The sequence below is a fragment of the Amblyomma maculatum genome, chromosome 4, assembly GCF_055883805.1.
Source record: "Amblyomma maculatum isolate TAMU_Amacu chromosome 4, ASM5588380v1, whole genome shotgun sequence".
Taxonomy (NCBI): domain Eukaryota; kingdom Metazoa; phylum Arthropoda; class Arachnida; order Ixodida; family Ixodidae; genus Amblyomma; species Amblyomma maculatum.
Genome location: NC_139347.1, coordinates 174,852,722 through 174,924,810, shown reverse-complemented (window position 1 = coordinate 174,924,810; position 72,089 = coordinate 174,852,722). Strand labels below are relative to the sequence as shown.

General features: G+C 44.0%; 2 long non-coding RNA genes and 1 pseudogene across 5 annotated transcripts; 2 read left to right on the top strand and 1 right to left on the bottom strand.

The window, feature by feature from the left end:
• Window positions 1–24,565: 24,565 nt before the first annotated feature.
• On the bottom strand, window positions 24,566–25,281 carry LOC146193519 (uncharacterized). The gene is made up of 2 exons (XR_014706467.1): window positions 25,156–25,281; window positions 24,566–24,708 (listed from the first exon to the last, which is right to left on the bottom strand). It is a non-coding gene; the product is annotated as an uncharacterized LOC146193519 (long non-coding RNA).
• Window positions 25,282–30,843: 5,562 nt separating this feature from the next.
• LOC146193518 (uncharacterized) lies at window positions 30,844–45,011 on the top strand. 4 transcript variants are annotated; one of them, XR_014706856.1, is made up of 4 exons: window positions 30,844–31,096; window positions 32,627–32,683; window positions 42,986–43,188; window positions 44,832–45,011. It is a non-coding gene; the product is annotated as an uncharacterized LOC146193518 (long non-coding RNA). The 4 variants fall into 4 exon arrangements; XR_014706859.1 differs by having other exon boundaries at window positions 32,595–32,683; XR_014706858.1 differs by lacking the exons at window positions 42,986–43,188; window positions 44,832–45,011 and adding an exon at window positions 33,222–33,514 and having other exon boundaries at window positions 32,595–32,683.
• A 10,437-nt stretch (window positions 45,012–55,448) lies between these two features.
• On the top strand, window positions 55,449–57,059 carry LOC146193517 (uncharacterized; annotated as a pseudogene).
• Window positions 57,060–72,089: the final 15,030 nt, after the last annotated feature.

The following is a 72,089-nucleotide window of genomic DNA, read 5'->3' as shown; positions in this document are numbered from 1 at the left end:
TTTCATCCTTGACAGTTTTATAAAAGCCAGTGTAAGTACAAAAATCTCAGTAGTGATAAAAACTTGCGCGAAAACGCTATCAAACTTGAATATAAACTCTCCGACACTTGAGGCTGATCATTCTCCACTCACGTGGATGGATGGATGGATGGATGGATGGATGAATGGATGGATGGATGGATGGATGGATGGATGGATGGATGGATGGATGGATGGATAAAATATAGGAGCGTCCCCTTTGAAACGGGGTGGTACCAATAGCTATCATGCTCATTTTTCTCCATATATCTTAACTATTGATTTAGAATGGTTAACTAAACCATCATTCTATTTATTAAATTTTGCTCCTACATTACTAACATTATGTCACTTCTCTGCTTTTAAGCCACCAATCTTCCAGCCGTTTTTTGCTAGTTTCCACCGCCGGTTTATTCACCCGGCCACTGTTATCTCTAAACCCCAGAGCTTCAGGAACAGTGATTGCGCCTGCATCAACTTCCGGATGGATACTATTGCATTCGAGTATAACATGGTCAATTGTTTCACTGGAGTTTCCACATACAGCACATGCGTCATCTCCATTGTTAAACTTCTTTTTGTAGTTGCGTGTTCTAAGGCATCCTGATCTAGCTTCAAAAAGTAGGGCACTGCCTCTTGAGTTATCAAAGAAATCTTCCTTCCTGATCTGCATTTTCCACTTTCGGTATAATTCCACACTCTGTTTCTTTTCCATCGAATTTATCCAGTTTTTACCTTCTGTGTTTTTCACCTGTTGCTTAATGCTCTTTATTTCTCCGTCCTTGTTACTAGCATACTTACTAGTTAGTTTCCTAGTTCTTTTCCTCCATTGTGAGTCAACGCTTTTTAGGTACAGGTATTTAAATACCTTAGCTGCCCATCTGTTACTGTCCAATTTCCTCAGGCGTTCCTCATATAATATTTTACTCTGAGCTTCCCGTACTTCGAAAGATGCCCAGCCCATATATCCCTGTACCGCCTCATTTGTAGTTTTGCCGTGGGCACCTAGTGCTAATCGTCCAACGGATCTCTGATTTGTTTCTAATGTCGACTGTACCTCTGATTTTAGGCACAAAACCGCATTTCCGAAAGTAAGTCCGGGCACCATAATTCCTTTCCAAATACCCCTCAATACCTCATACCTATTGTATCCCCACAATGCCTTATGCTTCATTATCCCGGCATTCCTTCGCCCTTTGGCCTCAAGTGATTGCTCATGCTTTCAAATGTATGCCAATCCTTCGTTTACCCATACCCCCAAATATTTATATTCTGCTACTCTAGGTATTTCAAGGCCTTGAATATTAAGACCCCGATCAGTTGAGCCGTTGAAAATCATCAGACCCGACTTAACTCCGCTGAAACTGGAGCCTAGAGCGTCCCCTTCGTCTCCGCAGTACTTAACTAGAGTTTGCAATTCTTCCAGACTTTCAGCTAGCAGCACAATATCGTCTGCATAAATCAAACCGGGGAGGCGCTGCTGTACCGCCTTTCCACCTAATCTGTATGACAGGTTAAAACCTAGGTTACTGTCTTGTATCCTCCGTTCCAGGTTTATCATATAAAGCATGAACAGCACCGGTAATAGGGGACAGCCTTGTCCTAATCCTTTGCATACTTTGACATCCTCCGTACTTCTTATCCCTTCCCACGTAATTTCTACTTTGTTATCCCGGTATATTTCCTGTAGGAACTCTATTATCTCATAACCGATACCTTTTTCTTTTAATATGTTCCACAGGAGTTCCCTGCTTACGTTGTCGTAGGCCCCGTTTATGTCCAGGAAGGCTAAATACAAAGGTCTATTTTCCACTCTAGATATATCGATGCATTGGGTAAGCACGAACAGGCAATCATCTAAGCGCCTACCATTTCTAAAGCCGTTCTGAAGTTCTCCGAATATCTTGTTACTTTCAACCCATGCTTGCACCTTTAATTTCATCGCCTGCCTGGCTAACCTGTACATTACAGATGTTATGGTAATCGGCCTGTAGGATTTTATGTGCATCCTTTCTCCTTTCCCTTTATAAATCAAATTCATTTTACTCTGCCGCCAGCTGTCCGGAATTTGCTTATTCGCTATAACTGTTTCCAAAGCTTTTAACAACGTTTCCTTACTTTTTGGACCGAGTTAATTAATCAGCTTGATCGGAATTCCAACTATTCCTGTAGACGTGTTTTTAGGAATATCTTTTTCTGCCTTTTTCCAGTCTTGATTGGTCAGTTCTAAGGTGCTTTGTATTCTGCTACCTTGTGTTGCTTCCTGATTTGCGGATATTACCCTATCGTCGTTCTTAAATGACTCGGCTATAACTGATGTAATGTAGTTCACTGCGTTGTCTCCCTTTAAAAATTTCCCTCGTTATCTTGAATCCGATCTTGCTTTCTTTGATTCTTCTTCCCTAGCCAGCTTATATGGTTCCAGAATTTTCTTGCTCCGCCTCTAGAGGCATCGTGTATATCAGCCATCCAGCGATCGGTGGACTGTCTTATTTTACTTTGGACGAGGGCCTGCACTTGAAGTTTCTTTTGTCGATATGATTCCCATTTTTGGTCGATTTCCTCCTGGGAAGCCTGTGCTTTCATTGCCATTCGGTGTTCCCTTGAACCAGCCCGTCGTTGTTCAATAGCTTCCCTGATTTCCTTATTCCACCAGCTCCGTGGCTTCCTCTTTCCATTTCAGTGGTTTGCTACTTTAACCTCCTGAATTTTACTCCTTATGAGTAGTTCTACCTGTTCATAATCCCAGTCTTCCATGGGGCTTTTCTCTATTGCTTCCTCTATGTCTGCTGCTATCTGCGCTATTTGACCGTCGTTTAATGTTGCGTTTACGTTTTGTCTAAGTTCCATTTCTCTTTTCATCAAGGGCCCCATCTGCAGACTAATACGTTTATGATCACTTCCCAGACTACACTTCCCTTCTTCGTCTATTTTCATTTTTGTGACCTTGCTATAAATTTCCTGCGACGTTAGACAATAGTCAATGGTCGTCTGCCTGTTGCGGAATTCGCACCTGATTTGGCCTTCACATTTTGTTTCTCTATTTACTATAACTAGATCGTGTCGCTCGCAGAAATCTAGCATTAGCTTCCCGTTACAATCCGTGTACCCATCCAGATCGTCGATGTGGCCGTTCATGTCCCCCAGCAGAATAATATTGGCCCCGTTTCCAAACTGGCTTATATCGTCACTGAGACATTCAACAAGATCCCTGTTTTCTTGCCTGCATTGATGTCCTGTTCCTAAATAAACTACCCCTAGCCATGTCCTTATGCCGGCAATGGTTCCTGAAACCCAGATATGTTCTTTACAAGATGATTTAATTCTTTGCCAATTAGTTCCCTGGTGTATCAACATACCTACCCCTCCACCCTTTATTTCCGTTCTCGTTCTGTTGCACCCTTTCCAGACGTAGCCTTCTATAAACGGCGGATCTTCTAGATCCCTGAGATGAGTCTCGCAAAGAGCGTACACACCTATTTTGTCATCCTTCAACTGCTGTTCTATCTCTAGCCATTTCGCTCTTTTTCTACCTCCTTGCATGTTTATGTAGCTGATGCTAGTGTTAAATTTCTTTTTTGTACTTTTCTTTCTCGACCTACTCTTTGCCATTTTTGGGGGCTCAGCCTCCATTATTACACTTTCTTCTGCTTCACTTCTAACTACCTCTGTGCACGAAGTCCTCGCGGACCCCCTAAAGAAGCTACAGCCCTGCCTGCCAAGCGCCAGCCGATCTCTGCTCCGACCCTTCTGTTAAAATGAATGCCATCTCGCTGAAAAGCCCTACCAAAACCTGCTTTATGTACCTCCCTGTTTACCTCAACCACTTCGTAACGCTTCTCCAGGCTTAACTTTCTTATGTCCTGATTAACTGTCACCACGTCCTTTCCCATCTTTCCGTTCAATCCTAGCACCTCTGGTACTGTGCATACAACTATCTGTGTCTGCTGTGCTATCTCCCTGGTCTCGTCAACTCCCTTAGCTAAACTTTCCACCACTCCTGCAGCGTCACCATTTAGGACATCCTTTAAACCCGCGGCTACTATTACCATACTGCGCTCTGCGGAATCCTTCAACAGCCTATTTTTACTCTCTTTTAGTACAGCCCTGATTGTTCTCCCTGGGAAGGCTCCAACCAACACTCTCTTATCACCCCTTACACGTTCCAAGATATCTGGCTTGCACCTGTTCATGTTAGAATCTCCGGCGATAAGCACCTGGGCCTTCTCTCTCACTCTCCCAACTGTTGGCTCTTGTTTTCGGTTATCTGTATCCTTATCTCTGGGATTTTCATTCTTCCTTACTTCTTCCTTTTTTTCCGGCGTTTTAGCTGCTTCTAAATAACTCTGACGGTTCGGATCCGCCTGACCTACTCACGTTTCCAGCAATCCATGCGACACCTGGCGGCAAAACCATGGAACGCGCCAAAAAGGTCCAGTAGCAGACGCACCTAATCCCGCAAGCAAAGCGCTCGTAGCACCGCGAAAAAGGAAAAAAAAACAAAAATAAACGACAAACCAATTCTGCAGCCGTTCCGCCGCGCGCGTCAGCACAGTGGCACATCGTTTCATGTATTTCCTTTGTGCTCCAGCGATCGGCGCCAGAAAATCGATGCATTTCCAATATCCGGGGATGCATTGAAAGTGCGGGCGACAGTTTAAATATAGTGTCGTCAGTTTTTATAGTTCTATTTCTTTCCTGGTATCAACTGCCTTCTACTCAGCTTGCTAAGGCACGGAACACCTACGGATAAGTACCAGTGAACAACAATACGTACTAGGCAGCGCGACTTCTCGCGTCATGTACAGAATTCCATCGGCGCACGTATAAGCAACTCTTAGTTTGTGGCAGCTTGCTCATAGCGCTTTTTAAGCTCGTTCTGCTAAGACCTTCATCAACAAATGCACATAAGGGAGCAGACTACGGCGATCGGCTGAATTCATCGCCGCGTCAAGCAGGCGTCTCGAGATCTGCAGGCTGCACAGCGCGTGAGACTACCCTCGATCTTCTACCGCGCATTCTACGAGAATTGGGCACACTGTGTGATCGCGCTCGCCTATGCGGCCGCTCATGTTTCGCGTTGCAGCTTATCCCCCTTGAATAAGATCCCAGAAGAGGTATAAAAACTGTCTTATATCATTTAAATTCAATCCATTCTTTAATGGCACCGCGACGGCTTCATTTTGCGGCTGAGACAAAAATCATGTGGCTTCAGGACTTCTGACCACGATCACGACTCTACATAACATTCCAGATGCCTCATTACTATATTAATCAAATAACTAAGGGGTCATTCATTAGCCTCAAAATGTACTGAAATCAACAGCTTATTCATGCCGACGCTCAAAATGAGACATAGATGAGCTTGTCTTTTGAACTCACGTTCTTTATGGCCGTACACACATGCCTTTCATCCGTCTTGCCCAATAAAGTTCAGTTCTAGGATATTCCATACATGTGCAATATGCTGAAGTAAACAGGGAGTAAACATTGCACAGTAAGGAAAGGATACCAGTAAAAGAATTGAATCATTTTACAGATATATCCTAACATCACCTTATCAACTGCAGCATAAATGACCCCCGTGAATAAGTGAAAGTGAATAAAGACTGGCCGTACAGAACTGATGCACTCACTCTTCCTTGCATATAAGTGGAGTGTGCTTTCTTGGACACCTGGCGATTAATTACGAGAAATGATTTGCGCCTGCTCTAAAGGCCGACACTCATACGACAGCTGTCAAGTGGAGCTTGATAGGATGAGGCCCATCAGCTGTATGAGAAATCCAAAGCACTAATCAGCTTTTTGTGTTGGATGACACACTAATAATGGGGATGGCTTTTTGCACAGAAGCTAATATTTAATTAATTCCACAGCTTCTTCAGAATGTTTTTTGACATGTGCAGTGCACGAAAGTATTGCAAATGTGCATAAGCACTCACTACATAACTGGGTTAAAGTAAGGGGAATAATAAGGGAAGAGAAAGAATAAGAGGAAGATGTACACACAGAATAAAAAAAACCAAGTAAGGGCCGCAATGCGATTCAATCCAATCTTCGTTCAGCATTTTTACAGAACAATGCAGAGAGCGGGGACAGAAATATGCTTTGCGGAGAGCTTGACTCAGTTTACAGTCGACTCGGCCTCAGTTCGCAAAGCAAACATTACAAAAAGAGGATCTCTCTTCACCTGGGCCGAAGAGAAATCTAGTTGAAATGTTTGCTTCCGAACTAGGCTCCCCCTCGACCCTGTTTGTTTTTCTTTGATACTAGAGCATTGCTGAATACGAGGTTAAAGGGACATCATCTGGCACAAGAATTAAATGCCGTGTGCCTCCTGCAACGGATATCAGATTTCTTGTTCTTTTTGCAGCAGAGCATTTCTAAAGTTTACACTCAGCCGCACATGCTCTTGCATTCTCTTAAGCGCTGAATAAGCCACTCAGTCTCGACAACAAGTTAACTCGGGAAGATGTCACAAACTTCTTTCAGTAAACTGGACGCTTGTGCTAACAAAGCACTATTGCATCAATGGCTAAATAGTAGCAACATACTGTACCTGAATACGTGCCTGCGCCGACATAGATTTCTCTAGAAAAGTATTGCTTTCTGCACCTTGCTCACTTTTCCAGTTTGCACCTTCTGAAGCCAAGTAGGCAAGAGCAGCAAGTGTGGCATTGTTCGAGTTGTGTGAACTAGAAATGGGTTTCAGGTAAAGAAAGAACATAAGATATGGCCGCCATGCACCATAAAGCATAAGTAGGAATTATTAGCTGCTCTGAAGTGCAGCTTACATGAAAGGCAAAGGTACTTGCCACATACAGACAAGGTAATCAGCACAGCCTTTGGTTACAACATAGGGTTTCCGCATTCACTGAAGCCACACCTTATGGTCTCACTTGTGGTTGACACATGATTATTATCTATTATTGTTTACTTTTTAGAGACGTGTTTTCCTGCTACAACTCTGGCGTTGCTGGGATCGGCATGAAGTGAGCAGGAACTGTGTTGTTTTTTTATGAGATCGCACACTCAGACATTATACATGAATTATTTTTTTTTTACAAACCAGGGAATGATAAATAGTTTTCTCCCTGGCAGCCTGCACTGTTCTTCTGTGTCCTAATTTTTGAACAGCTATATTGAACACACAAAATGGCCCTGTTCTCATTTATAGAGGAATGGAGGAAAAGGAAGAAATAGAGGAAGAAGTCAACAGAGGAAGTTCCTTAGGCAGGTGCTGAAGGCATGCATCTGTATGTGAGTGGCAGAGCTGTAGAATCCCGACTGCTCAACAGTAACATACATATTAACTGCCGAAACTTTACTGCACTCACCAAAGTATTGTATTACAAATAACACCAATCTCCTTCAACAGTAGCCATGCAGCACTCGTGAAAATTAAAGCACAAAGAAATGTCACGAAAATGAAATATTATAATAATAATAATTGGTTCAGACGAAGGAAAAGGCGCAGTATCTGGCACACTTACTCTGTGGACACCTGAACCGCACCGTAAGGGAAAGGATGAAGGTGGAAGTGGAAGTGGAAAGAGAGAAAGGGGAGCCGTAGTGTAGGGCTGCGGAGTAATTTCGACCACCTGGAGATTTTTAACGTGCGCTGACATCACACAGCACACGGACGCCACTTCGTTTCGCCTCCATCGAAAGTGTAAGAACTTCGATCAAGCAAATATTTGCTGGGCTTAACAAAACCAGCTGCAAAAAAATGGAGGAATTGAGTTAATTATCTGAACGATATATGAAATGTGGGAGGTTGGCAATAAACGGATGGTTTGTATAAAAGCATATGAAGCCTGCTCGTCACAATAAATCATTTGTAAGTTAAGAAACCAAGCATAGGACCATCAGCTACAATGTGTGGGGTACGTGAGGTACTAGAAAATGTTTAACTGAAAAGTTGTCACTGTGTGTCGTACAGATTTGAACCTTATGTGGAATGGGGCTTTATTGTACAAAATTCTGAAGTATTTAATATCATAAATAAGCACATTACTGAGCTCCAGGGAGACTAGCTTGGCAGTCTAACAGTTTGTGACCTATTGTACTGAAGATTCGGTGCCCGAATAAATATTTTTATCTCTTCCCAGTGCCGACTAAGAGTGCCCGACAGTTTTAGTGAAGGAACTGTGATGATTTGTACTTAGTACACATTTACAAACAAGTCATCGATGTCTAAGATGCAGCGCCGTCATAGCATATGTTCACACAACATAAAATAACCAACACTGCAAAATACAAAGCCGACTCTTTTAGATGGCGTTCAGACGAGTTGTGTCACCTACCTACCATTACAGTGCTCCATAATTGAGTTTAATTTACCAGTACATGGGTACAGCAACCAGAGATTGGAAACTGGAGTAACGTGATGCTTTTCTTGTGTATCTCCACGCGGTGTTTTGATTTGGTTTTGTATAAAGATAACATAAAATTTTCTTTTCGCATTCAAGAAATCGTGGCTCGATTACAGATATGTTTACTTATGAGATTCGAGTAAGCAGTGGATAAATGTCTGATCAAAATTTTATATGAAATGTGCTTGCACAGACTGCAGATATATAGTTTGTAACAACTGAGGCAACACAGTTTATTTCTTAGTCGTGCAATACAGCACCCATGCTACCTACAAGCTCTAAAAGTCTACAAGGTAAACAGCACCATTTTTCTCGAATTATAAGAAGTTCTAGTTTTTAGGGGTGTTATTTTGATACACTAGGTGGCTAAGAAGCAAAGCCTTGTTGTTTGGCAAAGATGGTATGTGCAATAATTGCAGGTAAGCAATCTTTTTGATATATGAGCAACTTAAGGGAATCTTCAGAGTCATAGACTCGACTGTTTTCCTGTCGCCATCTGCGTCGCAAGTTCCGCACAAAGACATCCACTGGTCCTCTCACAGCTTTCTGCAGAAGCTCAATATCCTTGGAAGCTTCAGCGAAGTAGGTTGATGTGGACGGCAGGCCTTTTCAGCTGAATCGTTAAAAAATAATTAGAACAATGAAAAATACTAGCAGTAAACGAAACAGCATTATGGTTCATAGAAATTGTATAAAGATAAAATTATGGGGAAGAAAGCCTCTGCAAACAGGGTACAAATAGAATAACTCCACATGGAAGTTAGCAACTGAAATTAAAGAAAAGAATTGACTCAATTCTTTTACCAAAGATATGTAACATCGTAGGAAACTTGTTTTAAAAACGCAATAAAAATAACAATCATATGCTGGCCCACAGTCTTGTAAAAAAGGTCTACGACCATAAAGAAAGTGCAAATGGCTCTTCTTGTACCACGCTCAAATTATTAGCCTCGAAAGTGTGCAGAAGCAAATTTTTCCTTAAACAATTATTTCTCTCCAGAAATATATTCCTGGTGGCAGTTTAAAGAGAACAGCTTAATTATTATGTAATCACATGAGTTATAAACTCAAAAGCCGGTCCACAAAAAATAAAATAAAGAACTCCCTCCCTTGCCACCCATACTGCACCAGTAGTATCATGCTCCCTTAACTTGAAACCAGGCCAGTTCAAACGTAATGGGTGATATAACATGTAAGACATGCTATGGCCCAAAGGATTTCGGCGCACTGATTTAGGCATCCAAATAAGAAAGGTACACATATCCAGGGCATGTGCATCCACAACTGGTAACTATACTGCGTAGAGCGCACAGTAGGGGAGGCAAAGGTGCCTTAATTACTCCACTTTCACTTTAGTTGTTAAATCACTTTGCTGGTTCAGGCATCAAAAGAGCAAGACGAAATGGAAGCTGACGAACCATGCAGGACAACGGAAAGCACAGTCTGGTGATTTACTTTACTGTCTCCCTTTTTAGCTATTTTCTTAGCGCCTCTTTTTTTTTTAGCCCTGTAATTGCGTTAGAAGCACTTCGTGGAAAGGTGGACAAAAGCTAGAGGGGCGAGCAGCGTGGGAATAAGACACAATGCGTTATTTATATCCCGACCACAGACTGCCTGCCGGAGCGAAACTTCCCGAGGACCTCGCTAGAGAACGAGTTTATGGTATCCGCTAGCGTAGACGTAGACACATACGTTAAAGAGCCGTAGGCTTTTCGAGGGCATAATGTACCAGAAATTCAAAAATTCAACTTTTAGCTTTAACACACCGGTAAAGATATCTCCAAGGAACGAAAAAATTGAGAAAAGTCAGACATTCAAAAGTCCGAAAATCCAAGGCTTAAGCCAGCCGACAGCATCGTACCAATATTACCACTGGACCTATTCACTCTGTGAGCTTACGCACATTCTCCGTCATCATGGCGTAAGAGGACCATGTATTGCTCAATTTGTAGAGCGCTTTCCCTCCCACAACATGCATATATTGGTTTCTGTGTGAGTAGGTTATTGTTTTACATGAGCAGCGTCGCCCTTATACGCAATATTACAAGCGTCGCCCTTGCAATATTGCGTGTAATCAGCAATGAACCTTAGTTGCGAGTTAGCGCTTGTCAGCGTCGCCCTTTCAGTCCGTGTGTTCTTCGCTCTATTCTTACATCATGAGCAATTATTTTAAAAGATTTTATTCTCTTCTATCGGGCAAACCAAATTTAAAATTAGGCAGTCAATCGTACTTAAACCACTGCCGTCCTTGCTATTTTCTTTTTATGAACATTGGACCGTGGTGTTTGATGACAGTCTTCACTTTTACAAATATTAAAGACATTCACCATCGAGAACCATCATGGAGGTATCGGCTACTGGACATTAACGAACGCGAAGCCAGAAAGACCAGTCACGTTGAGATTTATTGAACTGGACGCTTATTCTTAAGACGGCAAGAGGCTTCGTTCAGTGCTGAACTAAACGTTGAAGAATCATAAAATAAAGATAATATTCTATGACACTCTCTGTGACTTTCTCCTGTCTTGAAGCAAGTTACAATTTTGCTAGCAGTTCTCATAAGTAACAAAATAACAGTTGATATCCATCTTAGTACCCTGTGCAAAGAGGCAACACGCCCAAAACTTTTGATATGCGTACCAGAAATTCAAAAATTCAACTTTTAGCTTTAACACACCGGTAAAGATATCTCCAAATTAGGAACGAAAATATTGAGAAAAGTCAGGCATTCAAAACTCTGAAAATCAATTAAGCCAGCCGACAGCATCGTACCAATATTACCACTGGACCTATTCACACTGCGAGCGTACGCACGTTCTCCGTCATCACGGGGTAAGAGGACCATGTATTGCTCAATTTGTAGAGCGCTTTCCCTCCCACAGCATGCATATATTGGTTTCTGTGTGAGTAGGTTATTGTTTTATTTCTTGAAATATAAGGGTCGGTTCGAGGTTTTACCAGGCAATTAGATACAGAGGAATACTTGTGAGAGAAAGTTAGGGTGTGAAGTAGGAAATTCTTACGTCGGTTCAAATTTTTAGAGGTTGCACGTAGAAACCAGGAAGGTATGTGTTACATTAGCAGGAGCTCAACTTGATCGAAACCGACAATCAGCGTAACGGCTAGGCCTATGCCCGCAATAGCGTAACCCACCTCTGACATACTCTGCCTAAGCTAGTGGTGAGACAAGTTATCCATGACAATCGAATGACGTTTCTGTACAAGCATTAGATGCAAAATGTAATAGTAGCCTAATCCTGCGAGCTCGGACTGCAGTGTCGCCTTATCGCTGAACTTCCTTCACCGCCGAGAAGAAAAGGGCCAGATGATATATGAAAAGAAAAATGGAAAAAAGACCTCGCTTTTTGGATTAAAAAGCTAACTTCACCGGAACTTCCCAGTGTAGAGCCTTATCACAGAGGCTCTACCGTGATCTATTCGCTCAAGGACGCACACAGAGGACCAGTACCCGTACAGGTTACCACGTAATTGATTTGTGAAAGCTCTCTCAAAGAATTGAGAAAAAGTAACCTTTCTCCTTTTTATGTAAGACAATGGTGAGTTTGTTTCAGCAAATAAAAATTCCACTGAATTAAACGAGTTTACAACATTGTCTCGCGGACATTGGCGTGTGCGTTCCTCTGGCTCTTTTTTGGCGAAAGGTTTTCTTTGAGGCCAAGCAGCTGGGGCGAGGTGTAGCTCAGATTTCAAAATAATGCGCTCCTTTATTGTTCTCTTCAATTTTGACACTGGATTGGATAGGGGCTACAAAAATTATGCGGCATTACCAGTAACGTGAAATGAATGATTAAAAAGCAGTTGGCAACTGGAAAATAAAAATGGTACCGTGAAGTTTTATTGCGTGAAGACAGAGGACACAGAAATAAATCCATTTGTACGAGCCCAATCCATAATCTCATAGAACTATAGGCGACTACAGCGAGCGACAATACTTCTCCATTCTGAAGGAATACAGTTAGGGAGTTTTCATTTAAGGGCGAAAGTACAAACGAAGAGTAAGTAGAGACGTTAACCTACGCGAAAGTATCAGCTTTACGGTCTGATAAGGCGGAATCGGAACATCAGTAGCAAACAAATCAGAGGAAAGTATCCATGGCTGTGGCACAAAAGAAGAACGAAACAGTGATCTCAAAGCTATGAAAGAAATCGAAATAATGGTATGTTGAACGTATAGTGGTGAAGCATGCGAAAGGCAAGAAATCGGGAGAGAAATAGCATTAATAAATGTTGTAAACACATATCAAGTGTTTCGAGTTATTTAATGTAGTATTTTCTTTTAAACGCTGCCAGTAATAGGACAGTGTAGCCCCATTCTACCAAACAAGTCGGCAAACGAGGCGTTTTAAACCTTTTATATTTGATGATTAGGCGAATATGTTTCTGGAATTAACTATGCTTCCTTATGGAAATATTATATAGCGAAATTGAAGGTCGTTGGAATAAAAAAGAAAATCCTTCTATCAAAAATTTTTGAGAAAAATGCGACTAGAATTCCTGAACGTCAAATATACGCATTTTAAATCTCGTTTTGTTGATTTGCAGCATTTTAAATGTGCAAACGCATTGCTTGACGTAGCATTTCTGCCAAATCATCTCGACGTGCTCTTCGTCATCTACTACAGGATTGATGTATCTGTCTGATGCAAACAAAATGTTAGATGGCTAATAAACGATCGTGAAATGCGTGGAAGTCAACTCACGAAGATTTCTGATATGTGTTTGTGAATTCTTATATTTCAATCCACATTGCAGATTAGTAAATTTAAAAGGATGACACAGCGTTGTGCTTAGAGCCTTCCACTTAATTTTTCATTTTAAACGTTCTTCAGACTTGATTTAATCAAAATATCTTTTTGGGCCAGTTGGTTCATATTTTGAGCATAAAAATGCCAGCGCAAAAAACGGGGATAAAGAAAGTCCGGCTGTTTTGTATTTCTTTGTCCCCGGTTTTTGCGTTACCTAGCTTTAAAACTGAGAATAAAAACGTTGTCAAGTCAAACTTAGCTTATTGGCTAATGCTTCGGCAGTGGTATGCACACAATGTCCGCCTTGCTGTACAACTCAACTGCACAGACTGCACTGATGCATCTATCAAGGTGTCAAAAAGCTAAATACGTATAAAATAATTTGAAACTCGGCATATCCGAAATACCGCATACTGCCGCTTAACTGGAGGCATATTCCTGGATGCGGCTTGCTAATAAACTCGACTGTTGTGACAAAAACTCTAACTTTTACAGTCTCATTCGACGCTTAGACGTATTAGGCAGCGCGTTTCCAGTGCCAGTTCCTATTCAAAGGCAATGACAACAGAAAATTCAAGGTGACATTGGTTTGCAGCTCCCTTAAAATCTACACTGATCAGCATTCAGAGGCGGCCCTATCCTGGTAGCTGTCATTTTGCAAAGAGCACAATAATAATGCCCGCAACGTACGTTATGGATGAAATCAGGAACTGGCAGCCCTTATATGGCAACCTTTCTTGTCGGTCATCGTTTCGTAGTACGCCGCTACATTCATCAAAGCACTGAACTGTTTGTAATGTGCTGCTTCTGGCTGCTACATTGCAGGAAACGTTTGCTGTCTCTCATGTCAAAAGCCGGATTGTGCTAATGCATGTCTAGTTCATATTATTTTTGACGATTCGGTAAAAATATAGGAGTTTTCAAACTGAAACGCAAGCAATAACAAAGGGACATCAGCGCGTATAGAGAATCTGTTAGTACTCTTGCTTCAACACTTCATCTAGCGTCTTTATATTTGTAAAATCACTTGAGTGCGAGTTTTTGTTGTAGTTTCAACTTTGTAAACGGCAGGAATTTCGAATAATATTCAGTGGTAGAGTGGACGCACATCCTGTCTTCTGCTGTTTGTTTCGGCTCACGGGCGTAGCGCTGCTGGCGACAATACGCGCAAGATTCCATTTTACAGAGTCGTTTAAATCGGGAAGCGTTCCAAACCTCCCTTTGAATAGTGCGCATGGGACAGATGTTTGAGGACAACTTGTGATAGTTGGAAGGCTTGCAATTATTGCAGTTCAGGACTCTGGCAACTGTGCTCTGACGATGCCAAACCTGGGTTCATTCTTGAGTGATTGAGCCATGCTAGTCGCATACCGGTAAGGGATTGTATGTTTGCTGCACGGTAAAGAACTGCTGTGTAATGAGCTGTAACGCAAAGTTGTCAGGATTGCTGAAATTAGTAACTGATAATTGCGAAATCTGAAGTTCTTTTTCATTACATCTGCGGAGCAACCAATTCTGACATTGAATACAATTGGAAACAATTTGCTTATCTTCTACTGTCGAATGGAGCCCGTCCCATACACATGCTTCGCCAAGAATCTTGTTTTGGAGCTTCCATTCCAGCGGTTCATTACTGGATAGTAGTCGACATTCTTTTTTTAATTGTACTTGAAAGAAGTGTTACTGAGAGAATATGTGCGGTGTTCTGAAACCGGAGCTTACATATTCTTTGATTACCATTCACTTTTCTTTGTAATATTTGCACTGCATCTCCCGGAGGCAGCTGATAAAGGTTCGCCTTGACTGTTTATTCGCTACAGATTCATGACAAGCATACCGAAAATTTCATCTCAATGATATTAAGCTAAAGCAAGGGCAGCGGATATATTTCAACTTGACATAACATTTTCGTTTTATGCTTCCCACCTTTATTCTAGCTTTCAGCTAGTGCCTCCCTCATAGAGGATTGCATGCGTCTTAGTTGTTTGTTGTTTTCTGCCGGAGAAAGCTTGGAATAGGGCGCGTTAACAGAGAAGAAATATAAAAAAAGGAAACCGAGATTACATTTGTACTAGCAGCTTGCTGTATAAAGGAAAAATCACTGGAAGTGATTTGATTATTTTCATGAACTCATCGGAGGGATTTTCGTGTGCATGAGCCGCATATATATTGCCAGGGGGCGCTCAGAGTGAAAGACGACGTTGAAGTGAATCGGCTCCGGACTCGCAGGACGTATCTAAACCTTGAACCGTGTGATTCTACCTGTGCCGGCTCTGTTAATCTAGCCCCAGTCGCCAACACCGTGACAAATCTGGTGGAGGTCAGGTCTGATGTCCCGTACCCCTACGCTAAGCAGGAGTGCTGGTCATATATTTGAGGAAACGCCCGTTCACCGCACTAGCCGCAGGCAACGAGGCCTGCCACCTGAGTTTTCCCCCTCGGGCATGACTACCAGTAGCCACGACGTCGTCGCAATGCCTGGCGCGACCCCCACCTACGTGACGTTGCAAAACCCCCGCGTCCCAAAGACCTTTCACGGGGACACCTATGAAGACGTCGACGACTGGTTGCACCACTACGAAAGGGTAGCTACATTCAACCTCTGGGATGACGCCGCACGGCTTCGAAATGTATATTTCAGCCTCGAGGATGGCGCTCGGACGTGGTTCGAGAACCATGAAGAGCAGCTGTCGTCTTGGAGTGAGTTCAAACGTCATCTTGCGGCAACTTACGGAAGCTCAGATCACCGCGAACGGGCCGAACGCGCTCTTCACACTCGGATCCAAATGCCTAACGAAACTGTAGCGGCGTATATCGAAGACATGACGCGCCTGTTTAAGTAGGCAATGTCTCGATTCTTCTGCCAGTATGTCCCTGGTATGAGGCACGCGATACAGAATGCTATTATTGCGGCGCCTTCAGCGTCTTGTAACGTGAAATGTCATATGATGGAAGACACCAAAAGCTAAGCGTTACAAGAGATAATTATGTGCGTATACAAACTTCTCTCTTTCTCACACACATACACACACGTCTTTTAATGCTTAGCTTCTGATGTCATCCAGCATCTTTCGTCTAACTATGAACCCTGATCAAGAAGTCACTGTAGCAACGTAAAACGGAAGTAAACGTTTTGCTCAAGGTACTATTATAAACTGGTACGAGCGAGAGAATGAATTTAATAAGGAGCATCAGACTCTGAAAACTTCTTAGCTATCCGGCACCACAATGCGCTGTTCCTAACGTCCACATCTCCACAGGAAGATTCGACTGGAAGATTTACAATCTTGATGAAATAGTGCAGCGCCAATTATTGCAATTTGTGCAATTTGTTTCAGTCGATTGGTGCAGCTCCAGTTGTCTCCCAGTCACCTCTGGGGTGCTCCAGGGAAGCGCCTTGAGACCTTTGGTTTTTCAGATTTATATAAATGATATTGTCAATGTGGTTACTCCAGGAACGCATATTCGCTTGTTTGCAGATGATTGTGTTGTATTCCGTCAAATTACGTGTACTAACGATCAAAATGAACTTGACCGGTGTCTAGAAACTGTCTTAATTGGTGCAGTGAGTTCTCTATGGTTATTAACACTGAAAAAAAAAACAGTTTCGATGCAAACGTATAACGCTTACATCAGGCCAAAGCTTGAGTATGCTTCGGTTGTATGGGACCCATTTACTAAGCTTAATATCTATAAATTAGAAATGGTTCAAAGAAAAGCTGTTAGCTTTATCTATTCTAAATTTAAAATCACCGACTCCCCCACTGATATCATGGCGACTAACAATATTGAATCACTTGAAACGCAAAGAGGAAAATATTGCCTTGAGTTTCTTTATTCGTTACCTTACCATAAGTTAGCTTTGGATCCTTCACAGTACATATCCCCTTTATCCACATGGCATACCCGACATCATCACATTCACTCATTGACGCCGTATTTTGCGAAGACTGATTGTTTTAAATATTCATTTTTTCCGCGGACAATATCCGATTGGAACCATGTTATGGCACTGTCATAGTTTCGCAAAATTTGCCTGCTCATTTTTATGCATGTTTCTTTTGATTGTGTTCTGTATCTTCTCAGTTTTGTTAACAATATATGCCTGTCCTGCTTGGACCCTGAAAAGGGTCTGCAGTGTGTACTAAGTAAATAAAATAAAATAAACTCAAGTGATCTGATGTTTGAGCTGTCAGTTTGTAGCCAATGGGTTAGTTGTGAAGCGAGCTAATTTTATAGGTATTCTGCCTGCAAGAAGGAGCCGACACGCCGCTTGTGAGTCGGTGATTACGTGAAGATTACGTGTCCAAGGAACACCGGCTGCAACGGCTTCGCAATCAAGGCAACAACCGAGGTAGCACAAGCGACCGGCTCGATATTGGAAATTGATTGGCGAAGTCTGGTCCATCAGTGGCCCGGCATTACCAATATCCCTATCGAAATATGCAGTGTCGCTGGGATACTGGACAGTGTTTTCCAGTGTAAAGCAGTATATTTTTTACACTGGCAATACTGCGCCACACTGGCGTCGCACTTAGATTCGCTGGGCCACACTTGGATGGTACTGACGCTCGCAGTTTGGCACTGGGTCGCACTGGCACCTACTGGACATTCACTGCAAGCTCACTGGTCCCAGCGCTGTGCAGCGCCAAGCTGTGCAGTGTCACACTGCACACAGTTTGCACACTGGGACAGTGCCCGTCTCATTCCCTGAGAAAATTGGGAGCGCTTACTAACGCCTAATTGCTGGAGAATTCATACCGTGCATCTTATTGTAAGTATAGCGGTTTTTAAAATGGGTCTAAATATGCGTCTGGCGGAAGTCCATGCAGCCAATGCCGGACGTCGACGTAGACATGTAGACTATACGTCCTCCTCGTGCATTATATGCTACGCGCTCTTCCGGAATGACACTAAATTCAGGACCTTCAAAGTAATGTTTGCCCCGCCGGGGTGGTGCAGTGGTAAGACGCCCGACTACTGTGCCGGAGTTCCCGGGTTCGAACCCGACCGCGGCGGCTGCGTTTCGATGGAGGCGAAACGAAGTGGCGTCCGTGTGCTGTGCGATGTCAGCGCACGTTAAAGATCCCCAGGTAGTCGAAATTACTCCGTAGCCCTCCACTACGGCTCCCCTTTCTCTCTTTCCACTTTCACTCCCACCTTCCTCCCTTCCCTTACGGCGCGGTTCGGGTGTCCACAGAGCAAGTGTGACAGTTACTGCGCCTTTCCCTTCCTGTGAACCAATTTATTTATTTATTTATTAAAGTAATGTTTAACCGTTTTTATGTCTCGCACTCACATATGATGCCGATCGCGGCGTTTTCATGCGCATTTGCGCGCAGCGATCACTGCAGTGCTGCCGCTCGCACCACATTGCATGCAAGCGTCGCGACGGCAAAGCAATGCGGCTTACACCGGCCAGTAGAGATACACGATATAGTTTGGCACATCTTTCGTGCTTAGTAAACGGTCTCGAACTCGGCCGTACCTCGATTTGCTCGTACTTTACAAGATGCCAGCATATATGGACCGCCGGCGCCTTCAGTGCTTTCTGAAGTACGTACTGCGCTCCCCGAATCTATCGAGTGCCGCGGACATTGAAAGCACGCATCTTAAAGCGCAGCTTTTCTTTTAAGTGCAAACAGTGCATAGAGGGTGTTCACTATTTTTATTTTTGCGTAGATGGAGTTTAAATCCCTGCATGCTCGAGGTTACCGTAAATCGATTGAAGGGCCTCCGCTTTCACACGAGCGGAAGATATATGTACGCGCCGGACTTCGGTACGCGGTAGAAAATGGGCGCTGCACATTTAGTTGCTGAAGCTGACTCTTGGAATTTTGCAGAGGGTGCCACGCAAGCGATCTTTGCTACAACCACCCATATATATGTTCCCACGGCTGGCCTACTCTGTGGCGCATATGAATGAATGTAGTCGAGTACGCGCCCCCAATGCGTTGACCGGCTGTGCGGAGCTCGCAATTCTGCCCTCGATCGCGTTCGTTTTATTGCTTGTTGGGCGCTTCCATATCGAGTTTTGATGTGTGCAAAATAAACGTGAATTGTAGCCCAGCACTTGTCCTGTGATTATCGTTCCTCAATTGCGTTTTTGATGCATATATATGCGTCGAATGTACTACGTCCGCGCGCTCTCAAATGAAACATGCAGTTGCACAATAAATATTCTACTTTCGAGGGGCTGAAAACTGCTGTACAGCAGTATGCGAAAGAGAAGTTTTATCATTTCTGCCTTGACTATGCATAACTCAGTGTTTCAGGTGTGGTCAAGCTATAGTTCGAACAGCTCGCCATTAAAGAAGAATTAACGGCTGATTGGGCGAGTTGTTGAACCATGACGAACAGTATTATATGAGCGCGACAGAAACCATTGTTGTCCTCTTCTCTTCGTCTCATTTCTGTTGCGTTCTTATATTACTGTTCGCCTTTCAAGCCCGCGGCGAGCGCTGGACCAGCCGAGCGACTTTCCACGCTACACCGCTGTCTTGCTAGAAAGTCAACCTAGGTGGCGTTTGACATTCAGATGGTTTTTGTGGGGCCCGTAATGATAAACAAAGCCTTCAGAAACGTGCTAAATGTTCAGAAATATTCAAAAAATGTTTTAAAAAATTATACAGTCATCACAAACACCGGACATTTTAGATCATTTTCGCAGAAGACACATCCACAGCTAGCTTTATACTTATGAAAGAGGACAATTACCAATATGCAAAGAGTGGAGATGAACTAGCAATAAACCATTCGGGGGGGGGGGGGGGGCGTTCTTCTATTTAACACTTTAATTCCAGGTTGTCTTCAACAAAAAAAGCGGGCAGACGTTGACAAAACAATTGAGCACGGATCCAGTCAAAACCAAACACCCGCACGTCTTTAGAGATCTGTAGAATTGCGAAAGGTTACTTTCCGATTGCTAGTACATTAGAGCTGCATGACAGAGCTGTCATGTGAATAGACCACACCAGACCAAAGGCTTCTCATATAGTATAGCTAACCAAGGTATACCTAACAGCGTTGTGTTGATTTTTATGGCACATAAGCGACTAATGCTGCCATGCGCTAAGAACAAGGTTTAATGTATTTTTTTTTGCATAATGACTGAAATGTTCTTTAGGATGCAGCTTGTTTAGGAACATTGCTTCCTTCAGGAAACGGAAAATGCAGGGAATTTCGACTAGTGCACTTCCTCGTAGGATTATACTGGAATGGAAAGGGATCTGTTGCAAAATTGTAGAAAATGTTTTCTTCTTAATTTCTCGCGTCTGGTGCATATGAAAGTAAGATATGGTTTATTGCTAGTTATTGCTTTCTTTATTGCTTTCTATGGTTTATTGCTTTCATAACTATGAAGCTCTGTGTCAGGTGTGGGTGTGTCTTTTGCGAAGACGGCCTAAAATGTCCTCCATGATGTGTTTTTGATGACAGCATGATTTCCATTCCTCGATGATAGGTTTGACAAAGTTTAGTTTGTTGTTTATTTCAATGTTCCAATCATTCTGCAATTTCACTCTCAAATTTCTTTGTAAAAGCGTCTTGGTATTTTTATGCAGTATATTCAACCTCTGTAATTTAGCATTGCAGCTAGGTTAAGCGGTTATTTCTCTTCAGCACCTTTGAAGACAGCTGTCCAGCGTTCATAAAGTGTACGGCTTCTGACAACAGGAACTTCTTTCAAGTCATAGAAATAAATGAGACTCACAACCATTAGCTATCTAAGGTATGCATATATATATATATATATATATATATATATATATATATATATATATATATATATATATATATATATATATATATATATATATATATATATATATATATATATATATATATTGATCGCACAGTGGAATGGTGTCAGCGCACTGTTAGAAGAGGTCTTGTAACAACAATCGCTCCCTGAGGTGGTCGTGCCATGTAACCACAAGCACTGACATTATGTGATGATGCTGCCCTTGCAAAAATAAAGTTACACATTTCAAAACATCTAGTGCACCACTTGACTATTTGCCACCAATGTTTGTGCAAAAATGTCTTTTTCATGCATGTTAACCAGCATGATTAACAAACATACCTTGTGCACAAGCCAAAAGTGCCACGAGGCCACACAATATGGCAGGAGCTGCTAACTCGAGCTTGCAAAGTTACATCTTGAAATTTGTTCTGAGACGTTTCAGCTCCAAGTAAGAAAGGTTACTCCTAGGCCATGTAGGCATATTTGTACAGTTTGGTTAACACAAGCCTTACAGAGGTCTCCGTCAAGTTGTCTTTCACATAACACGGCAGCCTATGACTGCATGCTAATGAGTATGTGTGAGATAACAGAGACATGAATTAAGGAATTAGTGATTAAGTGTGTAGCAAAGGGCATATACAGTTGTGAGCAAAAGTGGTATACTCCACACGCAGCAAGAAAACTGCCCACCAGATTTTTCCTACGGAGAAGCAGTTATTTCTGAGATATGCATTACGTATCCTCCTTGATATAGTTGCCATCTTGCCCAAGCAATTTTGTGTGGCACATTTTGTTATACTGAAAAAAATGAATCGTTACGGTTTGCGTGGAGTATACCACTTTTGCTCACGGGCGTACATTAATGGGAATCCACAGTGGCATCCGCAGACAAGAGTCATTAACACTGGCACATCATACCCTTACAGGTGGAGGTTAGGAATCTCCATAATTTTTGTCTACTCAAAGCTTAAGTCATTTTCTTAGTTCTTCTAGGTAAGGAGGATGTCAAATAAATAGCATCAAGAATGCCTAAGACCATCAATTACGAGGAGGTTGATCTCGTAAATAAATATTTCACAAAATATGGGCGACTAGCAGTGCTAGCAAAAGTCGAATCTTAGCGGAAAGGCATGAAATTGAAATGCAACGAATGCAGAGATGTGTTGCGAGACGATCAACTGTCGTGTGCGACATCTGTCTTCGTTAGTTTGATCAAGTGATTGGCCAAAGTTGATGGAGCTTGTGGTCTTGTGAGAAGTGCAGTGTAGTAGCATAGATGCAACCTTACCCATTAACAATTTGAGTGCCGTAAGTGCATCATATTGCTTTTGTAAGATGTTCATAGTTTCTATGCAAACATTGTGAGAAATTTCCTTTTAGTGAATGTTTGCTGAAATGTGAATATAATGTGCAATAAAACTAGTGCTTTTTGCTATTTCCTTTTTCATGTATACATTAGTTCTGTAAAGAACTCCACAGGCTTGAAGGAAATGTAATGGCATGCTTTTTGTTACTAGACCCCATCTTGTTGGCTCAGTAGCTAAGAGCGCTCGGCTGTTGAACCCATGGATGCAGATTTGATTCCAGCCGCAGTAGGCATTTCAGTAGAGGCAAAACAATAGGCTATCATGCACCGTGTGGTGCCATTGCTTGTAAAACCCCAGGTGGTTAAAATTATACCTGAGCCCTCAAATATTGCGTCCCTTATAGCCATAGTTGTTTTGGGATGCTAAACCATATATTACATATCACATCACTGTCTGAGTAAGACGCTATTCATAGTCAATTAATCATACACAAAACGACCAGTTTTTTCTGCATGGGACAGCATGTGTTCTACAATTTTATTTTAGCCTTCATGAAGAATGCCACATTGGCTCCACACAGCCTTCTGTCAACCCTTGGTATGTGTCACAATCCCACGCCCGATTATGTATTTGTCTAAGGGCACCTGTGCATGCATGGAGGGGACCATTACGTTCCATTTGTCAGAACTGAAATAGATCCTTTACATCACTCCTGTTATTCAACTGCTTGCTATTTGAACTGTCCAGCATTGATGCAAGCTTCAAAGAAGTGCTATTAGCAAATTAATCCAAGAACTGCTTCGGTTTTATCTTCAACAACTGTTCCAGAACCATAATTAGCCAAATGTTGCACAACATGAATGAGAGGTTACAAAACCTAAATAAATGCACATCCTACAAATGGTATGTGGTGTCACATCCTAAAGTGACATATATGAAGAATACTGCAGTGGAGGGTTCCAGATTAACTGTTTGGGCTTTGTACCTTGCATTGACATATCGCAGCAAATAGATGTGTTTGCATTTCGCCGCCACCAAAGTGCGGCTGCCATCACTGGGGTTAAATATTACGATGTCGGGGTAAGAACGCAATGCTAAGACGTCGCAGCGTGTAACCTCTCCAGCATTACAGCTGTCACATGCAAGGCAGATATTCATGTTCAGCTTTGGACTGACAAGCGTAAACGTGTAACATTTGCGTTTGCCTAGCTTGACAAAGCAAGAAAAAAAAAATTAAGGAAAAGCTAAAAAAAAACACAATACAGGACTAGTCATTAACACATATAAAGCACATTTGTTCCTTTATTAATGATGAAGTGGCCTTCAATAACAGCACAAAGCCTGAAGGAAGGTGCTGTGCCTGGCAGCTATTATTTTCACCTGTAGTAATGCGCATCTTGGGGGTGCTGAGCACTTATTTTTCTGTCCACTCCAACATGCGAAAACTACATCATGTGCATTCCCAACTTTGTGCAACGCCAGGTTAAAGTATTGCCGTTCAATGCTTTTTGCAAGCTTCAAAACAATAGGCGTGTACTTTGTAGAAATAGCCCATTTTCCGAGTTTTAAGCTCCGTAGTGCAGACTGATAAATTGTCGATCACTTATTTTGGTCTGACTGTTGCACAGCGCGCGTCAATAAGTTTACGACGCTCTCTTTACGCGGCGTTTTCGGACTTTCCACTGAATAAACACTGACATGCACGTGGAAGATCGGCGATCATAAGTGAACACCATGTGAATACCACGACCTACTGTATAATACAGTAGGTCGTGGTGAATACGCTCAGCGCACGTTCATCACAGCACTCTCGCAGGACGTAGTCCGGACCGTGGTCCGGACATCACGCATCTCACGAAAAGCACAAACCGGCGCCTATACCTCCAGCCATACAGCAAACAAAAATGACGCGATGCTTGTATTAGATCACGGTGGACTAGAGACACGCAGGCGGTACCCACCCTAGCAAAAAAATCCGATAGAAAACTAATAGCCTATCAGATTATTGATATTGGTTTTATAGGTCTGCCAGAGTATTGGTCTTATGGGTATCCTAGCCGATTGGTTTTACAGGTCTACTGGAGTATTGGTTTTATAGGTCAATTGTTTACTGGTCGTATAGGCTATGGTTTTATCGGTCCTATGGCATCTGATAAACTGATAGGTCTGTAATGCTAGTACACCCATAGCTGTCAATAATCTGATAGACCTACAAAACCAGTAGGCTTCCTATTGGTTTTGTAGGCCCTATGGAATATTGGTCTCATCGGGTAGCTGCGGGTGTTTTACCTCTCCGGACACCTGAAAGGAGAGGGCAGCTATGTTCCATTTTCTAGGGATGAGTTACGCAGCAGGTGCATGTATACACATTTTAATCCACAATGACAGCGGCAACGCATACTGGCACATAATCCAAACATTGACTGCATCCAGGTAGCCCTCGATTCCAAGATTGCGGATTTCGGCCCGATGATGTAGTCTCTCGAATGCTAAGGCACCTGAAAGAAATAAAAAATTGCGTTACAGCTTGAAAAATAAGCGATTTCAAGAACGCGACACCACCATGACTTCAAAAAATCGGTCCACACATATACCGGCAACCGCGATTGCGTGCGTATTCATTCGGAGGCAGTTAGGAGAGGCGCCGCCATTACTGAACGCCGAGGTAGCTGCTGAACCAACATTCCGCCTTGCGCCTCACCACAGGTTCTGCCACTTAAACACAGTGCGCACGATATTCGAAAACAGATTAACGCTAAAAAGTTTCATCAATACTTTCAAGAAATCGTGCCGACAGCTTTAAAACTCGACGCTGCGTTATATCACACCGCGCGATTCAAATTCCTTTGTTGGCGTGCAGGCAACGGCATTCTGCAACGCAAAGCCACATCATACACTGACAAAGTATAAACGTCAGCCCGAAGTTGCAAGTGATACACACGCACCTGATCAAAAGCTGAACGTGCGCTGGAACGTTGATATCCTAGAGAAGCACCCCGAAAATCGGCGAAAACTTATAAACACAGGGCACCGACCGAACTGCCGCCCGATCAGCGATCGCGCCAGCGCCAATGCCTCTACGGAGCTGCGCATGCGCGCCCAGAGGAGAGGTGGAAAGGAGGATAGAGAGGCCAGCACGGGAACGCTTGCGCGGGAGTGGGAGTGAGAGAAAGGAAACCTACCTCTCCGCTGCGAAGCGCCGCCGGCATCGCGCTACCGCGTCGGCAGCTCGAGCCGTACTCGTCGCGTGCTCGATGTCGACTCCTCTCGCTTCGGCGGCGGTTGCAGCGTCGCAGTTGATTGGACGCGCGCCTCTCAATCCATTTCACCTCTCAATCACATGTAGGTGATTGTGACTGAGCTGGGCCCCGACAGAACCGTGCTATATCCGCGTGCTTTCCCATCTCCATTCAGTGATCCAGTAGCAACAGCGTCGCGCGTCTTGCGGCTCCAACTGTACGTAGTTTGTTGAGACCGCGCGCAGCGTTCTCAATTGTTATTGCGGCTAATATTGTACGTTACGGCAACACTCAATAAACGGGATGAATGCGTGAGTTTTGGGGATGTGTCCGAGATGGAAAAGGAAACAATGACAAAGACCTAAAATCTCCAACGTACTGATCCTGCATGCAAGACCCATAAACAAAGGCATACTGATGTATCAGACACATGAACCAATATGTAATAGTCTACAAGACAAGCATGTATCAGCCTATAAGATGTATGGTCTTCTGCACTGGTCTGATACTTTTCTTATACAACCCACCGATAAACCTATGAAGCCTATAGGACAAATATGTACCAGTCTATAAGATTTATGAGTTTCTGAATAAGTCTCATAGAAATGCAGATAAAACACATAGAATACCTACAGAACCAATACCGATTCTTATAAAACCAATAACGCACCCTATTGGTCTTTTTTGCTAGGGCAGCAGCTTTTTCAGCGCCGCTTGTCTGTATACAACTTGCAGCACCGCAAAGCATCAGCAGAAAGCGACGCGTTACGTGACGCATTTGATCACTGATGGAAGTGAGAAAACTTTGAAGAATCGAAACTACAAAACTACCGTCGTAGACAATAATCCACAGGATACCCAACCAAATGAGCAGGCGTGCGGGCCTCGGGCTGGCCGTCATCGATACCAGCCTCAACGATTACATATGCGCTTGTGCTTCTCTGCCGCGGCCCAAAACACGTAAACCTATCAGGCCATCACGTAGTCTATCACCCATTGCTACAATCACACATCCGAGGACCTCGGATCCGTCCTGGTTTTCCGACGTATCCCGGAGAAAAAAACGCATCGTGTCCGCCGGACGTAAACACCACCGATCGGGTCCGTGAGATATATTTCCCGAATCTGTCAGGCTTTTCCGACGATCCCGAAGAAAAACACACCGAGTACGTCGGATGTAGTACCTTTAAAGCCGTTGATCGGGTCCGTCCGACGTATGTCTTTAGCCATAGCCTTTTTATATTCACTGCACAGCTACAGCAAATGTATGTTGAATCTGTTTGAGGTCTAGAGAATTCCCCGCCCGTCGCGCCTGCCGAGGCAAAGGTGTGCTCCGCTGCAACAGGGATGTTTGAGGAAGACTAGATAACTACCGAGCCTGAATTTCTCCTTACGAGAGTGCTTTCGTGAGTTCTAGATTAGCGCCAAGAGTGCGGGCACTTCTAAGCGGTCACCATGTGCAAACAGATGCGAACCTGAAAAAATTGTCATTTCAAGGTCAGTGTCAATATATGGTTCACGTGTACATAATCATATTTATTTTTTCAAGTGTCACCTTTAATCTACTCAGTACCAGATGCTTCTATAACATCGCAAACAGGGCTTTGCTTGGTAAACCTTTTTGCTCCAGCCTCACAGCAGCTGCATCAGTACAAGGCACAACCATATCCGCACTGGCAGTGCTGCTCCAATGTGCAGGTCCTGATAATTAAACAGCAAATTATTATTCCACGCCCACTATTCTGATTTTCACTATGATATGCATGAGATAATTACAAGGGCTCTGTAGGCTCTTGTTCAAAAGAGAACGAAGTTTGAGCCAGAAAACCATTGACAGATTTCATTGAAAACATCAAAGAATAACTGCTTTCAGATGTAGATAAATGCTGCACTCAACATTAATCACCATTACTCTGTCAGGCAGCATCTCCAGTGTATAATTATGCTAGTAGTATTTTGTAGGAAAGCAAGCATTCATTAGCATTAATCCATTTCACTTCTCAAAGCAAAGAAAAAGAAATCTTTGGAGAACACCGAGCCTAAATTACATGTCGACTTTGTTATTCGAGATGGTTTGATTTGTAGCACTGCACTGCTAACCTATGGAAATATTGTATAATGCAGAAATACCTCCTCCCTCTAGCAATGCACCACATGGATAAAGCAGAAGCATAAGAACAGCAATGGAACAGCCATTAGCAAGATAAAAAATAGAACTGCTGCCAATTGTAGATGCAGTTTCAGCTTGAATTGTCTAGGTACTGCATAAAGGATTTTAACTGTTGATAATTTCACAATTAAGAATTAAAATCTGCACCTGTTTCAAACCAAAACTTTTTGTGCATAAATCGAATGCACTGCATAGAGAAAAGGTGTACCAACTAAGTTTGTTCTACAGCATGAACAGCTTCTTTGTTTCAAAACAAAAAAAATCTTACAAAACATACTGCACAACTCCTGAAAGAATGCTTGTGTCCAGGACTTAATTCAGAGTGGTTAGGGTGCTCGACTTCTGTGGCCAAGGATGCAGGATCAAATCACAGCCACGGCGGCCTCTTTTCGAGAGGCAAAAAGCAAGGCGCCCATAGGCTGTGTGATGTCAGTGACGTTAAAAAACCCCAAATGTTCTAAATTTTCTGACTCCTCCACTACAGCACCTTGTACAGCTTGAGTCGCTTTGGGACGTTAAATCCCACAAACCAACCAACAAACTCAGAAAGCACACAATTAAATGTGGTGCAAACCGTAAACAGCATGGTTTTGTGATTTGCATTCTGGCACAAAAAGGAATTTTCCCCTTAATAATATCAGGATATACAAATAAAATGGTCTATTTAATTAGCTGATATGGATTAGAAACATTATACTGTTTCATTTTAATTAGTGCCAAAAAAATTAGTCATGAAATTCAGTAGCTTTAAAAGCTCCATGATAAAATCTTACCTACAGACATTACGTTTCAAAAGAAGCAGAGTTTTTATGTGCTGCAAAATGCTAGTAACACATATTCAAAAACCCTAAATGGTCGAAATTATTTCAAATCAAACACAAACTGCGTCGCAAAACCTGTATGCAAGTTTGAGATAAGTGCGACATGCCGTGTTGTCCCATATCATTTCATATTGCTCTGTTTCAACATGAAAAAGAAGACCACAAGTTAGAAAGAGAAGGCGTGATCATTTAAATTGGCTTGCTGCATTACAAAAAGTCACCCTGTGTACCAAGCTTCTGCAACTTAGTAGCAAAACTGCAAATACTCTTCTAAGGATGCCAAGCTGGATGCACTTCACAAAAAACTAACCAGCAATTCTCGCACCTAGTTTGTGCACACCACTGCATGTGTTGTACATAGGTGCACTCTTTGACACGGTCAATATACCTTCAGAGCCAATTTACTGCTGTGTGCCCAGGATAACGCAATCTTTACATTCACCACTGTTCCCAAGTTTGGACATTGGTCATAATAATCATAATTAGCCAGACTATACCCACTGCAGGGCAAAGACCTCTCCCCTATTCCTCCAATTTACCCGGTCATGTGCTAACTGCATCCACTTAACCCATGCGAACTTCCTTAACAACTTCCACCCACCAAACTTCCTGTTGCCACCTGCTACGCTTTCTTTCCCTTGGAATCCAACCTGTTACCCTTAACGACCATCGGTTATCCTCTTTTAGCACAACCTGCCCTGCCCATGCTCTTTTATTCATTACTTCCTCTAGAATGTCATTAACTCGAGTTATTTCTCTGACCCACTCTACGTGCTTCCTTTCTCTTAACGTTACACCTATCATTTTTCGTTCCATAGCCCCCTGCGTTGTCCTCAACTTAAGAAGAACCTTTTTACAGGGTATTCTGTGCAACACAAACACACACAAGAAAGAGGACACCATGGGCGCCCATGTTGAACTCTTTCTTGTGTGTATTTGTATTGCACTCGATACCTTGTAATTATATGTGACAGCCAACTAGCTCAGCAGTTATCTCTCTTAAAGAACCCTTTTCATTAGCCTCCACATTTCAGCCGCAAAAGTGAGTAAGGTAACATGCAGCTGTTGTATACTTCCTGGGTGATACCGGTAAGCTGCTAGTCATAATCTGCGAATATTTGCCAAATGCGCTCCATCCCAATCTTATTCTCCTAGTTATTTCCCTTCCATGGTCTGGATGCAGTTACTACCTGTCCTAAGTAGATATATTTCAGAAGGGTAGATACTTGGGCTTGTTGGTACATGATCGAGGGGAACAAAATGTAGCGCACCAAGACAAGGACAGCGCTGTGTGTGTCTTCTTTCTCTGCCCTTATCTTGGTGCGCTACATTTTGTTCCCTTAGATATATTTGCCTTCTACTTCCAGCGCTTCGCTACCTATTGTGAACCTACCTTCCCGAGGCTGTTGAACATTACCTTAGTCTTCTGCATATTGATTTTGAAGCCTACCTTTCTGCTTTTCCTGTCTCGGTCATCATCCTTCTTTGCAGTTCATCCCGTGAGCTACTTCGCAGATTACCGCGATTCGAGAATTGCAGATTACTGGCATCCGCCCTTATCAACTGCTCCCATTCCAAGTCTCTGAATACTTCCTCTTAGTAAGCTGTGAACAGTACTGGGTAGGTCGTGTCTCCTTGCGTAGTACCTTTTTATATGGGAATTTTTTTTACTTTTTTTATGCAGAACTATGGTTACTGATTGAACGGGTAAAACTGCGTCTGCGCCTTGTTTGTGCCTGTGTGTTTCTTACGTCCTGTCTATTTTGCGCAGTTTTACCCGTTCAATTAGTATGAACCAACCAGCCCTTCAGAGTGTATTACTTATGGTTACTGTACAGCCGCTATATATATCTTAATCCAGTACTTTTACAAACGGCTCGTCTGCAACCTGATTTCACAATGCCTGCATGACTGTCGAGGTTTTTACTAAGTCAAATGCTTTTTCGTAATCAATGAATGCTATGTATAAGGGCTGGTAGCTTAATTGGTTATTATATTCCTAGCATTTTGCTACCACCTGATTGATGATATGGACATGAAATTTTCGAAAACCTGCTTGATCTTTTGCTTGATTGAAGTCTAAGATTGTCGTAATTGTGTTAGCGATTTTGTGATTACGTTAGTAAACACCATTATATGTAACAGATAGTAGGCTGATTGGTTTGCAATTTTGAACGCCGCTACAATCCATAATTTCAAACTTCCCGCGTCTCGGCTGCCGATGGTATTTCTGGTTCCCATTGGTTGAAAATAAAAGAAAACTTATGCTCAATTTTTGGCTTTCAAAACCTTTCAAAAACAGGCTCACTTTTATTATATTATTAATAAAATGATTGTTAATTATTGCTGCACTTTTGTATACAATACTACGATACTACTACTCACAAGTAACTGCTTGGCAGTTCGCATGTGTGTGTACAGGCGCTGGTCACTGGTGTGTATCAACGGTCAACGGTCTGTGTGGCCCACGGCCTATTGTATATTGGGTTATCTTTGTGCTTTCTGCCGTATTTTACTTCTGCCTGCGTGCCATGTTGGCATCAGCTGCTCCCTGACCACAGCGCGCGTCGTTTACTAACAGCGGTGGATCCGTCCTCGTCTCAAGTGTTTGTGTCGTCTCAGTATGCAGTCGAAGGCAGCGGGGAATACGTCAGTGGTAAGCCTTTCTCCACTTCTGTATGCTCTCAAGCAGTGCTTACGAGCAATAGGAGGTTACGCAGAACAGTATATTGTTTTTCATTTCCAAAATTTTCATCTAGATACTGCTTGATAAAAGCGCAAAAAGAAATTATTTGAGCTCTATAGCCGCAAGTTGCTTTGTCTCTTGTCTTTTCACCGCTGTGCAAGGCGCCGTCGACGCTTTTACCCACGACCTACTGTATAATGCTTTTACCGCTGCTACCAGACGTTATTGTTCTTAAGTATGGTCTGCATTTCAGGCAAACATCGAAAGATTAGTCGAACAGGTGTTCATGAGACTCCCCCACCCCCCTCATGCGAACGAGGCACCCTCTGCGCGAACGCTCACCGCAGCTGTGTGGACTTCGCACTGTCGCGTGCTCTGCTCTTCGGATAAGTGTGCTATTACATTCCAGCTGTGCTCTGCGGTGAAGGGGCGCTAAAAGGCGACGCAACTTGCAGCAGTGAGCTTGACATCAAAAATTACTTTCTCTCTTAAAGCACCAGTTAACGCGATGAAAAATTCAGAAATGAAAGACAATAAGCTGCTCTACCTAGCGCTTTAACGTTCGTTCTTTTTTTTACTGTAACCCTTCCAGGCTGACACCAACATATCTTCATGGTTCAACATGCACTTCTTTCTGCAAACTGTTTTCTATTTCGATATACACTGATTTACTAGATGTAACATTGGTTATAAATGACATCTAGGGAAGCAATATGGCTATTTTCTAATTCCCAAAAGCTTGTTGATAGTTGTAACGAAATGAAAATTTATGTACTTTGAGGATTTCTTAGACAATGTTTAAGGAAAGATTTCGAATATTTTGAATGCTTTATTGTTTATTGAATGTGATACTTGGTTTCTCGCTTTTTTGAAACATTTGAATTTTGCTGAACTCAGAAAAATGTTTTGGAGCAATTTTAAGCTTTCAATTATGCCTTGGGATGAGTCATCGGGAATGTTTTTGGACAAATCAGGTTGAGTGCAACCTCCGGGACGTTTGGTACAGAACGTCCCTTGTTAGTTTTATATATCGGAAGAGCTCAGTCAGCGTGCCTGTACACAAACAAGAGGACCTTTTGAGGAGGAAGTTTTAACTCATTTTTGCCTGTATGCTTATTGGCAATAACATGTGGAAGGGAAACAGTTTCAAGACAAGACACGAGCTTATGTCATGTAGCTGCACATATTTATCCCTTACCGCTTATAGTTTTTGTGATTGCATATTTGGACCTAATATGACAGAGCTTGAATTCATAACTTTGCCATTACGAGCAGCTCAGCAAACTTGGGCAGAGTGTTGGAGCAGTTTCACGAATTCTATACATCATGCACTTGTGTTCATTTTGGATATCATACCATATTAGGTTCTATCCACTGATATGGTTAAATGAGATTTTCTTGTTTGCCAGGCATTTAACAAAAGCTTCTATGCGAGCTCTTCTCATGTCTTTTGTGTGTTGTCATGCAGAAGGTCTCTGAGAGCTGATGGCTTCTTTTAAGATATCGTGGACCCCAGTGCCAAGGCTGATTCTTGGCAAAGTCACCAAGTCTGCTAAGGTAAGGAGTTTTCTGTCATCACGCCATGACCAGCTGCGCTCAAAAGAGCTGTACATAATAGTTAGGGTATTTATTAAGTGCAGTTTTATTTGTGATGTGGTCCAGTTGGACAGTCCATTTCTTAAAGCTGTAGCCTATACATGCAACACTTATTGTCTGGATGAGGGACCAATTCAAAAGTGCTTTGCAAGATGAGGCTAACATGTGTGCAGTATTAGATACATTGTGACCCTCTAAATAGTAAGTGAAAGTGTATGAGCAATATCACTTGGGGTTCATTTTATTATAATAGTATGATTAGCTACCACCTCCTTGAGAATCGTAAAGGTGCTTGCTGAGTAACGGTTTTGCATTGTGAGGTCATTGCAAACTGGCTATTTTAGAAAACCGGTATGTCTACAGAGCAAGATTTATTGAAAGGAAAATAGATAGGTCAGCTGACTACTATGAGGGTGGCAGCAGAACGCTGGAGCTGATCAACTGAAGGATCATCTATTCAACTGCACGCTAATCTGTGAGCGACTTGTCTTCTTCAAAGGCCTCATAATGTCCAACCGGAAAAGGAAATGGAAGTGCCAGGCGAATCACATTGAGATGGAGAACATCCTCAAGGCATTCAAATCTTTCAAAGCTCCCGATGAGGTATGTTACATTCATAATTTGTCACCTCCTTGATAGTCAGTAAAGGGTGGTGTAGCAGCTTATGGGGTGAGTTGGTGCATAATACTCAGAATTGCAGTGAAGCCTAGACAAACACATAGAAACAAACACGAAACAGGCACACACTACAAACTGTAATACAAAACTGTACCCGAATTTCCTCTTGCACACTCGGCCACAACTTCTTCCTCTACTCTCAAGTACAGCACACTCGCACACATCTTCTATCCCAAGCAGATATGTCTGGCCAATAGTAAATGTTAGCAAGGTAGCATCCAAGCAACAAATACAAGACCAAGACTGTCACTCACATCTTCTAACAAGAGTTAAAACTCCCGCCACATAGGCACAAACTAAAAAAAACACACATCTGCAGCTGCCAAGAATCAGGTTCACATTCACGCACAATACATCTAAACAATGAGTCCGGTTTGTGAATTTCAACACAAAAGACATATGAAGGGAACCCTTATTTGAATCGCTGATTGCCTTGCCCAATCTGGTCAGCTGCTGTGTATTTCTTCTTCACAAGCATAAAATTCTTTTTAATTGCCTAAGATCTTCTTATTAGGCAAGAGTCGGAATAGGATTGGCAGAGAAATTTTTGAGGCGTTATAGATACAAAAGAAAGACAGCACATGGTTCATTGATGTCTCTTTGTCCTTGTGCAAAAATGAAATTTCAGTTCTTGAAGGCTGTTTATGAGTTGTTGCTAGGGATGTGTGGTGCATGAGGAATGCTTTTTGGATGGGCTTGAAGACTTACTGAGGACTTCTCGGAAGATGAGCCGGAGCTGTGAAGCCCCATTGTTTGTCAGTTTGAAGAAGACGAAGGTTATTCCTCTAAAAAATCAATGACATTAAATACCTTCTGAGGAATAACCTTCGTCTTCTTCAAACTGACAAACAACGGGGCTTCGCAGCTCCGGCTGGCCTATGCAAAGAGAAGGCAACCCAGGAAATTAAGAATTTTATGTTTGTGAGGAAGAAAGCTGGTGCAAAAGCAGTCGTGTTTTGTAATGAATTGCAGCTGACCAGATTGGCCAAGGTGATCAGCAATTGAAAGGAGGGTTGCCTTGATGTGTTTTTTTTTCGTTGAAACTCAGAAAGCGGACACATTTAGATGTATTGGGAGGGAATGTGAACCTAATTCGTGGCAGCTGCAGATGTTTATTTTTTGTTTAAGTTTGTGTCTGTGGCGAGAGTAGTGACTGTCTTGTTTGGACGATGTGAGTGATGATCTTGGTTTTGTACTTGTTGCTTGGACGCTACCTTGCTAACAGTTATTGTTGGCCAGACATATCTGCTTGGTATAGACCAGATTTTTTTACCCTCACGCGCAGGCTACCAGCGCGCTCCTGCTCTAGACACCAGGCGACGTATGTATGGGGACTGCGGGACTGCAGATCACGCAGGCGCCTCGCGTTGAATATGCGTGTTTGTGAGCAATCATTGTCAGATTCTGTAGTTAACGCGCTCTACCACTTACACATGTAGGTGTGTGCTGTGCCTTGCTACTCACATTTGTCCTTGTTCTACATAATACTGCAGCATTTTGAAACGCACTGTCCTCTTGACTCAATATACGAAGGAAGGCTACCATGCAGGTGCGGACTGTAAATCAGCGTTCATGCGCAGCAGTGGCGTATTTTTTTTCACGGACTGCCCTTCACAAGCATTGAATGCATATGTCTTGCTTTTTTACTTCTTTGATTCTGCGAATTTTGGACCAGACTCCATGGTGCGAGATGTAACCGGATAGGCGAGCTTCACACTAAAGGTTGCTTAGGCAAAGCGTGTTTTCGGCCACCAGTGGTTCGTCTTTGGCTTTCATTTGCCATTCCTTAACGCGAGTTTAAGTCCGATTATAACAGACGCTTGGGCGAGTTGGGCAATCCACAAGTGCAGACAGCGCAAAAAAAAAAAGTGGAGCTACGTTTCCGATGTTTTTTTTTTTTTTTTGCTTGGGCGGTCTGCACTCCCACTAACAGCAATTCAAATTTTTATTTCCTTATTTCAAAGAGCCGATTTGTTTCTTTTTTTTTGCTTGGGCTGTCTGCACTCCCACTATCAGCAATTCAAATTTTTATTTCCTTGTTTCAAAGAGATATCCGCATGAACAATGGTTGAGCGTAGTAGCTTTTTGTGATTTCTGCCTAAGACTCAAAAACATAATTTCATTACATGCTATGACCTGGCCGAAATGGCTAAACAGATCTTTCACATACACCGAAAGCATCTAAATAGAGAATATTCCTATTCAGCCGCTACTGTGTTAATATTTGTTCAAAACTTGAAAGAAATAGAGAAACTGGGTTGTGCCCTCCAGCGAGTGGCTCTGTGGATAGGGCTCTCGACTGCTGGGACAGAAGACATGGGCTCGATCACGGAAGCTATGGCAGCTCTTCGATGAAGATGAAGCTGAAGGCGCTTGTGTGGTGTGCGATGCCAGCGCACGTTAAAGAACCCCAGGCATTCATTAACTTTCCGGAGCACTTCACTACGGCGTACCTCATAGCCGATGCCACTTTTGGACGCTAAACTTCATATACCACATAAAAACAGTTGTCATGCTCCAGCTAGCATTTCTTTGCTGCAGTTTCTTCCTTTGGCGTGTATGACAATGTACGTGCAGGATCAAAAAAAAGTATCATGCTTGACATGAAGGCACTACTGTTTAATAGGTGCTAGATTATCCAGCGATGAAAAGAAACGATCCTAATGCTCCGTTGTTTATAAATAAAGCGCAACAAAACTTGCGTGCTGTTACCTTGTCGATTCCGATGAACGAACCGCGATAATTTGTTGGTGTTACTGGCACAGTCGTTGATCGTACATCAGCTGCCTTCATCAACAAGGCACCAGACAACCTGCATTCACTTTCATCTCGATGTATACTGTATTCTTTTAAGTATAAGTGATTGCATTGTTTATTACCTACTGTGTTCATTCAGTAGCTCTCTTCGAGCCATCCTACAGTGGCATCCACCTACCATTTTGGCATAATCGAGGATGCACTGCTCAATTTTTTTTTCAAGGAATGGGAGGATGTAGTCTTGGAATGATGTATATTCATTCTTATTGAGTTTAGTTTTGTTCTAATTCTCTTGTTTTGGAGGTTTTTTTATATGTAGACATTCTAGCAGCAGCCTACATAACCAAAGATAAAGCCCTCAGAAATGAAAATATGCACATACTGTTTACTTCCACAAGGCTCAACCTCATTACTGTGTCCATAGAAGGCACCCTAAATATTCTTGTTTGATGTTTTTGGACACTACGTAAATAATGTTTGATAAAACTGCCACATACTTGTTTATCAAACAGAAGATAGTGGATGGTCACTTAGGGCAACAACTTGGATTCCAAGGTAACTAAAGCATAGCAGGGTGCAGCAGAAAGTTGGGTGAGCGGATGAATTTAAGAAGTTCACAGGGGTCAAGTGGATGCAGCTAGCAGAGGACCGGGTTAATTGTAAGAATATGAAAGAGGCCTGCAATGGATATATCTCTGCTGATATAATTTTTCCAGACCTGCTACTAGTGTTGCTTTACTGTCTATTACATACACCCCATAATGCTTTTTGCGCTATAAATACCTTGTTGCCTGTTTTTGGTCCTTTTGTACATACTTGGCTACTTTATTAGAAGCAGGTGCCGTGCATTTTATTGTCATTGCAAAAGGTATCTGGAGCGTCACTTGCTTATGTCAGAGTCCATACAAGTATCTCATATTTGACCTGTATTTTTCACCTTCCCTTTCAGTCAACATGGCCCATGCGAAAGTTGGCGCCCCCCCCCCCCCCCCCCCCCACCTCTCCGCCTCGTGTTCAGCTCTTTGAAGTCACGGGAAGAAATGTAAGCCCCTAACAAAGCTAGAAGGCTGTGACTTTTGATCTTTCAAGAGTATTAGTTAACGTGTGCATGTTGTATGATGTGGCATGTTCTGCTTATCCTATTTAATGCAGTTACATATGGCCTGGAAAACTAAAACAGCACTTTAATATGGTGTGGTGCTAGCACAGACTTCATATATTTTGACAGGTGCATGGCTTTAAGGCATTTGTAAAATGAAACTATCTAGAAGTATCCTGTTTACTCGTTTATAATATGCATCCATGTATCACAGCAAGAAAAAAGTGGAATGCCTTGAATTTTTCTGGGCACTGGATTTTCATGGCCAAATCTCGATATTATGAATCATGTTGGGCTAAAATGGTTCATTATTTTGAATTATCACGGTACTGAAAAATTAGTGGTTATAAGGGAGTGATCTAATCTTGGTATGAAAATGATGTATCTTGGCAGTAGAGACATGCATAAAAGCCAGATCTGAAATGAAAATGTTTCACGAACTTCAAAGCTGCTTCCTTTGAAGAAATAAATTATTTTCTTCTACTGCGTGCAGCACGCGACTGATTAAAAACCTCTATACCTTCCGCTTTGTGCAATGCTTCATCGGGTGCATACTTCATTGCACCGACTCTCTCTGTTTGCTAACATATTTATGTTAACGTGTTTGTAGTAACGAGATTTGAATGTACTTGAATGAAAATCTAGCTACTTGGAACAACCACTTGTGTTGCAACCGCTCATCACTTGGAGTGATATAAATGGTGTCAAAGGATGATTTGCCTTTCTGACAGGTGGCTGGCTGTTCGCCTTCAAAGTGAAGTTCATAATTAAGAATCTTGATTGGCTTTGAACACTCTGCGTTAACCCTTTCTGCAGTCTGTTCTGTGCATGAAATATTTAACTTAATATCCCGACTCATCGCCCTGCTCCCCTTAATCAAAATATTCAGGCAAAACCGTCATTGCCAACCTCTAGGAAGAGTCAGTCACAGGCCGAAGACATTCTCGCTAATTTTTTTTTTTGCTTATTACGCACTTTATCTGCTTTCGGTATAGCCCCTTTGTCTTTTGGTTGCTGTTTTTCTTGTATTTGGTATTTGTTTGCGTTTTCTTTTGAACCAGCATTGCTTTTTGTTATGTGTTTGTACTGCGGTAACTTTTGGGCATAGGCTTCCAATTGAGCTCTTCCGGAGCTGCACTTGCACGAGACAAGCTGTAGATTTCATAGACAGTAAAACATTGTTTTGCGAGTCTTCCGAGCAAGATAAGATCCCATAAGTTTGTTTTGTTTGTGTTTTGTGGAGTTCAACGCCCCAAAGCGACTCAGGCTATGAGAGACGCCGTAGTGGAGGACGCTGGAAATTTCGACTACCTAGGGTTCTTTAACATGCGCTGACATCGCACAGCACACGGGCGCCTTGCTTTTTGCCCCCTTCGAAAAGCGGCCGCCAAGGCCGGAATTCGATCTCGCATCCTTGGGAATAGTTGTCTGCGCCACCCCGGTGGGGCATAAGATCCCAGGATTAAGATCGTCAAACCGCACTAGATGCAGAAAAAAAGGAATGAATATTCTCTAGATTTTGGTTTTTTATTCAGTCCCGGAAGTTTGAAAAATTAACCTCCTCGGGTTTATGGCTCACATTCTTTTTTTTCTTAGTGTGATAGCATGCCTTGCAATACAAAATGCTTACTTACAAAAATAGGTATATGCCAGATTTTTAAAAGAAATATACTAAGTGCCGGTGATAGATGGCCCTTTCTAGATTTCCTTTGGATCACATTCATACTGTCGATGTTCACATCTTTTCATTTTTTTGTGCCGAGAGTAATGTTTCCTCCCTGTTTAATGGCTCCAGAACTTCATGCTGCTGCTAAGTGCAGCTTTTTTTCCGTTCAGCTGCTCCAAATATGGATATTACTACTCCAAAAATTAAGATTTTGCTGCTCTTAAAATTGTTACAAATCCTATTTCAGCTGTTACATCCCTGCATTTCTGTACTCTATTCTTAATTTTTACCCAAAATTAATTTTTCTCCAAAAAAGGCACACTTCACTATGTAGTGAATAAAGGGGGACGGAATGGAATTCAGTCTTCAGGCCACGAAACGCTTGTAATTGTTTCAAGATTTTTTTTTTGTCTTCCTCCACTTGCGAATGCAGAACTCTTCGATGTCATTTTGTTTTGCTGCAGCTTTGTTGCAAATTTCCAGTGGCTATAGACCAGATTTATAGCTGCTCCCGGGCGCGGCCATTTTTTGCCGGCGCGCCGCCACGGGGACACTTCCTTGGGGACTGCGGGACCGTGCCTGTTCAGTAGCCATGTTCAGCTAGCGTTCGGGAGCTAGACAAAATTGCCAAAAATATTTTCATGGCGTGATTGTGTTGGAGCAAGTTTATTTTCATTGTCGTAAAGTTAAAATCGACTAGTTATTAGTGGGATTTAGTACTACATTCACGTTAACTGTGTTTGATGCTCAGCATGCAACTGCGCTATAATGCTGTCATTTTGGTGCCTTACTGATGACAAAATGTCTGAACAATTGCAAGCATTACTCTTGCACCCCGCTGGGGTGGCGCAGTGGTTATGGCGCTCGAATACTGTTCCCAAGGATGCGAGATCGTATCCCGGCCGTCAACGGCCGCTTTTCGATAGAGGCGAAAAGCAAGGCGCCCGTTGTGCTGTGCGATGTCAGTGCACGTTAAAGAACCTTTAGGTGCTCTAAATTTCCGGAGTACTCCACTGCGGCGTCTCTCATAGCCTGAGTCGCTTTGGGACGTTAAACCCCACGAACCAAACCAAACCATTACTCTTGCATACGACTCGCATATAATTTCACTTCTAGTGAGCTCTTCCTTCATACCAGCCATTTCGAACCTCACCAATTGCGCTGTGCTGTTGTTAGCGTGGTGTGTGCCATTAACACCAACAAATTATCGCGGTGTGCGCATCTGAGTCGACAGGCTAACAGCAGGCAAGTTTTTTTGTGCTTTATACATACCACCGCATTAGGATCGTTTCATTTTATCCCTGGAAAATCTAGTGCCTATCAAACCGTAATGCCTGCGTTTCAAGCATTTTTGTACATGCCAAAGGAAGAAACTGCAGCAAAGAAATGCTAGCTGGAGCATGACAACTCTGTTATCAGTGGTATATGGAGTTTAGCATCCAAAAGTGGCATCGGCAATGAGGTACGCCGTAGTGAAGTGCTCTGGAAATTTAGCAAATACCTGGGGTTCTTTAACGCACGCTGACATCACACAACACATCACATGACATCACAAGCGCCTTCATCTTCATCGAAGAGCGGCCATAGCTTCCGTGATCGAACCCACGTCTTCTGGCTCGGCAGTGAAGAGCCCTATCTACAGAGCCACCACTAGAGGACACAACACAGTTTCTCTATTTCTTTTAAGTTTTGAACAAATATTAACACAGTAGCAGCTGAATACAAGTATATTCTATTTCAGTGCTTTCAGTGTGTGTGAAAGAGCTGTTTAGCCATTTGGGCCAGGTCAAAGCATGTAATGAAATTGTGTTGTGTTTCGGGGAGATGCTGACAGCAAAAAGCTATTCCGCTCAAATGTTTTGCACGCATACTTTTCTCTGTAATAAGGAAATAACAATTTGTATTGCTTACAGTCAAATTGCACACAGCACCATAAACAAAAAAAAAACTTTTGTGCTAGTATTTTTTTTTTTTTTCGCTGTCTGCACTCTCTTGGATTACCAACTCGCCCATGGTCAGACTTACACTGCTGTTAAGGAACGGCAAACGAAAGCCAAAGACAAACCACTGGTGGCCGAAAACGCGTTTTGCCTAAGCAACCTTCAGTGCGACGCTCTCAGATCTGGTTACATCTCACATCATGGAGTCCGGTCCGAAATTTTACATTCTCATTCGCAGAATCAAAAAAGTAAAAAGCGAAACGTGTGAATTATGCGAAGGGCAGTCTCAGAAAAAAACGCCGCCACTGCACATAAACGGCGATTTACAGTTTGCAACCTGCATGGTCGACTACCTTCGTATATTGCTTCAAGAAAAGAACAGTGCGCTTTAAAATGCTGTTGTACTCTCTGGAACAGGGACAGGTATGAGTAGCGAGACACAGCATACACCTCCATGCATAAGCGGTACAGTGCGTTAACGACAGCATTGAAGAATGATCGCTCACAAACACTTATTCAACACGGGGCATCCGCATGACCCACAGTCCTGCAGTCCCCTGTCACGCGCGCCTGACAGATGTTGCCTAGTGTCGAGAGCAGGAGCGCGCTAGCAGTCTGCGCGTGAGGGTAAAAAAAAAACTGGTTCGTAACCTTTAGCTTGTTTTTCGCTGTGAAAGACTGCTGCCGAGTCGCACTCATGGCACCAAAACAAAGGCTATCGGTGCAAACTGTGTTGATAGGGTGTTGAAACAGTACCTTGCAAAAGGCCTAACAACTGCTGGCAGAACAAAGCGACCAATGGCATGGAGAATAAAGACTATGCTATGGATGTGGATTTGCCTCTGCCTTCTGTTGGCTCCTTATCTGTTTGATAAGCGTTGATGGCTATGGGAATGGCGGACTACATGGACTACATTGTTGTGCAGTGACCACTGCCTCCCCCTTCCCCCTGGAAAAAATTTGCAGTTAACCTGCACCCCCAAACCTGCTTTATAGTTAAGGTAGGTTCTAGAGCTGTGCACAGGCTGGGGCTGCTCAGAAGCCCTTGGGCTTGGTCTGGGCCCAGGTATATTTAGCTTGGGTGGGCCGGGCCGGACACCCTGATCACGAACACATGCAACATCTGCAAAAGTGCGAATACAGCCATAGTGCGATAAGTGTCTAGAATGCACAGCATTTTCCCGTGCCAAGCTGGATGGGGAATGTTATTGAAGCAATATTAAGCCATTTAAAGGAGCTAACATTTAAGTCGTAACCATGTGAAGCGACAATCCTTGGCGATGAGTCGTGCCATCACTGCGCTAACTCCTGTCGTTGCCACTGGTGCACACCGCACAAACGTAGCAGCGCATTTTCAGCGTTGCTCTGTTACTGCTGCCTCGCGGTTTGGTCTAGGGAAGTACAGTTAGGCTAATACTCCATTTCTAACACTTAACAGCATGAAGTACGATATAACACTGATGAAATTTCATGTAACACATCTGGTTTCTAATGGAAACACCACATTGGTGCGTGGTGTGCTCCTGCACATCGATGCAGACTTCCATTGCAAGCAGTGACTTCGTCCAGCTCCTTTCGAAAGTAAACAATATCTAGCCACTCTATAACCTTTGTTTTCCCTTATTACCCTACCAATCAATCGACTCGATGCCCTCGTATGCACATGGACGAAATGAAGTGATCGTCTGCAGGATCTTCCTTCGTCCAAGACGGATTATAGAAAAACTTGTCGCAAAAAAGGCCAAAACGGAAGTTGAATACATCAAAGCCTTCTGCAATTGGCTGTCTGCGATCTGATTCCGGGCAACGATTGCTGAACTCAAGGATGCAGGATCGAGTTCTGGTGGCAGTGGGCACTTTTCAAAGTTTGTGAAAAGCAAGGCGCCACTGTGCTGTGCGATGCCTTGCATGTGGAAGAACCCTAGGTGGTATAAATTTCTGGAGCCTTCCACTGTGGCGTCTCTTATAGCCTGAGTCACTTTGTGATGTAAACCACATAAATAACCACTGAAGTACTTTTTGAACTCATCTTAGTGTTGCAAATTCTCATTATGGATGACTGTGCCTCTTTTTTCCACCCTCTATATATACATATTTTATGTGTGCCAATTTTGTGCTTGCAGGTTCACTTTGGGTCGAATCTGTACATCAACGAGAGAAAAGTTCAATTTATCACAAGCAAGAAAAATGAGACAAAAGTGGAGCGGGAAATGGTGATGGTATTTCTGGACACCTGCGGAGTTGAGAGAGAAGCCTCACGGGCCAGCATTGCAGAAGGACTGCAGGCGGTGTTCCAGAGATGTCGGCAACCCCTAAGAAAGTGATGGTAATCATGACTAGGTTTCGTTTTATGCTTGTTGCTGAAATCAATGCTGCAACAGCTGTGCCGATTGTGCCATTTTGATACAGCAGCATAATTCTGCGTGCGCAAAACTTGCTGAATTTGCACCAAAATGCGCCGAACGGCCGCAAAAATTTGCCATGCTCGAAGACAACTTTCTGCGACCGTGATATAGCCAGTCGTGACGTTTCAGACACTCCAGCATGTCACTGGCCTTTTATTTTTATTTTGAGATGGCTTCATGCCGTTCTAACGCCTACCCATATTTTCCTTTCTAGCATTCATGTGCTTCCTCCACTTTGAGTACGCTGAACTGTTGCGGTTTGAGGATGCTTCAACGCACGGCTCACAGTTCGTGCGGTGAAGTATCCTTTTAATGCATAGAGGCCATTTGTAACGAGGCACCACTGCTACTGCGTTGCACTGCTAAAAGGGGCGTGGTAGTATTTTTGATTTTGCAGTAATACTTCCATGCTTTGTTTTAGGCACCGCATGCTTTTAATGGGTGTATCTAGCTTTTTTTTTATGTCGCTTCTGGAAGTTTTCTGTATTTTGTTGGGGCTATTCATGTGCAGCAAGGTTGTTTTTATGCATTCTAGTTGATAGACTCAATACTCACTTTCCCGTCAGATAGTGTAGGAGATGCATCAGTTATGGCTTCTGTTGGTGATAATAAATTGGGGGGTGGGGTGGAGGGGAGGCATCGGCATGTCGGGAAACGCGCAGCAGCCAAATTTTGAATTCCATAACACCACAATGTAGCCCAAGACTGTCAGAAATAACATTTATGGATGCCGGAACATCTAAATTGCTCTGTGGACGAAGTATATAGCCTTGCTTATACGAATATATACGACTTGCTTTCCTATCTGCTTTTGGCATTTGCCCTTTCGCCTTTGGGTTGCTTTTTTTTTGTGCTTTTGAATGAAGATTTTTGTTTTTGGTACTGCGCTCGCATTTAAGCACAGGCTGATAGCAGGCTGATAGCAGGCTGATGGCTTTGAATCTCGACTGGAGCTGTCGTCGCGCGACACAAGCTATGAATTTTGCAGACAGTAAGATATTGTTTTAAGAGTCTTGCAAGCAAGAATCTCTGAATGACATTGTCAAACCGCGCTAGATGCAAAAAAAAGCACATTCTTTAGCTTTTTGTATCCTTTTTTTTTTTGAAAAATTAACCTTGGTTGTATGGCTAACATTCTTTTTTTGTTTGATGCCACGCCTTGCGGTACAAAATGCTTACAGAAAGAGGTGCACGCTAGATTCTCGAACGAAATATGCCAAGCGCCTGTAATAGGTGGCCCTTGCTAGATTTCCTTTGGATCACATCCATACGGTCCGATATTCACACATTTTTTGTTTGTTTGCCCCGAAGGTAAGGTTTCTTCTCTGGCTAATGGCTTCAAAATTTAAATTCATTCTGCAAAGCGCAGGTTTTTTTTTCTCCTATGAGCTGCTCCAAATACGGATTTTGCTGCTCCAAAAATTGCTACAAATCCTATTTCTTCTATTGCACCCCTGTGAAATGAATGTTAAAATTAGTGGCAGATCAACAGTGTAATTCTGAACCATGACCTTAAACACCATTTTGCTTCTGTTACTTATGCATATCTTCTCTTTTTTTTTAGATCTAATACAAAAGGTGGTCACTGAAAACCCAAGTGACATGTCGACTGCCAAAAGGATCTCGGACCGAAAAGCCATTGATGATATGTTTGCAGAAGTCAGTCGTGTGGGCCGTCAGAAGGAAATGTGTGAAAATAAAATTGCATATATCATGCGAAGCTCTACGTTACAGTCAATGGGAACAGGGCAGCACCCGCTTCTGTGCAGGGTGTATTCTGTCCTGCATGCTAGTATCACGTGTGGTCTGTATGCTGACTAGTGTGCCAGCACAGTGTCACCCAGTGTGCCAGTGTCACCCAGTGTGCCAGTGTAGGCCAGCATGCCAGTGTAGTCCAGCATGCCAGTGTAGGCCAGCATGCCAGTGTAGGCCAGTGTGCCAGTATGCAGTGCCACACTGGTCCGATAATCAGGTATGACACTGGCCCAGTGTCTCCCAGTGGCACTGCGTTTTCCAATAGAGGCCGTCAGCCTAGACTGCCTTTAGCCGGCTTACATGGAGACCGCACTGAGCAGTCTCGCATCGCCGCCTGATGTGCTGCTTCAGTGCCATCGCCGGCTGTCCGCCCGTTTCAACTTCTAGTCCAGGCGGGAGATCCTGTCGCGCCCTCTGGATGGCGTCGGGAACCCGGGTATTACGCTCTGCCCGGCGAAGGAAATAAAGTCGGCGCCTGGTAGTGGCTCCTGCAGCCTCTGCAGGTAGCCATGTTTTGGTGCCAATCAAACAACAGTCTTGTTTCTTCGCTCTTGAGGCGTTAGGCCTTCAGGCCTTTCTGCGACATGCTCAAAACCATTCAGGTATACATCGAAGTCATCCCTGCGATCGTTGAAAGGCGGGATTAACTTGTGTGGGCTAACCATACTGAGAGCCACGTTGCAGGTTCTCGGTTACTGTCAGCAGTTTTTCCGAGCCTTGATTTGAGTTGCAATCGGCACTCGTAAGACTCTGCTAGTGACTTAGCATAATTTCGTTTGGCCTCTGCTTGTGCTTTGGTGCTCTCGCGTTCTGTTTGGCCTTGGCGTGCTTGGCTCGGCTGCATGTGCATCGCTTTCCTCTTCCTGCTCATCAACGCAGCTCGGCATATCGCACCCCCAAATATTTGTTCAATTTAATCAAATGCTTAGCGAGCATGCTCATCGCTCTTTTTCTAAAAAACCCCTAAAGTAAGTAAAGTTTGTCTTGCTGTGGACGCCAGTTGTCACTAAGTAGAAAAGCCCTCTCAACTGCAGAAGGAGAACGATATCGCGTGCATGTTCACATGAGATAACGCGCATATCAAACAAAACTAAATGAAGCTATGCGTATCCTTTAAAGCTTTAGATCCTATATGAGATGAAAGCAAAAAAAAGTTAAGAAAAGGTTTAACACGGTTGAACCGATGTAGAAACAGTTGGCTGTGGTTTAGCTCTGAGGAACCCTAGTTGAATTGCGAAAGAAACGCCTGTATGGCTACGATTGTGGCCAAATGAAGAGTCGGATGCATAAGTCCGCTTACTGGTGTTGGATCATTTTTATGCCACAGCCGGTCGCACAGACAACACATACTTCCAAAGGGGCTACTCTTGAAGGGACGGTAAAGCTCCCGTGGCCGACTCGTGCTCGCCCGCTCTTTGTGCAAAGTCTGCTCGCCGACCACCTTTGAGGTGTCAAGGCTCAAAAAGTACGCCGGCCAAAAAAGCCCTCTTCATTTTCTCGAGACGTGCAGCGCGCTCTTCACCCGTTACGTCTGCTGGCCGCCTCCTGGGGGTTTCGTGGTGCCTCCCGTTTGTGACTTACGGCTTACTAGTGTGAGCGAAAGCTTAGGCTCCGGGCGACCGAATGTTTTTCGCACACAACCAGCGTTCCGTTGAACGCATCAAAGTTCGCCGGAGTTTGGGGTGCTGGTAGTGAAGGTGCTTTTTACATCTAAATATCGAGGACACCGAAGCTCAGCCTTCAAGCGTATGACGTCCCTATTGCAAAAACCAGCGCCTCCAGTGCGAAACCAGTAAGATTTTCGCGCTGGTTTTGCATTGGATCTGCTGGCCATGCTGGACGTCTGCGATATTCACTGGAGCAGTAACGGGAAGACACTGGCTGCACTGGTGCGATGGGAGAAAAACGCTGGAATTAGACTTTTGACGCTGGGTGTGTCGCTGGCATCCGCGATGCACTGGGAGAGGCGCTGTATGTGCGCTGGGGCAGCACTGGTCCCAGTGCCCCAGTATAGCCGGTGCGGCCTGCGGCGTCAGCCGGAGTAGCATCCCTCAGGGGCCAACAGGGCAACAGCGTACTTTCAATCGACCATCGGGGGGCATATGAAAAATATGGTTCAAGCAAGCGCTTTTTGCTGCGAAGTCGTTGGGCATTTGTAAGAAAACAAAGGCAGTATCTTTTTTCTAGAGTTTCCATGTTTCGATAGGTCGTTTCGAGCGTTTCGAGAGAGACAACGACCGCCGCGCCTCGATCTCATGACACACTGATGATTAACGAACAACTAAAGCTGGAATTGAATAATGTGGGCTACCATGCATAACCATCTTCCCAGCTGATCTTAAGGGCACTCTAACACAATAATTACTGTCAAAATGATCAATTCGGGCTCAATCGCAGACGAGCGTAGCCTGCACCACGGCCCAATATAAACAGCAGAAAGAAAACCTAAAACCAGGAAGAGGGTAGTTTACCGAGCGATGGGCCCATGAGAGAAAAAGCAACAACATACAGCGCTTGTAATACATAATATTTCCCATGTTTCTCAAGCTTTTGCGCTCCTTCTTACTCTGCGTATCAAGCAGCCGAGCCCTCGGCCATCGCAGCGCTTCCCGAAATGTTTACATACAAATAAGGTTTAGTTACACGCAATTAGGGTCATCGCTGTGGCGCTTGCCGGTATTGAAGCTTGGTCGCACTTTTTTCCTTGAAGGCTTCTACTAAAGCTCCATGTTCAGCGAAAATTACGCCCACGGTAGCAGAGCACCACCCAAGAGCCGGCGTTGGTAAATTTGCCAGCGATGTCAAACTCCACATGTTAAAATGATTCCAGTGCACAAAATAGCGCGCGTAGGCACCCAGAACATTTGTTGCAAGTCGTGAGAGCAGACAGCAAGCTAAAATGATCAAGAAGTTAGAATTGTTAGAGCTGTAGCAATGGCCTGTAGACTGCGAAACATGAAGTCCCAACCTTATAAATGCGGGTTATGACGTAAAATGTAGAAATGTTTCACGAAAATCCAGTTCTCGGCGTGGCTGAGAAGCGATTCTCAGCCACGCCGAGAACTGGATTTTCTGATGATTGTGCATGGTCGGGCTGAGGATATGACGGGCTCGTATTAAGCAGCCCGGTAACTTTAGACATGGACATGTTTAAGTAAGCGGAGTAGTTCCTTTTTACGGAAGTTTTTCCATGAAATAAAGAAAAAAAACAACCTCAGCGTGGCTGAGTGGTTAGCGTGCTGAGCTGGTGATTGATATGTGCCTAGGGATTTAGTTCGAGGAACGCTTGGTGCACTCTTTGTTTTTACTTTTTTTAGGTATTTTATGTACATAACTTGTTTCGTTACTTTTTACTTTTTAATTTTTATCCCACGCCTTTTTTTTCTCCGGGCGAACAGCGCCGCCAGTGCGGAGCGTCCCAGTATGCCGCGTCCCAGTGCGCCCAGCTTCCAGCGTCATACTGGGACCATAATCAGGTATTGCGCTGGGGCGCTGGCTCCCAGTGGCACTGGTTTTTGCAATAGGGGTATGAGGGTATATGAGGGTATGAGCCCACATATAAGCCCAGCCTTAGCCAAGCCATATGAACGTGCCTTAGTGGCCTCTAGAGGTAGCGTGAATACCAGGACTCTGGCAGGCTGATTCTGGCATAACCGTCCATGTGAAACCAGAGATCTATATAGATGGCACGGCATACGAGCATACGTGACGAGCCGAGCTGGCTGGCGTAGTGTTACTTTCGCAACAAGGTTGAAAACGTGCGATTCCTTTGTGAATGTGTGCTAACCTAAACTGTACAGCAATCGGGTCCAGACGGCACAAAGGTGTCGACGGTATTTTGAACGAAGAAGTCCAAGTAGCCGAGTCAGATTGGAAGCGGTGCCCGTGGAAGGATAAAGGAGGCAGGGGACTGGATTGCTGTGTGCATTTTCGCCAGGCAATGCTGTTCAGGGTTGACAGAGGACTAGAAGAATGTATGGCATTCTGTCAGACAATGTTTTATATTTGTGAATGTATCGATACGGTTGACGTTTGCCAGATTTGTGAAGAACAAATAGGTACTTTATACAGAAGAAGAAACGGAGCAGCAGCTGAAGATGTGAGAGCTGCCGGCTCCGCGCGACGCGTACGAAGATGACATAGGCGGCTTGGCGGTGGTGGTAAAAACATTTTGAGTCAAAATTACATAGGGTGGGGGTGCAGCCCCCTACATGACATTTTAGAACCCCCTAAATCTACAGAAGGCCATCTTAACCCTGTTGCAAAAAGCAGTGCTACTGGGTGCCAGCGCCCCAGCGCCATACCTGATTATGGTCCCAGTAAGACGCTGGAAACTGGGCGCACTAGGACGCGGCATACTGGGACGCTCCGCACTGGCAGCACTGTTCGCCCGAAGAAAAAAAAAGGTGTGGGACAAAAATTAAAAGGCAAAAGTAACGAAAAAGTTAGGTACATAAAAAACCTAAAAAAAAGAAAGAAATTTGTGCACCAAGCGCGCCTCGAACACAGTTTCTCAGCACGCTCAGCTCAGCTCAGCACTAGCTCAGCACGCTAACCACTCTTTTTTTTTCTTTATTTCCTGACTCGGCCACGCCGAGAACTGGATTTTCTTGAACCATTTCTGCATTTTATGTCATGAACCGCAGTTATAATGTTGGGACTTCATGTCTCGCAGTCTACAGGCCATTGCTACCGCTCTAACAATTGCAAGTTCTTGATCATTTTAGCTTGCTGTCTGCTCTCACGACTTGCAAGTAATGTTCTGGGTGCCTATGCGCGCTATTTTGTGCACTGGAATCATTTTAACATGTGGAGTTTGACATCGCTGGCAAATTTACCAACGCCGGCTCTTGGGGGGTGCTCTGTTACTGTGGGCGTAATTTTCGCTGAACACGGAGCTTTAGTAGAAGCCTTCAAGGAAAAAAGTGCGACCAAGCTTCAATACCGGCAAGCGCCACAGCGATGACCCTAATTGCGTGTAACTAAACCTTATTTGTATGTAAACATTGCGGGTAGCGTTGCGATGACCGAGGGCTCGGCTGCTTGAACCGCAGAGTAAGAAGGAGCGCAAAAGCTTGAGAAACACGCCAAATATTATGTGTTACAAGCGCTGTATGTTGCTGCTTTTTCTCCCATGGGCCCATCGCTCGGTAAACTACCCTCTTCCTGGTTTTAGGTTTTCTTTCTGCTGTTTATATTGGGCCGTGGTGCAGGCTACGCTCGTCTGCGATTGAGCCCGAATTGATCATTTTGACAGTAATTATTGTGTTAGAGTGCCCTTAAGATCAGCTGGGAAGATGGTTATAGTGGTAGCCCACATTATTCAATTCCAGCTTTAGCTGTCCGTTAATCGACAGTGTGTCATGAGATCGAGGCGCGGCGGTCGTTGTCTCTCGAAACGCTCGAAACGACCTGTCGAAACATGGAAACTCTAGAAAAAAGATACTGCCTTTGTTTTCTTACAATGCGTAACGACTTCCCAGCAAAAAGCGCTTGCTTGAACCATATTTTTCATATGCCCCCCGATGGTCGATTGAAAGTACGCTGTTGCCCTGTTGGCCCCTGAGGGATGCTACTCCGGCTGGCGCCGCAGGCCGCACCGGCTATACTGGGGCACTGGGACCAGTGCGGCCCCAGCGCACATACAGCGCTTCTCCCAGTGCATCGCGGATGCCAGCGACACACCCAGCGTCAAAAGTCTAATCCCAGCGTTTTTCTCCCATCGCACCAGTGCAGCCAGTGTCTTCTCGTTACTGCTCCAGTGAATATCGCAGACCTCCAGCATGCCAAGCAGATCCAGTGCAAAACCAGCGCGAAAATCTTACTGGTTTCCAACTGGAGACGCTAGTTTTTGCAATAGGGGTATAAAGGAAAGGAAAGGCCTTGAAGGGCTATCTTAGCCAGAGCGCTAGTAATAATTTTGCCCCGGTCCTGATCGGAGGTACTGGTGAGTAGGTGGTCCCAGTAATCTAGGGCCACCTCTGATGAAGGAGGGTGTGGATGGGGGACAGGTGAGTAATGTGTGTAGAAAGTCACCAGGTTCGCCACTGATCCTGCAGGAACCAGGAAATTGATCAGGAAAGCGGGCGTGGGGAAGGATGGAGTATGGGGTTGTGCGCTGTTGTAGCTTACGCCAATGGGCAGCTTGATTTATTGTGAAAGTCGGGGCAGGAGGTGCGTAAGTTTTCCTATTTTCGCATTTGTAGGTAAGGATGTTACAAAAGGACAGTATGCACTCCCCGACATCTAAGGAAGCCCGTTCTTCCCCAGCCTGGAAAGTGAGATCTCGGGCCAGGGAGTGAGCCTCCCCAGTACCAGGAAACCCTGCATGTGCGGGCGTCCAAATAAAGGTGACGAATTGTCGGGGTTGGCAAACACTCAAAATACGGTGGGTGTTGGGGGACAGTAAACCATTGGCAAAGTTAAGGATAGCCAACTTTGAATCAGAGATGATTTTAGTGGCGGGCGCAGATGTCAAGCCTAGTGCAATGGCTGCTTCCTCCGCTTCTGTTGTAGAATCGGTAAGAACGGAGCAAACAGAGAGATGTTTTGCATGATTGTTTGTAACTGCTAGTAACTTACGATGGGCGTTTTCATAAGTGGCCGCTACTAAATATGCTACAATGCGGTTTTCTCCATAATGTCTGCGTAAGGCTTGCGCGGTGGCTGTTCTGCGGTTCCCGTCCCGTTCCGAGTTCATGCTTTATTGCGAAAGCAATGCTACTCTAGGTTTCGAGCCTTCAGCGTAGCGCGGCGGTAGCCACGTACGTCTTACCCACGTGACGCTGCGACGTGACACCCCACGTGACACTAAGTTGAGAGCTCGGCTACCAACTGAAGCGTCGACGTAGCGCGGCGTTAGCAAAGTGTTACCCACGTGATGCTGCGACGTCACAACTTACGTAGCAAAAAACGAGAGATGGGCTCCCAACTCAAGCGGCGGCGTGGCGCGGTTAGCAGGAGCTGCCAACTTGGGTCTCTCGTTTCACATGAGACGGTTAGGTCAGAATCAGCCTCCTAGGACCCTGGCATTCACGTTACCGCTATAGGCCACTAAGGCAGGTTCATACGGCTCGGTTAAAGCGGGGCTTTATATGTGGGCTGAGGAAGAAGAAAAAGAGAAGAACGCTCGGTCACCCGCAGGTAATGCTTTTGCTCTATATTTCGTTCGGCAGCGTTGAACTCGTAATTTTTTAAGCAAGGGGCACTAAAATTTTGGAACGAAATGAAGGAGGTAATGGGGTGCCTCCTGATGAGAGTCACTTAGGGTTGTGTGCATAGAAAAGAGCAGTGCGTAGCCTGCTGGTGTACGCAGAAGTCGGGCCGTCTGGGCTGTCGGCTCGGCTTCGCGGTGGCCTGTAGCCAGATTTGAGAGGCACATTCAAGGCCATATGAAGCGCGCCATTGATACTACCGAAGTAATAGTAAAGCTTTCACTTTAAAAAAACACACTCGAAACACGCACAACACTACAGGTTAAAGAATTCGTACTTGGCAGCGGTAAAACAGAGGACCAAAGCGAACGAGGAGACGCAACAGGCTTGAACACTCTCATTGCACGCCACCGGCCTCCATGGTGCCACTCGAGGCATTTTGTGTTATTTTTCAATCTTCATTGTGTTGGCTTTGTGCACAAAACGACCACATAAGGGGCTTTTCCAGCGCGAGGCGGACTTATTCTTGTCAAATGGCGGAACGAAGCCCTGTGCCATTGGCGCAACAATTAGAAAACTATGACCCCTTTCCCAAGCATTTTGCCCCAAAACTGCCTCTTCATTCACTTTTGTCCTGTCTTTTTTGAGCTTCCAATTATGAATCTTCACCAACTAGTCGTATTTTCGGTTCCTATTAGGTTAAAGAAAGGTGTTCATAAGATCATGTGCGTCCGAAGAAAAGCAGGAATTTGTTGCAGACAGCGCGAACACAGATAGATGAACTGCAAGGCGCCCCTGGCGTTGCTTCGAAGAACGCGGCATAAGGAATCCAAGTTGTAGTAGCAGTGAAGATGACCAGATGACGGCGCGGGGAGGCAAGCATCAGCGATACCATCAATTAGAGATGAGCTGGAAATGCGGACAATTGTGATAGTGAGCTTAATGTAGCCGATCCAAGGGTATCTAGGCAGCGCTATACCACAGTACGTTGGCTGTCAACTCCACACTTGAATCCCTTGTACTCTGCGATGCTTTCTCACTTCATACCTGAGTTTCCTGGCACTTCAGCACCTCCTTGTGCTCGGCACCTCGGCGCCCTGCGAGCATAATGTGTACGTGCGGATGCGCAAAGCTGGATTGGCACGTGCAGTGCTCCGCTATCGATGCACTACCTTAAAATGCCTCCCGACGAATCATTTTGCAACTCACCGGGGCGCGTATAGCTGCTTCTGGTCCGACGGGGCTGGGACTCGTAGGCCACTGCAGCTTGCAGCAGGGGCTAGTCTGTAACTGCAGTTGTATCTGTTGTAGGCCGTCAGTGCACACGCCACCGCTTCGGTGAAGGATGACGGCTGTTGCGACGCGCGTTTTTCTTTCACTCTTCTTTTTCTTTCTTCTCTATAATCTGTTCTGTCCCCACGAGGCAGTGGAGGTGACTCAGCTATAGGGAGTCCAAGCTCAAGTTTAGTGGCGCGACGCCAATACCCCAGCGGCGAGCCGTGGAAAGTCGGGACACCGCCGGAGCAGACGGTCTGCTAGTTTTGCGTGCCCGTGCGGTTGCACAGTTGCTCGGGAGCAATATTCGCGATGACTGAAGTGGTCCCGCCAAAGCGAAGTGGTGGTACGAGGTGTTGTTGTGTCTTAGGCTGTCACAATTCAGTACACGGAACACTAAAGAACGTGATCCACCAGATTCCCGGGAAAGTGGTACGAGAAAGGCGGCAAGCGTGGGTTACCGCAGTAAGGTGGTTCAAGTAAGTACTGCCGGTTTTATCTCGCCTAATGCTCTGGCTTTTGCAGCTTTTTGCTTTCTATGTCTACACCCACTCAACTTACTAACGGAGGGCATGATTGCAAGCCACGGCTGCGGTAACTGTTGCTCACATTACCTTCTTCCTGTAATAGTGTTGTGAAAGTGGAGTTAAGGTTGCGTGGATAGAACATCGCGTTTTCTTAACACGTATTTTATAAGCCGTCGCTACTCGCAGTTTTCTTCTATTCTCCAGTAAACATGCTTCCAGGCGGTTAAATATGCAGGATAGCAAGTTGTTTAGTGAGGTGGCGTTCATCGTTAAGGAACAGGTGGGGATGCGGGCGAGGGACGCCCGGCGCTTTCGATGTTTTTCCTCCACCAGTTCGCGCAGCGCTGTTAGTTCAAAACGGCGTTTAGTAAATTTTGCGTTATTACTACAGCATATATGTTGTCAAAGGCTCAGCTGCATGCATTTACTTCTTGAGAACGCTGTTTATTCGTGTCGAAACTGATTGACATTTAATGTAAGCTTTTTCATTTTTTTCTTCATTCACTTCGTTTTTTTGTTTAGAATTGCACAGACAAATGCTTGGTTTTTCTTTGTTGCTACCTTTCGATTTGTGCACGTTTGTATGAACATACTTATAAAGTACATAAAAATACAGACGAAGGTCCCATAATCAGAACACAGCACAGGGACCCCCGATCGATCGTTACAATAAAAGAAAATAACAACATAATTAGCTAATTGTTATTTATACAAAGCAAAGTAATAACATATATATTAGACATATAATAAGTATACAAATCAGAAATTCAACAAATACATCTTCAAGTTATTCTTAAATAACTAAAGCTTTTTTCACATTGAGCATAATAAATGTTGTTGCACCTAACAAACTACAGCTAATAGATTAGCAGACACTAATTACATAACTGAAAACTAAAAGCCATTATATTTTTTCTTGCACTGTCTTGACAGCACTATACGTGGGAGCCCAAGGCATATACACGAATCTGCAGCACTCATTTTGTTGGAAACTGCAGGAATGATATCAGCGAACATCCCACCTACATCCCAACCATTTTCCCACCAGCGTACAGAAAGAAGGTACCTGACCAGAAAAGGGCGCAAAGGTATGAAAGCAAAGCTAAAGCTTAAATTGTAAACTACAAGCATGGTTATCTTTCAGCATACCGAGTTCCCTTATTGGTGTACAAAATGAGTAAATGTCCATATTGCATTTATTTAAGCCATGCCCACTATTATATGATTCCATGACTGACATTGATCATGCTAGGACTGTGCAATGCAGGTGGAAAAGGCGTTTCAACCAGGCAACCTCGTCCAGGCATCTCGATGCAGCAGCTGAACATCCGTCACCTGCAACAAATGATGTAGTGACGACACAGGTGTCAGAAACGTCACCCTCAGAAAAGCTACAGCTTTACCAAACAGAAGTGGATTTTTCTGACGCCTGTCTGGAAACAAGCACTAGCCCTTTATCCCACAGCACCAATGCTTGAGATCCTTTGGTGCATGCATGTGGCTCAAGAAATGATGGTCAACACACTACAAAGAGTGTTGCTGTAAGGCTATCCTTCCATTACAGGGGAATGTAAACGGTGCATCTGCCTCTGTAATCACTATTTCTTTTCATTAATGTTCTTTCAACTGACTCATGCAGTGGTACAAATTCCACTAGTGTTCCATTTTTACCCCGCCCCTTTTTTTGAGACAAGCCAGACAGAAGAATGTGCAACTTCAGGCAAGCTAAGCATGCTTCTTTCAGCAACAATTAAGTGGCCCCCAGGCCTTAACTCATGTCGAACACAAAGAAATGAGCAGGAAAGAGTTTTACTTTTGAGTATTTTTTGCAATCTTGCGCTAACGAAAATCATGTGCAGTGTTTTCTCTCAGAAAGTGGAGGAGGCTCTTGCCTTTACACTGTGACACTGTCTTGCTTGTAACAGACAAAAAATACATTGCAGTTCGCTGGCAGTATTATGAAATGTTAATTTTTAATTTCCTTTTTCTGCTTAATTTACTTAGTTTTACATGATGTCATGGCAACATCGATTTTATTTTGGAATGAATGCTTTTAGTTGCAGTATAGTGGAAATATTATTTTTTATTTATTATTGCATCTTCTGATTGCCCTTCATCTTGATGCATTTCATCTTAATGCTTTCTTGTTTGTCTTTCTTCTGAAGGTCGCAAGCACAGATGGAAACTCGAAAAGGAGCTGCGGATTTTGTGGCTTTGAGTACCTAAAGGAAAAAGAAGAGGCACTGCAAGATTTGTGCGGTTTAACACTGCAAGTCTTTTGCCTTCTTTTGAACTTGATGCCTCTACCAAAGCACATATACAATGCCGTATCAAGGGAAGACAAGCTTTGCTTGTTCCTCACCAAGCTCCGACTTGGGATAACATACAGTGCCTTGGGAGCAATGTTTGGCATCACAGCCCCAACAGCATCAACTGTGTTTAGGAAAACATTCAGTGTTTTAAGTGTTTCTCTGAAGAATTGGCTGTTTATGATATCACGAGAGATAACCAAACGTTCTCTTCCTGTACCATTTAAAGAGAAGTATCCAAATTGCAGGCTAATAATAGACTGCACCGAGATGCGAACAAAAATGCTCTCGAATCCTGATTGTCCGCACATGCTGTATTCTCATTATAAGGGGGGATACACTTTAAAGGTCTTAATAGGAATAATTCCCAACGGCATGATAAGTTTTATAGTTTTATATGGAAGGTGTATGGAGGGCGGCATACTGATTCATTCATCGCTCAAGACTCTTGCTTTTTGCAGCTTCTCAAACCAGGCGGTTTAGTTCCGAGTGACGAAGGATTTCCAAGCCTTCGTACAACCGTGGGAGGCAGAGGTGCTGTGCTGCTCATGCCTCCCTTTATTTCAGGAGGAGCTCAACTGTGAGAAGAATGTATGGAAAAAAAAACATATGAGATTGCGTAGGTACGCCTTCATGTACACAGAGTCATACAAAGGTTGAAGATTTATCATACCCTCAGTAACAGTATCTCTAAGCCTGGTGCCGCATTTGAACTGTCATTTCAGCTTGTGCTGCTCTTCAGAATATGCAGGCGCCAATTAATAAGGAGTAGAGCTATATGGCTCCATGCTGTGTCGGTGCAAGGGTTGTGATTTCATATTAACAGAAAATTCTTTACAACAATGTGTGGCTCGGATGATGAAAGGAGCCAACAGTCTGAGAGCCCAAGGTAAACATAGAGGATATCTTTTTTTTTTATTGTTTTTGTAGCTGATATTGGCGAGAGTAAGTTGTGCAGTGAGTTTAGGGAGAAGGATAATTAAATGCAAAGTGGAACCAAAAACAATAGGCTGGCCATAAACTCATTACACGACTAATTATGGTCCAATATCAACTACAAAACAATAAAAAAAATATTCATATGTTTACCTTGGACTCCCAGATTATTGGCACCTTTCATTGTATCACAATGAGCCCCTCATTTCCCCTTCAATTTTCGGATGATGAATGGGTACATTAATGCACCAATGAGTTTTTGGTGAGTGACTCAATTTTTGTAATGGTGTCTTTCACATTGTTGGTGCCTGCATTTATTGATACATTCACCTGTACAAAGCTGTCAAATTCTGCAATGGAAGAGCTATTAAAATGCAGTGTGCAGCACACATCACACCACGAGTTTTTTATTTATTATTTATTTATTTATTAGTACCTCAAAGGCCCATGAGAGGCATTAGGGAGGGGTGGGCTTACATCAAGGTATATTTTCAATGAATGATTTGAAGTCCGCGTTGTCGAGATGAGTCACAGCTTCTGCAGGCAAACAGTTCAAATCTTTTGCTGTTAAAACAAAAAATGACTTGAGATGACGTAGATGCAAGAGGGGGTTGGACGGCTTGTTGAGGGTTGATCTGGACGGATTGGCGATGTGCAGGGATGATAACGGCATTTATGGAGAAGACACAGCCTGGTGGTTTTACGCGGGATTCTATGTTTGCAAGGTTAGCTTTGTGTTTTAGTGATGAAATACTTGTGTGATATGAATAGTCTGAAAAGGCAAATCTTACCGCTCTGTTTTGGACGGATACGAGTGTTTTGGTAAAGTTAGATTGGTGTGGGTCCCAGATCGAGGAAGCATATTCTAGTTTGGGGCGGACTAAGGTTAAATAAGCAGACAGTTTTGCGTGAGTGGGAGCAAGTCGTAGTGTTCGCCTAACATATCCTAGAACACGGTTAGCTTCGTTAGTGATGTTATTTATATGAGATGTCCAGGTAAGATTTTGAGTAAATGAAATTCCCAGGTATTTTGTCACCACATAAAGTATACTTTTCGGTGTGATATGATGCACGACGATCAAATGAGACTAGAGTGGTTATGTTTACGTTTAGCTTTATGTTTACGTTTAACCGATTAGTGCACCATGTTTCAACAAGTTTCAAATCACACTGAAGTTTAAATAAGTCCATGCTGTTTGTTATTTTTCTGTAAATGACGCAGGTCGTCAGCGAACAAATGAATGGTAGAAGACATGCTATTAGAAAGATCTTTAATGTATATTAAAAATATTAAGGGTCCTAAAACAGCACCTTGTGGTACGCGAGAAGTGACTGGGGACAAGGAAGATGCGCGGTTATTGGCCCATACAAACTGTTGGCGATTAGTCAAAAAGTCTGCAGCCATTCAAGCTCTAGTGGGTTTACGTTTAGTAGTGAAAGCTTATGGAGTAGTCTTCGGTGGGTAACTCTGTAACTCTGTAACTGGGTAACTTCAAAATCTAAAAACAGCGCATCCACTGGTGTGCTAGTGTCCAAGCTAGAGCTGATGTCGTTAGTGAATAATAGTTGGTTAGAGCAGGCTAGGTTTTTTAAAAATCGGTGCTGACTGGGATGGAAGAAGTTAACAGACTGCAGGAATTTCATTACGTGTGAGTGAATTACATGCTCTACTAGCTTGGAGAGAACACTGGCTAAAGAAATAGGGCAGTAATTTTCAGGAGACGATAGTGAGCCTTTTTTATGCACTGGAATAATTTTTCCCACTTTCTAGTCATGAGGTAGGCCATTGTGTTCGAGTGATTGCTGGAAAATGTGGGAAAGAATGATGGCGACAGTATCTTTAGTATTGTGAAGTACTTTAGCGTTGATGTTATCGACTCCGGCAGATGATGACAGTTTTAGAGATTCAATTAGCAATTTTATTCCGTTAGGCTCGAATTGTATGTCTGCCATAGAGTAATCAAAATGTGGATAATGAGGCATGAAATCATCGGGTGCATTAGTAAAGTGGCAAGAAAAGACATGATTGAATGATTCGTTCACAAGATTTTGTGATATGGGTGAACCTAGGTCGTCACACAGTGATAATGAGTTGAGTGGCTTAGAACTTATCGCTTTCCAAAACTGTCTAGGGTTATTGTGAAGCATTGACGGTAAAGTGGTTGAGTAAAATGTTTTTGTAGCGTTAGCGGCATGTAAAAGTAAAATTTTTTCCGCATTATAGTACTGTTGCCATACGCAGGAACTGTTGGTGCGTTTTGCATAATGGAAGAGCCTTTTCTTTTTATTCAGCAGTCTTTTTAATGTTTGGTTGAACCATGGGGATGACGATCGCATGATGACTGTTTTTGCAGGAATGTATAGCACAACTACAAGCACGCTCGGCGCTTGTGAAATACTTAAATGACAAATAATGACTAAATTGCGATGAAAAAAGAGCAAGTGTGTCTATCAGCCAAAACTGTTGTGGCAAAAATGTGCACTTCACTAATGATACACAAAAAACAAACACTCTTGTGCAATATTCATTTCGTAACCACTATAATTTTGAAAGAACTTTGATTTAATAAAGCATTAGGATTATTTCTCCATCAGTGCCTGCATTGCTCCAGTAGGTGCAAACACATGAAAATACCGCATTTTAATAATACATTTTTCTGACACTTCATTCCTCATGAAAATGCTTTGGGCTGGCAATTTAGATCACAACATATTGAAGTACAAGATGTAAAGCCCATACGACATGTTTCATTTATGTCTGTTTCACTGAATTATATTTAGCATGTCTAGCAACCCCATAGGTTCCATGATTGCTCGTGAGTTATGTGGCAAATGGTGTGCATGGAAGACATCCGCAGCATATACTTGCTTAAGATGAGTGTCCCCAAGTATGTGCGAAATCTCCTCAGTACTTTGCATCACTGCAAGGATCTTCATTGTACTAACATCATCTCTCCATTCACTCCATAATTCCCCTTGAATTTCTACTTTCCCTTGCAATAGTTTACAGTAAATGAGGGTCTTTAGGTCTTTACCGCCGGCCATCTTTGAATAAATAAATTGCCCTCTCAGAAGTGCGTTGCTCGGCTGCTGACCCTGGCCGCAGCAGCCGGTGTACTGTGTGTTGTCAGTGCAAGTTAAAAACTGTTGAAATTATCTCTGGCCCTTCGCTATGGTGCCCATCATAGCCTCACAAAAAATCCTATCCATCCCTGTACTTAATCTGCTATTTGAGAAGACAGCAGCGCTATCTGCATAGAGAGTAAAAAGAACTTTTTCTGCCGAATGAGGCTCTAGAGAAAGCCAAACATTGCTCATGCTGTAATGTATTTAGGAATTAATTGCCTTTTCTGCAGGTTCGAAACAATGATGTCATGTAGGTGGCAAAAACCATTAGTAGTAAGCGAGCTGATCAGGGTTACATGTCAACATTGTCATTGTTTTTTTTCACTGAATTCTTTCATGATTTCTTAAAAAAGTTACTACAACAAATGCTGATGTGGCCATAGTGTGTGTTTGCACAATTACTAGTATTAGCTGCTACCACTTGAAGTAGATAAACTGTTCTTTGAAAGTAACCAACAGATGCAAACGATCAACTTGCATCCATCAAAACATAACAAGAGATATTTTTACAGATGCATTTGTTGAACATGTTACAGCAGCCAAAGAACACAACACTTCACTTTATCAATGCCACGGAAGACTCATATAACAAAATATAAAAGATGTATCTTATACAAATGCGAAATATCACAGCTGTAAATGTCGGAAGGAGTAAAAGAGTAAAAAGTTGTATCTTACACAAGTGGTAAATATCACAGCTCTAAATGCCAGGAGTAAAAAAGTCAAAGATTATTTTGTTTAATTTAGATTGTTTATTTCTCCACACTTTATAAGTTTATCACTTTGTGTTTATATGATATTGCACAGAACCAGAATGCAGAATTTGTACTTAGACAAAAAACGTGAGTGCTCGTTTAAAGACGAAACAGAAACTGCAAGATGAACACGTTTTCATCCTTTCAATTAATCAGAGTTGCTTCTGAAAGTCCTTTGACAAGTAGCAGCTACAACACATTTCTGCTTGCCATAAGCCACATGCCATGGCACAACACTAACATTCAATAATAAAAATCGTTCACAGAGCTCCAGTTGAAAGCGAAATAAGCACCTGACGATATCACACCAACTCTTGTGGGGAGTGATGTCGAGCAGGAAACATAAACAAAATAACTACCAAAGCAAATGAGGCCACTTAGATCACCCAGACTAGCAGTTGTGCAGTGACAACTATAAAATATTCAGTCTACAAATAATTCGATTTGAACAAAGCAGAAATCAGAAGAACATAAATAAATATTTAGAAATCCAAATATAGAAAGCAGCAAAAACGTAAAAAATACACCAACCATTGCAACCTAGAATAAAAATTTATAAGAAGCTTGAAATAAAAGTATTCAATTTTAGGTATTAGATTCCACAGGAAGGGCTCATCTCGAACGGCTTTAACATTACAGGATGTTTTGGGGTGTACACATACAACAGGGCCCAATTGGAGATTGAGAACATGCAATTGCGCCTGAATATGGGTATAATATGTATGTGTCTTTTTCAGTTCAATGATGTCATCAATGAATGTCAAGTAGGGAAGGTAGCTGCGCATTTCCTCGTAGTTTATGAATTGCTGGTTTCTGTACTTGTACGTGCATTTAATTTCAATTAGCACTGATTCTTCATTAATCTTTGTCCGGCCGTATGGACTGCAGCATATACATGGCTGCTCCGGGAGCACCACAAGTCCAATCTGGAAAACGGGGAGTTGGAAGTTGCTCACAAATTGAAATGACCGAAAATAGGAAATTGGGCATGCACTAAGTAACTCATGCAGTGTAAAACGGTACAACATACCTGCACAATACGTATGTCGAGCTTTTCTTGAAGCTCTTCACGTGCTGCGGCTTCTGTCTTGATGCCTAGAGAAATATTGTTACGGTTAAGTAAGAAAAAGGGTGGTTTATTTTGCAGTGCTATGCAGTGGGGACAAGGTGAAGCCTACTAGCCCCCAAACACCAACGCTCCTTCTTCTTCTGACACACCAGTACAATCTTTCCTCGTCGTCAATAGAATGACATTTCTCCCCTACTCAGCCTATGCCCTCTGGGCGTTTTCGTGAGTCGTGCGAGGCTGACACGGCTTCAAGCGGGCAACATGACATAGTTCGGGTTTGGCAGACCGACGACCAGATGCTGTCAGATGGGCTATTACATAAGTTAAATGACTGATGCGTTTGACTACCACGATATGGGCCGTCATAGTGGGCCAAGAAATTTTGATGCAGACCACGGCGCCGAATTGGACGCCACAGCCAGACTAAATCGCCTATAGAGTTCGTGAATGGCATCGTGTTGTACTTTAGCACGTTCTTGGGAAGCAACAGACCGTAATCGGGCGATTCTCCGAACTTTTTCGGCGAGACAGAGGGTCTCAGCCAGGCAGGGGTCTTCACGGCTTGAGAAGGGCAGGAGTATCCAGGGAGTAGCGTGGCGGTCTGGCATACAGCAGGAAGAATGGACTGTACCCAGTTGTCTCATACGTAGTTGTATGAAACGCATATGTGATGAAGGGTAGTATGGTGTCAAAGTTATTATGCCCTGCATCCACGTACGTGGCTAGCATGTTGATAAGCGTTCTGTTCACGCTCTCAGTAAAGCCATTTGTCTGGGGATGGTATGGCGTCGAGTGTCGGCAAGTTACGGCGCATAAACGCATGAGCTCTTCAACGACATCAGCAGTGAATTGTCGGCACCCATCAGGGATGACAATTCGTGGCGGCCCGTGTGGTAAGATGACTGAGTGTAGCAAGAAGAGCGACACCGATGCGCTGTAGCAGATGGAAGAGCGGCGGTTTCACAATAACGTGTGAGATAGTCCACGCAGATTACAATCCAACGATCTCCATCCACGGACTTCGGAAACGGACCTACGAGGTCAATGCCTACTTGATCGAACGGAGCTATCGGGGTCTTCACAGGATGTAGCAAGTCAGATGGAGTTGCAGTTGGACGTTTGTGGTGTTGACATTGCTTGCAACTGGCAACGTATTGTTCATTCGTCGAGCGCATTCTCGACCAGTAAAAGCTTTCTTGAGCGCGGTGGAGTGTTTGAACCGATCCCAAATGCCCGAAGTTGGATCATCATGCATGACAAGCAATATGTCCGTGTAAAGCGTCTTGGGAACTACGAGTAGGTATCGCTGGCCGACAGGCGAATAACTATTTTCCCATAGGAGGCCATCACAAAAACGGCTTGTAGGATCATCATGCATGACACGCAATATGTCCGTGTAAAGCGTCTTGGGAACTACGAGTAGGTATCGCTGGCCGACAGGCGAATAACTATTTTTCCATAGGAGGCCATCACAAAAACGGCTTGTAGCATAGCTGGCTTGGGCGGCGGCAAAGAGAAGCTGCACACTGCTCAATTTGCTGTTCCGTTTTGAAAACATTCGTGTCGGGGAACGCTGGCTTGAGGGTCGATATTTATTTGTCGAAATCGTCGCTGTCAGGTCCGGTCGCGGCCATTGGCATCCTAGAAAGACAATGTGCGTCTGAATGACGCCTCCCGCGTTTGTACACCACGGCAAAGTCATATTCTTGTAACCGGAGGGCCCAGCGTGCGAGGCGACCACTTGGGTCTCGAAGGTTCCGCAGCCAACAGAGTGAATGATGGTCAGTTACGATAGTTAACGACCGTCAGTACAAATATGAACGGAAACGCTGCAAAGCGAAAACTACATCCAGGCATTCCTGTGCGGTGACTGTGTAGTTTCGCTCCGGCTTGCTCAGGGTACAACTTGCGTATGCGATACTACGCTCTCGTTCATCGTGCCGTTGTACAAGGACTGCCCCAAGACCGATTCCACTGCGTCCGTGTGAACTTCTGTCACTGCAGCAGGATCGAAGTGACGTATTATGGGTTTCGATATTAAAAGAAACTTCAGTTGACGAAATGACACGTCGCAGTCTGGTGTCCAGTCAAAAGGGGAGTTTTTGAGGTTTTGTTTAAAAGGCACATCAATGGGTAAGCAACGTCAGCAAAGCGATGTATAAAGCGGTTAAAATACGAACACAACCCTACAAAACTGCGCAACTCCTTCACTGCCTGTGCGGGTTTAAAAGACTCAACAGCGGCAGTTTTCTGGGCATCCGGCATTACACCATCACCATTCACAAGGTGTCCCAGCACCAGCGCTTGGCGCTCTCCAAAGCGGCACTTTTTCGAGTTCAGAATTAGGCCGGTGTTGTGAAGCCAATTCAATACACGTACTAGACGGTCATTGTGTTCTTGGAACGACTTCCCAAATATGACTACATCGTCCAGATAGCAAAGACAAATGTCCCAATTTAAGCCGCACAAAACTGTGTCCATAAAGCATTCAAATGTAGCAGGCGCTATGCACAGCCCGAATGGCATAACAATAAACTCATAAAGGCCATCTGGCGTTAAGAAGGCTGTTTCATTATGAAAGCTGTTTCGCAGGGTCCATTGGAATTTGCCAATAGCCACATCTGAGATCAAGACAAGAAAAATAGGACGCACCAGAGAGGCAGTCGAGGAAAAGGATAGACGTCCTTTTTCGTAACAGAATTTAGACGCCGGTAATCGACGCAGAATCGCCACTAACCATCTTTCTTGCGTACGAGAATAAAAGGGGCAGCCCAGTGGCTAGATGACTCCTGTATCACCATCTTCCGTAACATGTCCTCCACTTGCCCATGAATGACTTTGCGTTCAGATGGGGACACGCGATACGGCTTTCGACGGATGGGACGAGCCGAACCGGTGTCGCTGGTATGATGGGTCCGATGTGCGGGGCGAGAGGTTGGTTCATCTGTTTGAGAAAGGTCAAACAGGCGAAAGGGGTAGAAGAATATCCACAGGAGTACGGCATTGAGATGAGCTGAGATCGGCGCTGACCACGCGGAAGATCGATGTTTCATCATAAGCCAGAGGTATGGTGGCACGCGTAGTATCTGTGACCAAAGCAACGACGCGGGCGCAACGGATCCACAGTAGCAAGCTTCAATCGCGTTGGTAAAACTGCTGGCTCGGACGATGGATTGATTGTCCATAATGAGGCAGTAAAGTGATGCACGGAGATCATACAGTGGGGAATAATAACATTTTTCTTCAGGCATGATGAGTGAACTGGGTGCCCCACGGCCTAAAACGAAACCTGGTCAAGAATTGAAGCGGACACGGGGACCAACATGGCAGACAAAGGTGGAACTACTGTGTCTTCGGTAATACTAAAAACTGTTTCATCCTTACGGCCACTATCAAAAAGAGTCGGCAGATGCGAGCCGTCCATTCCTAAAATGATGTCATGTGTAGAGTGGGGTAAGACGACGAATTCGGCTTGAAACTTTGCACGACCCACAGACACTTGCGCACTACAGACACCCCGCGGCCGCAACGCCTCTCCAATCACACCGCAAAACGTTGAAGCACGGTCATATTCAAACATTACTTTGCGTTCCAACAAGCGCCTAAACTGAGTACGCATCACAGACACAGTCGCACCCCTATCCACCAAAGCTAATGTACACACACCATCAATGAACACACGAATCTTGTTTTTGAGCATTACAGTTGGAAGGATGTTGCCACACAGCACCTTTCCAGCGGCCTTACCCCCATTGGTCGCGCTGGTTCTGCCGAGGCGACATGGAGCGCCGCCGCGGTGATGAAGAACGACGCGCACGGCAGGTGGGCGGAGGAGTAACACGTCTATCAGCAGATCGATGCAGGGGAATGGCGGTGGAGATTCTCGTTATGGATGTTGCTGTAATACCCACGCTGAGTATTTGATTGCTGAAAAACGGGGCTGCGTTGCCGATTGTTGGTTACCGTTGGAGGCGCCTGGCGGTTATAGCGAGGCGGAACACTACTGCGGAAGCACCTTGAGATGTGACCTTCGACGTCGCAGCGGTGGCATATCGGTGGGGAAAATAGAAAATGCTGTTGTGGATAAGAGCCAGGAATGGCTTTGCGCGTCGTAGGTCTAGTTGAGTACTCATACTGCTCAGTAATCCTCGTAGATCGAATTGAAAATCTAGGTCCCCTTGAGGGGGCATCATACCCTGGGGCGTCTAGCATCGACGCATTCCTGTTGACGAAATGCATAGGCGGATAGTCGAAAGAAGCTGAATCTTGAGGAGCTTGTGCGAAAGGCTGAACTGCAATCGCATGTGGTGGTGAAGCCGGCCGTCTAGGTACCCTCTTGACAGAGACCTCAGCAGATTTGTGTAGGGGAAATGGGTTGAGCCGCAGAAGTTCTTTCCGCACGATTTGCCGGATATTCGACTAAAGGTCTAGTTGGGCATGGTCATCAAGGCTGGCCATGGTAGGTACGTTGGCCAGCCGCCCATATTTCGGCGCAATACGACGTGTTTTGAGAGCTTGAAACGCGCGGATATGTTTATAACATCGGAGACAGTTTCAATGGTGTCTTTGGGGAATAAAAATTTGTACACGTCAGCCGCGATGCCCTTCAACATGTGGCCGATTCTGTCTTCCTCGGGCATGTTGGAATTGACACATTTGCATAATCTGAGGATCTCTTCCGTACAAGTGGTACACATTTCATCGGACAATTGAGCTCTTTGAGCAATTGTCTGCTCAGCCCGCTTTTTGCTCGGTACAGAGTCACCAAAACGCTGTTTTCTCTCGGTGGAAAACCGTTCCCATGTTGTCAGATTGTCCTCGTTATTCTCGAACAAGATCATGGTGGTATATGTTAGAAAGAAAACGACATTTGTTAGCATGGTGATAGGGTCCCACCGGGTGTACCGACTAACTCGATGATAATGAAGCAGCCACTTCTCAACGTCTTCACCGTCTCCTCCTGCAACCGGTCGTGGTTCCCGATAAGGATGGGAGGGAATAGAGCTGGAGGGCGGCCTGTCACCAGCGTGGCTTGCAGATTCGCGGCTTGCGCGGTTAGAGTTAGTGCGAACCATCACGGTCACCAGCGGCCAGTCACCAGCGGCTGCGGAACATCTGACCATGGCGGTGGTCAGATCTGTGACGCAGCAGGGGTTGCTAAGAATACCTGGCTCCTCTGGACAGGCCGCCATTGGAAACAGACCCTGGCAACGTTTAACGCTAGAACCCTAGCTAGTGAAGCTAGTTTAGCAGTACTGTTAGAGGAACTAGAGGGTATGAAATGGGATATCATAGGGCTTAGTGAGGTTAGGAGGCCGAATGAGGCATATACAGTACTGAAGGATGGGCATGTACTGTGTTATCGAGGTTTACTAGAGAGACGACAACTAGGAGTAGGTTTCCTTGTCAATATGTATAATAGCGGGTAATATAGATGAATTCTAAAGTAATACTGAGAGGGTGGCAGCCATCGTTATTAGGCTTAATAAGCGATATAAACTGAAGGTTGTACAGGCCTACGGACCTACATGTAGTTATGATGACCAGGCAGTTGAAAGCTTCTACGAAGATGTAGAATCGGCAATGCGAAAAGTAAAGACGCAGTATACTGTACTAATGGGCGACTTCAATGCAGAGGTAGGGAAAAATCAGGCAGGCAAACAGGCAGTAGGTGACTATGGCATTGGTTCTAGGAATAGCAGGGGGGAGTTACTAGTTGAGTTTGCAGAGAGCAATAACTTAAGAATCATGAATACCTTCTTCAGCAAACGGAAGAACCGGAAATTGACATGAAAAAAGTCTTAACGGGGAGACTAAAAATGACATTGACTTCATAATGTGTTCAAACCCCGACATTATGCAAGATCTAGAGGTAATCCGGAAAGTGCGATGCGGTGACCACGGGATGGTGAGGTCACGAATTAGCCTAAATCTGATGAACGAACGCAACAAATTAGTAAGAAAGAAACCCATCAACGAATTAGCGTGAGGGGAAGGGCAAAAAAGTTCAGGATCTCGCTACAGAAAAGATATTCAGCTCTAAACGAGAATGGCGACATTACCATAGAAGCAATGAACAATAATTTCAGAGATATCATTACTGAATGTGCGGTAGAAGTAGGCGGTAGGATAGTTAGAGTGGATACCGGTAAGCTGTCTAGGGAGACGAAAGATTTGATTAAAAAACGCCAGAGTATGAGAGCTTCCAATCCAACAGACCAGATTGAATTGGCCGAGATATCAAAGCTAATCAATAAGCACAAGGTGGCCGATATAAGAAAGTATAACATGGAGAAAATTGAGCATGCTGTAAAGAACGGGGGAAGCCTTAAAGCGGTAAAGAAGAAATTGGGCATAGGCAAAAACCAGATGTATGCGATAAGGAACAAGTAGGGCAACGTCACCACGAATATGGACAAGATAGAGTAGCCGAGGAGTTCGATACAGATCTCTACAGTAGCCAAAGTAGTCAGAACCGTAAAGAGATTGACAGTAGGGAAAAACAGATCTGACGTTCCACCAGTTACGAAGGATGAGGTCAAAAAAGCATTAGAAACTATGAAAAGGGGGAAGTCAACTGGAAAGGATCAGATAACTACAGAGTTGCTGAAGGACGGAGGAGATATCGTGTGAGAAAAGCTGGCCACCCTGTATACGCAGTACCTGGTTTCATCGACGGTACCGGATCCATGGAAGAATGCAAACATTATTCTCATTCATAAGAAAGGGGACTCTAAGGATCTTAAAAATTACAGACCAATCAGCTTGCTGTCTGTTACGTATCAGGTATTTACTAAGGTAATCGCTAATAGAATCAGGACAACCTTAGACTGCAAACAAGCAAAGGATCAAGCAGGTTTTCAGAAACGGTACTCTACTATCAATCATATCCATACCATCAATCAGGTGATAGAAAAATGCTCGGAATATAACGAGCCCTTATACATAGCATTCATTGATTACGAAAAAGCATTTGACACAGTTGAAACCTCGGCGGTGATTCAGGCATTGCGAAATCAGGGGGTAGACGAGCTGTACGTGAAAGTGCTGGAAGATTTATATAGTGGCTGCACAGCAACCATAGTTCCGCATAATGAAAGTAACAAAATTCCCATAAAGAAAGGTGTTAGGTAATGAGACACGATCTCCCCAGTACTATTCACTGCTTGCTTAGAGGAAGTATTCAGAGACTTGGAATGGGAGCAGTTAGGGATAAAGGTAGATGGAGAATATCTCAGTAATCTGCGATTTGCTGATGAAATTGCCTTGCTAAGCAACTCGGGTGATGAACTGCAAATGATTTGTGACGTAGACAGGAAAAGTAGAAAGGTAGGCTTGAAAATCAATATGCAGAAGACTAAGGTAATATTCAACAGCCTCGGAAAGGAACAGCAGTTTACATTATATAGTGAGGTATTGGAAGTAGTAGGCGAATATCTCTACTTAGGACAGGTAGTAACCGCAAATCCGGACCATGTAAAGGAAATAACAAGAATAATTAGATTGGGATGGAGCGCATTGGCAAGCGCTCACAGATTATGACTAGCAGCTTACCGGTATCGCTGAGAAGGAAAGTATGTAACAGTTATACTCACCTATGGGGCTGACACGTGGAGGCTAAGCAAGAGAATTTACTTAAGTTGAGGACAATCCAGAGGGCTATGGAACGAAAAGGGGTAACACTAAGAGATAGGAAGCGCGAAGAGTGGGTCAGAGAAATAACTCAGGTTGCCGACATACTAGTGGAAATTAGGAAGAAGAAATGGGCATGGGCGGGACATGTAGTGCGAAGAGAGGATACCCGATGGTCACTTAGGGTAACAAACTGGATTCCAAGGGAAGGAAAGCGTAGCAGGGGGTGGCAGAAAGTTAGGTGGGCGGATGAGATTAAGAAGTTCGCAGGGGTCAAGTGGATAGAGTTAGCACAGAACCGGGCTAAATGGAAAAATATGGGAGAGGCCTTCGCCCCGCAGTGGGTATAGTCAGGCTGCTGATGATGATTATGATTGTTGAAAGCGGTGGCTGTCCAGCAAGGCGGCGACTACGTCGGAACTCCAGTTGTTCTGGCTGCGCCGCAGGCAGGGATCGAACGGAGCAGTTCAGTTCAGTTCAGGCGTTCAGTCGTGTCCGACTCTTCGCGACCCTATGGACCATGTCACGCCACGCTTTCCGGTCTCTCACTATCTTCTAACATCACATAGCTTCATCTGCAATGCCTCGAGAATGCCATCTAACCATCGCGTTCGCTGCCTACCCCTTCTCCGGCGACCCTCAACCTTTCCCAACATCAAATCTTTCTCCAGCGACTCCTCTCTTCTCATCAGGTGACCAAAGTAGCTGAGCTTTAACTTTAGAATTTGACCCTCCAATGAGCAGTCAGGGTTTATGGTCGACAATATCGACTGATTTGATCTTCTGGCAGTCCAATGAACTCTTAAGGGTCTTCGCCAGCACCACAATTCAAACCCGTCAATTCTTCGGCGGTCAGCCTTTTTCACAGTCCAACTCTCGCATCCATACATCACAACTGGAAAGACCATAGCACGGGTTATACGGATCTTGGTTGGCCGACTAATCTCTCTGCTCTTTACTAGGCGGTCAAGGCTAACCATTGCTCTCTTTCCCAGAAGCAGGCGTCTCCTAATTTCATGGCTGCAGTCTCCTTCCAAGGTAATCTTGGCGCCCAAGAACAGAAAATCTGTCACAGCTTCCACTTCTTGTCCATTGATGCTCCAGGACTTGATAGGGCAAGACGCCATGATCTTCGTCTTTTTAATGTTCAGTTTAAGCCCAAACTTCTCACTCTCTTCTTGTACGCGCATCAGAAGTCTCTTGCGATCCCCTTCACTTTCTGCCATTAAAGTGGTATCATCCGCATATCTAAGGTTGTTGATGCGTTTTCCAGCGATCTTCACTCCAGCTGAAGACTCGTCCAGACCGGCCTTCCACATGATGCACACTGCATATAGGTTAAATAGGCAGGGCGACAGTATGCAGCCTTGCCTCACCCCTTTCTCAATCGGAAACCAATCAGTAAGACCATGCCCAGTTCTGACTGTGGCCTCTTGCCCTTCTTAAAGGTTCCTGAGGAGACAGATGCGGTCAATTGGAACTCCCATCTCTTGGAGAGCTTGCCACAATCTGCTGTGATCTACGCAGTCAAACGCTTTTGCATAATCAATAAAGCAGAAGTAAATGGGTTTCTGGAACTCTCTTGCTTTTTCCATGATCCAGCGAAGGTTGGCAATTTGGTCTCTAGTTCCTCTGCCGTTGCGAAACCCAGCTTGCACGTCCGGAAGCTCCCGATCCACATACTGCTGCAGCCTACCTTGCAGGATTTTTAACATCACCTTGTTAGCATGCGAAATAAGCGCGATCGTGCGGTAGTTGGAACAATCTTTGGCACTGCCTTTCTTTGGAATGGGGATGTAAACTGACCTCCTCCAATCCTGTGGCCACTGCAAGGTTGTCCAAATCTTTTGACATAATGTATGCAGTGTGTTAACAGCGTCGTGGTTGAGGTTTTGAAGCAACTCAGCTGGAATACCATCAATTCCGCTAGCTTTGTTCTTAGCAAGGCTGGGTAAGGCCCATTCAACTTCACTTTTCAGGATGCCCGGCTCGAGATCAGTAATCACAACCGTCCTATGTTGGGTTTGTACATCCGGGTCCTTCTTGTACAGTTCTTCTGTGTATTCCTGCCACCTCTTCTTTATCTCTGAGGCTTCAGTGAGGTCCTTGCCTCGTTTGTCCTTTATCACGCCCAGCTTAGCACAGAAGCTTGCTTTGATATCTTTGATTGTCTTATACAGAGCTCTTGTGTTCCTTAATTGGCTGTTGTCCTCAACTGCTTGACACTGTATGTTCAAGAAGGCATTCTTATCTCTCCTTGCTATTTTCTGAAAATCCGCATTGA